The 60,948-nt window shown below is 50.0% G+C and overlaps 1 protein-coding gene across 1 annotated transcript; it reads right to left on the bottom strand.

The window, feature by feature from the left end:
• Positions 1–456: 456 nt before the first annotated feature.
• Smpd3 (sphingomyelin phosphodiesterase 3) lies at positions 457–28,710 on the bottom strand. Its single transcript, XM_048355256.1, has 8 exons — positions 28,634–28,710; positions 13,432–14,960; positions 8,207–8,282; positions 7,950–8,105; positions 6,441–6,530; positions 6,194–6,257; positions 3,766–3,928; positions 457–3,559 (listed from the first exon to the last, which is right to left on the bottom strand). The coding sequence occupies exons 2-8, from the start codon at positions 14,746–14,748 to the stop codon at positions 3,458–3,460; spliced, it is 1,968 nt and encodes a 655-aa protein (XP_048211213.1). The 5' UTR covers positions 14,749–14,960; positions 28,634–28,710; the 3' UTR covers positions 457–3,457.
• Between the last annotated feature and the right edge of the window lie 32,238 nt (positions 28,711–60,948).

The raw sequence follows: 60,948 nt of genomic DNA, 5'->3' as shown, positions 1-60,948 counted from the left end.
ATGACAGTTTGAAATTGCTGATTTGGCCACAGGCTTCTTTCTCCCACATACTGAGATGTGCTTTTACTGCTGACCTCTCAGTTCTAAAGATAGGGGAGACACCCAGTAAACATCCAGATGGAACTGGGAACAAATGGCTCAGACCTCCTCTCGTAGCCAATTGGGATGGTGATATTGGGAGGACTGGTTTGAGGCCCATCTAGGCATATAAGTTTATGAGACTCCTTCTCAACCAATAGCAAGCTGAGCTGAGGGCTATACACTGTTGCTGGAGCTATGAGGGAAACTGCAGTTGGGATGTTTGCAGTTTCAGGCCAGCCAAGGCAGAAAAGGTTGTGAGGTATGAGAAGCTGGATATGGTGGTACACCTATCATCCCAGCAGCATCAGCAGAAAAAAATAGGATTGAGGTCCATCCAGGTACCTGGGCAGGAAGTGAGGCCTTATCTCAAAAATAAGCAGTGCAGAAAAGGGTGGGGACAGTAAAATGCTGCTAGTAAGTGTGAAACCCTGAGGTTGCACCACTGGAGTGGAGGCTAGATGGCTTGTGGTTTTTGTATTTTGGGGAAGCCTTTGTTTTTTGCCCCCACAGTCACACACTACCTCTTCAAGCTGTCCAGTCCCTGGGTCTAGACTCAGCACCCCCCCAATCTTGTCGCTCAAATAAGTAGAAAATGTCAGTCTTGAGCCTCACAGTTTTATTTTCTCCTCATTCTCCATCCTTCCTTTCAGCACCATAAAGGAAAAATCCACCTCTCTTCAAAATTTTTTATCAGGTGTGAAGATTATTTTCAGGTGGGATGAGTCGTCTGGATATATATATTTGATGGTTTTTTACCAAAACCTTAGGTGTCTTACCATATAAAACCCCTAATGTCCCATGAAGATACAATACAGAAGAAAATACAGAAATTAAAAAAGTTTTTTTCTTTTTTTAAAACAGTATTTCTAAATCTCAGCAAGTTAATACAATAGTTAAAAAGCCTCAAGATTAATATCCATACTTAAAACTCAAGGTGGCTTTGGACAAATGAATATGAACAGTTCCTTCCTAAGCTGACCCCACCTGCCCGCGGCTTCCCTTGTGGGCCTAGGGCAGGCTGAAGCCTGGTTTTGGGATCTGGGTGACCCCTGTGACTGCCCCCTCCCAGGTTTAGATGCCATAAAATCTGAGATCCTGGCAATGTCTTTTTTCCCCCTCTTCCTTAAAAAATTGAAAAGCCTGGCCATTTGCCCTGGAATTCACAGGCAAACCATTGTGAAATGTGTGGTGGGCTGAGAGGTGGGGGTGCTGGGAGGTGGGACATTGCTCCTCTGTTCCAGGACCTGACTGGCAGAGGCCACCTTGTGATGACAGCAAATGACTGAGGCACAGGGCAGTATGACTTGCCTAAGGCTGCCCTGGGAGCTGGGAGGGAGAGGATGGATCACATGGCCCTGACTATACACTGAGCTCTCCCCTTCAAGGCCCCTGGCCTTGACCCTGGCTCCTCTCCCTGTGTGTACAGCAGCATAGGTTTAGGGGTTGGGCCTGCCCACTTGAACCCTGGGTATAGACAGAATCCTGGCTGTTCTCACAAGTGAAGGACTTTCTACCCCATGAAGCATTGCCAGGGCCCTAGAAAGCCAGGCCCTTGTGGAAGAGGGGAACAAGGAAGAGCCCAGCAGGGGCTTTGCCATGAGCAGCCCCTTCCTGGCTCTGGACACCGACATGGCAGGGTTCAGACAAACCAGAGTCACTAGGGACATACATCCTAGTGCCAAGCTGCAGGCTCTGCAGGGTTTTACCCCAGCAGAGGGCCTGGCATCTGACTGGTTGCAGGCACCCTCTTAATCCCTCCTTCTGCTAAGTGGGTGACAAGGCACAGCTTCAGTGCACCAGCACCAAAAGGTCTGGACAGCTGGGTCCTAGTGCTCCTTCCAGCATTGATAGGCAGGATGGATGCAAGGTCAGGTCACTTTGAGACCAGTAGGGTTGTCAAATACAGTCTCAAGTTGGAGCCTGGCACCTTGAAACAGACCTTCCCCTTGTGGCTGGGGAGCATGCTTGCCTCACAAGGCAGGTGGGCAGAGGCAGTGCTGCCTGGGTGCCTTTGTCCCAGGCCTGGAGCAGATGGAGGACCTAGGGCTGCAGGCCAGTCTGCCATGTTGAGCCTAGGACTGACCCTGGTCACACAGTGGCAGAGTGACTTCTATGTGCCTAGATACCATCTAGAACCACCCTTGCCTCAGACAAGCAGTAGCTGTCGGCTAGGAACCCGCAGTCTGCACATTGGTGAGTGACAGTTCACTTTTCACACTTTGGCTTTCTGCTCCTTCCTCTAGGGTCACCTCCTAGAACTTAGCATTGGCTGGGTTAGCTGCTGAGGAGGGCAGGCCCTCAGGGCCAGAGCTACAGCCCTACCTGGGGGTAGGCAGGCAGTTCCTGAGCTCAGCCAACACTTGGATGGGTAAAGTCCCTAGGAAAAGATTGGTCTTGAACCAGGGTGTCCGTAGGGGAATAGGGGGCTTGGTAGAAAGACAGGACATGTTGGCTTGAATATAAGAAGCTACAAATCTGTCATTTTCAAAGTGAGGATGCCTTCCCCCTTTATGCTGAGTCTTCTATAGAAAAATGATGCTTTAGGGTTTCCCATTATGATTCCATAGCAGGGGTCAGTCTCCCGAATTGCTCCTGGGGGTCGCTGGAGCCAGCTAGACTATGGTGTGTGGGCCGGGGAAGGCATCCTAGCTTGGAAAAAGCAAAAGTTCTACCTAATAACTTGCAGACCCTTTAAAGTGAAGGGTGATTTTTTTTTAACCTTTTTCTGTTTTCTTTTTAAAATGTAATCGCCCTTGAATGCAAGACCCTGGGAAGAGCCCTGGGCTGGCTGGTAATGGCAGTCCTCACATCCCCAGTTGCAGGCCCGGCTGGAGGTGGAGAGCTGGTGGCCGTGCCCAGGAAGTGCTTCTTTGGCTGGTTCTGATTGTGTTTGGAGCTTGGCCTTGGGTGAGGCCCGAGCAAGGGGTCTGGGTGGCTACAGTGTGGCACGTGGCATGCGGGCAGCGTGCATGCGAGGGTGCAGGCATGCGAGACAACATTGGCAGCAGACAAAAGTAATGAACCCTGGACGAAGCTTGAGAAGAAATACAAAGAGTACATAAACCCGGTCCTCATACTAACGCTCGGGTTACAAACTAGGTTGTGCTGTGTAGATCTGTAGAAAATTGTGTTTGGAAAGAATGGCACTGGTTAGGCAGCCAAGGGCTCCCAGGCCAGCCTGAGTCCCGGGAGAGGGCCCTCAGAGAGGGCCCAGAGGCGCTGAACTCCCTGGGGATTGACTGAGGCTCCCTCCCGGCCCCTTCCCCTCCCCCTTCCAGCACTGCTGCTGGGTGGAAGGTACACAGCCTAGGCATGGGCTGTAGTTTGAAGGGTTGGCAGAGGACCCCCTGCTCCGGATGCCGGTGGCTTGGCCGCGTTATACCTCTTCCTCCCCGGCAGACACCATCAACCGCATAGCCACTGGGAGGTGGTCAGTCAGGCCGGACAGCTGGGTGATAAAACTGAATTCTTCCACCTCCTGTGGGGGGAGTTCTGATTAGACCTGAAGGGTGTTCTCCCAAAGGAGGGTCTGGGGTGCAGGGGGTGGCAATGCAATATGAGGTCCCAGAGAGTCTCAATTCTGCACAGTGATAGCTCTCATCTTAAAGGAGCAAGGACTGGGGGTTGAGCTCCAAAGAGGACCCCTGAGCTGTTGAGGGTGTCAGGGCCCATCCCCAGACTCACAGCTTTCCAGTCGGGGCACAGGCCCTCCTCGGCATGCAGCATGTAGTCAATTCGCCGGCCATTGCCCTTCAGCAAGTCCTTCCTCCCTTTCTGTCCAGCCCCTGGGCTCTTGCTGGTGGGGAAGGCCAGGTACTCCCTGCGGCCTTCCTCGCTCTCCAGGACCCTGTCATGCAGGCATGAAGCAAAGTGAGCCCCAGCCAGCCCTGGACCAACAGTTCCTGTGTGAGGAGCCACAGTCTCCACACAGGGGGAAGCAGGTCTAAACTTCTTCCTTCTCCGACTCCACACAGGGCTGGGCTGGAGGGAAGCTAAGCCTTCCAGTGCCTGGCTGATCAGGGGATCCTCTGAGGTCTTGTCCCGGGTCTCAAATCTGCCTTAGGCGAGCAGCCCTCACTTTTCCTTTCAGAGTTTAGATACTGGTCATGGAAGTCTCCTGGCTGTGCTGGGTTCAGGATGCAACTGTATCCTTTTTCCAGAAGGGGCTTTTGAGCCAGTAGAGGTGTGTTTGAGAAAAGTTGGTCTTTTGTCATGAGCCTGAAATCCCCAGTATCCCCTATAACCTGTCTCATAACAGTTAAGCTTGGCAAGAGGCTAAAGGAGCCAGGAGAACACCCAGGCGCCACCGGAGGACTCAGACCTTCTGTGGGTCTGTCTCTAGGCAGCAGTGTGACCCAGCCTGTCAACAAAACTTTAAATATCTACTTCTTCATCTGAAATGGGTGGTTGCTATGGAACGGTGCCAGTGGCTCATCCCTGTAATCCTATCTACTCTGGAGGCTGAGATCTGAGGGTCCAAGTTTAAAGCCAGCCCAGACAAGAAAGTCCACGATTCTCATCTCCAGTTAATCCCCAAAACAAAAAGTCAGAGGTGAAGCTGTGGCTCAGGTGATGAGTGTCAGCCTTGAGCCAAAAAGCTAAGGGATAGTACCTAGGCCCTGAGTTCAAGCCTCAGTACCAGCACACATGCATGAAAAATGTGGTTGCTGTGGGCACCAAGATGCTTCAGGGAAGTGACTTACTCCATTTCTTAGAAAGAAGAAATGGGGGTGCTTAAATGCCCTTCTTGGTGGATTGGGAAGGCAGACTCACAGGCAGCCTCTTTGTTTTGGGTCTTCTGGTTTTTGTTCTGGTATCACTGCCCTGAGCAGAGTGCCGGTCTCCATTCTGCCTGCCCTTCTCCTAAGACCCAAGCACCTCAGGAAGAGGACTTAGGATCTCTCTGGGGATGCCCCTTCCCCTGCATTGTGAAGGCCAGGCTCAGGTGACGGGCTGGTGTTGGGAGGCCCTGCTCAGGCCTCAGATGCCTGGACAAGATTCTCAAAACTGAAAGGCCAGGCTGGTAAACATGGATTCCTACAAGTTTTTTTTTTTTTTAATCAGTCTTAAGATAAATACACTAATGACATTTAGAGCATTGTTATGGCTGAGAGATATAATCCATTACTATCTTTTGCCTTTGATAATTAATTCCAGCATCAATGATCTGAGAGTTATGGAGAGTCATTTTTAATCATCATCTCATGAAAAGATAATTTTCTCAGCATAGGCTGATGTTTAAAATTTATTCTAGGGCTGGGAATACGGCCTAGTGGCAAGAGTGCTTGCCTCATATGAGCCCTGGGTTCTATTCCCCAGCACCCACATATATAGAAAATGGCCAGAAGTGGCGCTATGGCTCAAGTGGCAAAGTGCTAGCCTTGAGCAAAAAAAAGCCAGGGACTGTGCTCAGGCCCTGAGTCCAAGGCCCAGGACTGGCAAAAATAAATGAATAAATAAATAAAATTTATTCTATAATCTAATTAATTGGCTTAAATCAGCTGCAAGGAGCCACAGCCATGGGTCTGCAGGCTTGGGCTGTGGGTTATATGTCAAGTCTGCTGTCGGCCTTCACTGTGTCCTTTACAACTTGATTGGATTGAGAATGAAGTTTGACTAGGGCAGAACTGTCTCTCCTTTGAGAATGGCTGGCCGGTGTGCTCTCTGCTCATGTTTTGGTTTTTTAATTTGCCTAAGTGATTCTACAAACAGACACCTTACCCAGTGATTCTGCTACAAGACTTGGCCTTTGCTTGGCCCTAGGAGGATCTGGTTCCTTTATCAGTACCTGCAAGTTAGACTATGACTGGAATAGGGAGAGCCTGTGAACGTAAGTCCTGACTCTGGCTGCTGGCTTAGGAAATGGCTTTTTTCCATTTGCTGAGATTTCTCAGCAAGACGAGCTCTAATGTGTAAGGCCAGGACAGTGTCCATCTACCTGCCACCAAGGCTCCTGGAGAACCCAGTGTTGTCAAAGGCAGATGAGAGGCAGGTTCCCACCAAACAGAAGCCCTAGCATGAATGAGCTAGTTCCATCCAGCCCCCATCCCTCACCACCCGAGTGAGGCCGGCCTTGGTGCCTCCTCCAGACCCAGGAATCAGGAGCACTCACTTCTGCAGATTGTCAGGGGTGCACACATCCTCATCATACAGGCCATTGGTGTCTAGCAAGGTACCTGGGGCAAGGGAGACGGTGATGAGCGCAGGTAGGGTCCAGCCAGCCTTGAGAAGGTAGCCTTTCTTGGGCGCGGCATGCCAGGACCCGCAGGAAGCTGACTGGAGCCCTTCCTTGACAGTAGGGCCCTCAAGCCCTAGTCCCAAAGCATAAGGAGTGCCCAGGTCCTCCCGTCCCTGCTTACCGATGGCCCACGGCTTCTCCTCCCCAGGCCCCAGGCGGCAGGGGTCCTTGTAGCGTGTAAACAGGGAATGCTGCTGCTCCAGCTTGTCATCTGTGCAGGAGGAAGAGGAAGGAAACACTGTCTGGATATCTAGATTCTCAGAGGCCTGCTTCCTATCAGCTACTCCTACAAGATGGCGCTTGCTCCCTGTCTTTTAGTTACTTCTCAGAGGACTCGTGTCACTTTCTCTGTGTCCCCCAACATATCCCTCTACGGGCAGCAGTCCCTATCCCTTTTGGGCTTCAGGGACAGTGACCTCAAGGCCTTCCAGGTCCCATGCTCAATTGTGGAGGATTGGTTGATGTTTCCTGGGCCAGACTTGTGCCCTCTCCACAGATTTGGGTGCCTTGCCTTGAGGGAGGAGTGGACCCCACAAGGCTCAGCAGGGAGGAGACCTGTGCAGGGTTCCTGTTTGTCTTGTCAACACAGTGAGCCAGAAAGGCATCTGTCAGTCTTAGGAGCGAAGGGCACTGAGCGTGGCCTGCCTGATGGATCCTTCTCCCCACAGCTTCTTCCTGTATGTGCTGACTTAGGAGGAGCCCAGGAGTTCCCACCGTGAGGTGTCAGCATCAAGAGTGTGACTACAGTGGGATCTTAGGTTCCAGGCCGAGGCAGAAGCTGGTATATTAAGGTGACAGCCTCATGTCCCATGTGACTTCAGTGGAAGGTCATTTCCAGTATTGCAGGACCTTTGGTCACTGTTTTCCCTGCTAACAACAGTCAGCAGGGAGGATGTACCTCCCTGACCAAGAACAGGTTAAAATAGCTGTCACTGGCTGCCACTAGGTGAGGGCACCCTGATGAGAGAGACTTAAGGACTCCACATCCCATCCCATCCCCGGCCTCCTGTGGGAGCTGTGGCTGGAGTCAGTGAAGCTTCCAGAACTACCAGAACAACAGAAGACATCTTATAAGGTCAGTTATTTAAACCATTCATTTACACTTTCACTGATGCTGGACTTTAACTTTTAGCATGCTACTTTAGGGCAAGGTTCCCACAGATTCCCAGGGTTCAAGTTCTAGTTCAGCTGCTTCCTGGCTGTGTGACCTTGGGCTCTGTGTCCCAGCTTCTCTCCACACTGGGGAGAGATACAGTGCCCACTTCTCATGTTGTTAGAGACTTAAACAGCAGTTGGCCTCATGCCTGGTGAAAGTAAGGGCTGAATAAACACGTCATGAGTATTGCTAGCCGACTCTCCCTCCATCTCAGTTTTGGAGGCCACGGGTCTGCCTGTACAAGTTAGTTTTAGGGGATCACTTTGTTTCCAGCAGATGCTGCTGAGCTTCTGAGGTGGCGCGTGGGCTCTTCTTTTCTGTGGCTTCTGGGGGGCAGAGACATCACAGTCTTGCTAAGTTTCCCACCCACACTCTCATGAAGAGCAGGAAGTTCCGTGAGTTGCTAACTGCAGGCTTTCTGACTGCCTGGAAGCCTCCTTTCTGCCCAGAGCGCAGACCCAAGGGCGGCCTCACCAGAGGAGCAGTTGTCGAAGTTCAGATCCCCGCAGATGACATCAAATGCCACCAGCTCCTCGGGGTTGGCTGTGCTGGACGAGGAGGTAGATTTTCGGAAATCAGCCAGCCAGTCTTGAAGCAGGTCCAGCTGCTCACACCGGATGGCACTGTCTTCTGCGGAGTGAACAGATACCAGACAGTGAAGCTCGCCCAGTTCCCTGGCCAGGTTCCTGAGGCTGATCCCACCCCCAAAGCACCCTGGGCGAGTGGCCTACCTGGCGGGGCATGCAGGTGTGTGCAGGCGATGTAGCCAACAATTCTTTGGTCCTGAGGTGTGCTTCCCACCTGCACCTGGGGGTTGGGGAGACAAGCTGTTGGTCATCATTGCTCTGAGTGCCAAAGGACCCTGGTGATGTCCACTGGCCTTTTGGGTCAAAACCTCGCAGGGGCTGCTCTGTGCTGCATTTCTAGCTAGGCTCTGAGACCTGGGTAAGGACGGGACACATCCTGCCTCTAGGAATCTTCCGTCCGGTTCAGGAGGCCAGTACACAAAGAACACATCAGCCTGTGGTATTGTGTAAGGCTTTCAGAGGGAAATGCAGAAATCACAGCTGAGTTTTTTCCCCAGTTCCTGCCATCCCCTAGTGACTACAGTGTTCACCTATGGGACATCTTCACTAGTGGCTTTTCTTCCCTCCCTTGGCTATACCCTAGCCTCATCGGACCCTGATGCTCCTTTCCTCAGAAACCGAGGTTGGACACCTATCTGTGTAGACTCAGCCTCAAAGCCTAGGCCTCCATCCTGAGCCTGGGGCCAGGAACCTGAGACTCTGTCATCTTCCTGCTGTCCCCGGTATCTGCTCCTCGTAGCTGCATGGTTAAGTTGTTCCATCTATGTTATAAGCTGTGGTCCCCAGAGGTCCCTCGGTCTTGGCTGAGCGCTCTGGCTCCCATTCCCATGGCTCTGGACCCTTGGGCCTCATCCTGAACCCAACCCTGCTTCCTCCATAGCTCCGCTCTCCCTGGCCCGCTCTCCTCACCTCCATGCTCACCTTTGTGAAGGAGTCACCAAGTTCTGTCCACCCCACTCACCCTGCAGGTGACCCTGCTGTCACCAGTGCTGGCTTAATAAAAATGGACACCTCAACTTTAGAAAGACAACCCCAAGTGGCCCCCCTGCAGGTGGTAACCAACTGTGCCAGATTTGGCCCTTGTCAGTGCCATGGTGGGAAAGTGAGGATGGCCGCAGAGCGAGGAAGCCCTCCTACACCTCTGACGACTCTGCCGGCCCTCTGACAGTGATCTTTACTTGCACGTCCCTCGGGGACCATTTTGGACACCTGTCCCCAGAGGCACCTCTCAGCTCCTAATCTACCCTGTGTACTGTCCTCCTTGGACTGCACAGTTCTATTCAGATGGATTTTCTGGGACGATGAGACCCCATATATGGGGGGTGACGGGTAGGGGAGGGGTGGACTGGAAAGGACAAACTGCCTGTTCCGGCCATTGGTTGAGGGGGCAGTGACCATGCTGCAGGCCATCCTCCCCAAAGCCCTGCTAAGTGCACACCTTGCCTCTTGCTGCCCGAGTCTGGTGGGTCTTCTCTCCCATCTGACTCCCTTAGCAAACACCCCTGGCTTTTCACAGATCCTCGCCCATCTTCTAGTCCATATGGCCAAATCCTTTCCTCAGGACTTGCAGGACAAGGGGTGTGTGTATGTGTGTGTGTGTGTGTGCGTGTGTGTGTGTGTGTGTGTGTGTGTGTGTGTGCGCGCACGCTGGTCCTGGGGTTTGAACTTGGGCCCTGGGTGCTGTACCTGAGCTTTTGCTCAAGGCTAGCACTCTACCACTTGAGCCACAGCTCCACTTCTGGAGCTTATTTTTCGTAGTTTATTGGAGAGAAGATGCTCACAGACTTTCCTTCCCCAGGCTGGCTTTGAACCATGGAACTTCCAGATCTCAGCCTCCCGAGTAGCTAGGATTATAGGTATGAGTCACTGGTACTCAGTGTAGGGCTATTTTTAAGCCCACACTCGCAATATCCACTTTCTGCCCATATTCCAGACCCAAACTGCAGCCCAACAGCACCTCTGCCCTGTGGCTCCGGGAGCCAGGTACCATCTACACATCCCACTGCAGAAACAAAAGCACTGCTCAAAAGGGTCACATGATGGCACTGTGGTCCTTGCATTCCTCAGGCAACAAGTGAGCACTCCGGCTTAGCACTTCCTCACACAGAGGGCAAGAATCACACTAAAAACCTGCCATTTTTAACAGACGGAGATATTGGTGCTCAGAGTTAGGTCACTGGCCACCAGGCTCAGATGGGGAAGGCAGGTCGAGATCAGATCTGAGCCAATAGTGTCTTTGTGAGCTTTCTTATAGCCCACCATTTGTTGGTTTTAATGTGTCAGCCTTTTCCTCTCTTAACACTTAGTGTTTCTTACATGCCCTGTGCTAAGTCCCAGACAGGGATAAGAAATGTGCAGTTGGCTGCTGGTGGGTGGCTCAGACTTGTAAACCTAGCTACTCAGGAGGCTGAGATCTGAGGATCACAGTTTGAAGCCAGCTCAGACAGAAAAGTCCATGAGACTCTCTCCAATTAACCATGCAAAAGCCAGAAGTGACACTGAGAATCAAGTGGTAGAGCATTAACCTTGAGCACAAAGAGGCTCAGGGACAACACCCAGGCTCCGAGTTCAAGCCCCACAACTGACAAAAAGAGAGAGAGAGAGAGATGTGCACACAGGCGTTCCACTGAGCCCTGCTGCAGAGGAGAGCCGGCCAGGGAAAGCCGGCTCGCAGCATCAAGGCCACAGCTGTTCTCACTCACCCCGCCTCTCCCTCAAATAGCGTGTGAGCTTGCCAGGACCCACTTTATTATTTGCTGGGCTTATTGATCCCTGGCTCGTGCAGGGAGCTACAGTCTTGTGTGTTTCTCTTGCAAAAACAAACAATTACGCTGAGAGGTGGTGCCTTTTAGTCCTGGTGGGCAGACTGTCAATACAAAAGACGCTCTGTTGGACTGGCCCTTTGTAGGGACTCAGATTTCCCCAAAAGATCTATAGTATCATGGAGTAAACCAGGAAGGCCCCGTGGCAGAGGGGGTGGAGGAAAGCACCCTCACACTTCCTTTCCTGTGTCCCCAGTTCGTTTCCAGCTGGACCAGACCCACTGAAGCTGCATTGATTTCCGTTCTCCACAGCAGGAAGACAGCCATGCTCTGGGCCATCAGAGGAGCTACGAGGGCTGCGGGGCCAGGCTTTGTAGTGCAGTGTCTGCTGTGGCCAGCAGCCTGGCACAGCAGTGAGGCTGGTGCTCAGCACAATCAAGGCCAGCAGAGTGTGGCGGTCCCTTGGCAGTGGGATGGAGAGAGTAGAGCGTGAGTTTTGGCTGAGGTGGAAGTTGGGCTTCCCTTGAGGCAGTGGTGGAGGAAAGGAGAAGACACTCCGCTGGAAGGCATCAAACAACCATGGTGGGACTGACAGAGGAATGAAGCCTAGGCCAAAGTGGTGGAGCTTGAGACAGGGCAGAGCCAGGGGCATTGGAAAGTGAAAGGAAGAGCCTGGGACAGATGGGAGGCATGAGGAGCAGCCACATTGGCTCTGCTTGGCATGGGGTTGGTGGAACCTGGGAGAAGCTAGCCAACACAGACACGGAGCTTGGTTTGAGAGGGGGTAGATGTGTCCAGGAGGGGATCAGATGGAGGGTTGGGCTCTGGAACAAAGGTCATTAGCAAGTGCAGAAGTAAAGCCTATGGGGGTCACGCTCCTTGGGGAAGGTGCGGGGTTTGGTGTGGGGGTCCCAATCTCTACCAGCTGTGGCATGTGTCAGGCTAGTGCTGTCAGGCACCAATTGGCCAATTTGAAGAGCTTTTTCTTTGTGTGTGTGTGTGTGTGTGTGTGTGTGTAATTTACAGCTTTAGACATGTTAGGTACGTGCTCTACCACATCTCTACCCTCACTGCTCCCCTTCTCCCCCAAGAAAAAGTCTTGGCATGAGCCAAATTAAACAAATTTGCAGGCAAGTTTGAGATCCACAAGGTAGAAGAGAGTAACAGCATTCAGGACAGAGCCACGGGGGAGCTGTGGTCAGGGTCCCAGCTGAAGGAGGGAGGTAAGGAGGGGACACGTGGATTGGCCTGCATAGCAGGGGATTGGTGGGTAGGGGGTCTCCTGCCTTGGTGTCTTCTGTAATAGGGCAAGGGTGACAAGGTACCCCTCCCCACTATGAGCCTGACGATATATTCCTTTCTTCTGCAGAAAGTCACTCTGACTGCTGAGACAAAAATATACCCACAGAACAGAACACCAACGAACCATATGCCAGAATAGGAAGGCTGCATCTATCTGACAGAAGAGTTGGTTCCATTTCAGCTGTGAATGCAAAGCCAGAGAGACCCCAATTCTAGCTTGGCAGAGCCATGCAAGACACATTGAGCCTTCCTGGGGAGAAGGCCAAAGTCCACAGACGTCCACCCTGGCTACAGCTCGCTCTGTGGAGACAGTCTACCTTTAGTTATTCCTGGCTCCCACACTGACATTTTCCTGGACAGGCTGAGCAGGAACTGAGAAGTCAGGGGAGGCCACCCTGGGCCTCTGAGCCCCAGCTTTCCTAGTAAGCACTCCCTGTCATTTCTCACCTTAAACAACAGGACCCATACCTACAGCAGCTACTTACTGCCTGGGGGTGGGGGCTGGGGGCACGGTGGGGAAGGTGGGGAGAAAGCCTTGCTCTGCATCAGGTGGCCAAATAATGCTTCAGAAAACTCTGGAAGCACCAACCATTGCTGCTGGATAGGGAACAAAAAGTTGACACCAAAGTGTCTCAAGCTCAAAGGAAGATAATGCGTAATGACCAAATTGCCATGGTCTAAAAACTCCTCCAATTGCAGCCAAATTAGCAGAAATAATTATGACTCACTTTAATTAGGGACTGTGGAAGCGAAGCTATGGGCTGGTGGGCAGAGCGCCTGGCGTGCAGCTGCTGATGGCCAGGGGCAGGGGCTGTCCAGGCTAGTGAAGCTAGTGGCTTGGAGAACTGGTTGTACTCATTGGCTTGGGGATGCGGAAGGCCTGCCTGCTGAACCCCTCATGCCTTCCGTGAAAGGAGATAGGGTCTGATTCCTCCTCCCCTTGTCATCACCATCACCATCACGGTACCACCACACACACTACAGGGGCAAAAGCTCGGACCTCCTTGAGGGTTTTGCTGTGCTGATTCACCCCAACCTTGCTTGCTTCCATTATACAGATGGGAAGATGGCGGCTCAGATATGAGGTGGTCTGAGGAGTGAGTTCAGATCACTCTCTAAGTCTGGGACCATGGCCTTTGACCCTATGTCTGTATGTCCCCCTTGTCCCTGAGCTGGGAAACCTTCTGGTCTAGCTCCATGAAAACCCTTTTCTGGCTTCCATTTTAGGCCCCCCCCCCCACCAACACACACACCTGTGGCTTGGGCACCAGCTAGCATGATGCAGGTTAGGCCAAGGGCTCCTACCTTGAGAAACAGAGCTCCCTTAGAGGCCAGGGCATCGAAGCTGCACCCATTGGGGTAACAGTGATAGGCCACGTCCATGACGGGGTAGCGGCTGGCAAAGAAGAGGCCACTGTTGAGACACTTGAAATTGCAGCAGCCATGACAGGCGTAGACCCCGACGTCATACAGGATGTACTCGAAGTAGCCGTGCAGCTGGTCTTTCAACTTAGCAGCCGCCCGCTTGTCAAACACTTCCTGCAGGCACAGGAAGTCTAGGTTGGCGGGGAAGAAGGCCGAGACCTCGTGGTCGAAGGCCTCATCGGGATGCCTCCTCCTGCGCGCCGCCTTCTTCACCATCGACGCCTTGTACAGGAGCTTGCTGTTGGCACCTGGGTCCCCGCTGCCACCGCCACCATCTGGCCCTGCTCGAGCCTTCGCCAGGGACTCCCTGGAGGCCGAGGGGCTGCCCAGGCTCCCCGAATCCCCATCGTGTTGATTGTGGTTGGGCGTCTGGCCCTTGGGGCCGCCAGTGGCCCCATTTCTGGCTTGGTTCCCAGAGGCAGGGTCGTCGGCTTCTGGTGGCCGGCCTCCCTCCTCGCTCCCGATGCGCACTATGCAGGCATCCTCAAGGCTGCCGCCGTCAGACGGGTCCCCCGAGGCTGGGCCATTGGCAGCCTCATCACTGGGCTGGCGCCCGCCATCACCCTTGTACTCCACGGAGGCTGTCCTTTTAATGCTCCCAGGGATGGCTCTGGCTCCACCATCGCTGCCCTGCGGCGACACCAGGCTGCTGAAGCTGGCTGCGCTGATGGAAGTGTTGGTGGGTGAATCGATGTAGATTTTGATCTGGGGCCGGGCAGCCCCGTTGCGGATCCTCTGCCCGATCTCTTTGGCCCTTGCTTGGGTGTTGAAAACGTTGTTGAGCCTAGCAAGCGAGTCGGGGAGGAGGCAGAGGTTGGCAGTGGCAAAGCAGAAGCTTTTGCCAGCTCCCGTGCCCTTCCATTCACTGAGCAGGGCTGCTCCGCCAGCCTTGTCCTCCAGCCGCGAGTAGATGTAAGGCCTGCGGGCAGACTGCAAGGGGGACCAGAAGAGAAACCCAAGGAAGGCGAAGGGCAGAGCAGCCACCAGCAGGGCCAGGTAGATGGGTGTGAAGAGGATGGTGCAGAAGAGCTGCAGGCAGCATGGGTCATCAGCCCTCTGGCGCTTCTCATAGGTGGTGGGGATGAAGGAGGCCAACAGTCGGTCCACCAGCCAGTAACATGGGAAGATGAGGGCCCAGGACACGGCGTGAAGGGCGGACAGACAGCTATTAGGAAAGGGGGTCGTGTGCAAAACCATCGCAGCTCACTGGGCGCTGCGGCCAGCCCTTCTACATGGTGTCTGTGGCAGCCAGGGCACTTTTCTGGCAGGGGTGGGCAAGTTGGGGGGCCGTTGAAGGATGAGTCACCTCCTGTCAAGATTCAGCTCTGGATGGTTAGTGGTGAATGTCAGCCGGCAGGTCATGGTTCATCTCAGTGGGCCAAGCTGAGCCCCCAAGGCCTGTTGAGGACCTGCCAAGACAGAAAGCAGGGGTGTTAGTGATCTTTAAGGGAGCAGGCCAGAGCCTGTAGGCTCAAATGGGACATTTAGGGGCAGGAGGGGGCCCTGGCACATTCCCTTTATCTATGTTTTGTTCTCTTAAATGGCTTGGTGACTGGACTGATCATCCTGACGTTGTAACCTAACTACTTAGAAATGACCTGGGTCAAGGCAGGTGTTGGTGGCTCAGGCCTGTAATCCTAGCTACTCAGGAGGCTGAGATCTAAGAATCATAGTTCAAAGCTAGCCCAGGCAAGAAAGGCTGTGAAACTCTTTATCTCCAATTAACCACCAGAAAACCAGAAGTGGCGCTGTGGCTCAAAGTGGTAGAGTGCTAGCCTTGAGCTGACGAGGTCAGGGACAGTGCCGGGCCCTGAGTTCCAGTCCCACAACCACCACCAACAAAATGACCTGGGTCTTCCAGGGCACAGCTTTGTAGGCACAGTAAGGACATGCCGGGGACCTCAGGATGCTTGAGCTGAGACTGGCAGGAGTGTTTTAGGAGTTAGGGCAGGCACTGACTGTGGGACAGAAAAGCTGCGAATCCTGTCACTTGTCAGTGCAGGCTGCTGAGGTCAGGACTGAGAAAGGAGACCAAGGGTCCTGGGGCAGAGGGCAGTGGGGTTGGCAGGATCCGAGGTGGTGCAGCTGGCTCTGGCTGCGTGGCCATGCCTACCCACAGTGTGGCTCAGGCGCTGTGCTCTACCCTCACTGCCCCTTGGCAGAACCCCAGCCAGTGAGGACCTAGCACAGCCTAGGCGCCATCAACTCCCACTTGCAAGGCTCTGCCAGTCCCCGAGGCTGTTGGAAAAGTTCCTGGGGGCTGCGGGGGGGGGAGGGGGTGACCCAAGCTTTATTCAACCTCTCACTTATCCTGTCTGAGATGCAATCCAGGCAAGGCCTGCAGCAACAGAATACATCCACTCTGGATTCCTGGCCCAGGGCCCCACCCAGCAGAGCCCCCCCCCCCCCGCCCGCTGCCCCCTGGTGTGCTTACTGTGCTATGTCACCAATAAAGACAAGAAGAGGCTTGAGTACCCCGTGCTCCCTCAGAGGGAAACTTGTGGAATCCTCACCTGGCATTTTTATGAGCAGATCAGCTGGGTGTGCCTCCTAGCCTGCCTCTCACTGACCTTACCCAGCTTCTGCCTGGCACCTGAGTGGGTCTGAGCCTATGATGCCATAGAGCCCCATTCGTTCTGGCCCCAAACCCCCTCTTTCTTTTGGAGTCCTTGGTCACTCAAGCCAGAGACCTGGGTATTATCTGGACTCTGCTCTCTCAGTCCCCGTATCCCATCGGTTCCTTCTGCCCATTAGAAACCCCCCCCCCCCCAATGCGGGCCCAGGGCTTCACCTCGCTTCTCCAGCACCCCCAGCCTCCACCGTCCACAGTCACTGGAGGCTTCCATCTCCACGGACCTGTTGAGTTCTCACACTGAGATTCCCCAGCCCTGACTCAACCTCTCTCTTTGAAGACTCAGTTTAGAGCTGAGCTTGGTGCTTTACATCTGTAATCCCAGAATTTGAGAGGCTAAAGTAGGATTATAAATTTGAGTCCATGCTGGACTACAGAGGGAGAACTTGTCTCAACAAAATGGGGTAGGGGTGAAGCTCAGTGACAGCGCTCATCTACCATGAGCAAGGCTATAGATGGGGTTCAGTCCTCAGCAACACACACACACACCCCAAGTCAGAAAGTCTAAGCATAGACCTTAGACATCACCTCATCAGGAGGATTCTTGGCTTAGGTACCTGCTCAGGAACCTCTTGTCCCCCATGAAAGTGTCCTGGCCTCTGCAGTTCTGTGTTACACATGCTTTGGGACATGCCACCTCCCTAGCAGAAAGAAAGGGCTGCACAAAGGCCCTGAGGAGCCCCAGGCTGGCAGTCACCAGTGCTCCGGAGCTGGGATGAATGAGTGAAGGTCGATCTGAGCTGCCCCTGGCATGAGAGGACGCAGCCATTTTCCCAGCCAGTGCCATGGTAGAAGAAGTTGTCTGTGCAGCCTGTCAGTGGTCCAAGCACCTTGCAGCCTGCATCCCCAGGGTCTTGTGTCTAAAGATGACCCCAAAGCCGATGCTGCATCCGCTTCTGATCATCTCAGTGCACAGGCTTTTCCTTTCCTCACGGGGAATCTCTTGGAAGTGAGCACAGGAGGGTCTCCACCCAAAGCAGTAGGTGTGTCCACACACGCCGCAGACCACAGCTGGCTCTGTGCCAGGTCGTGGTGAAATTCAGGGCCTGGGCTGTCTCGTTAGGCAGCTAGAGCTCAGAGGCCTGTTTCTGCCGGAGCAGTGGGGGACAGGATGGGGTCTCCCAACGCTCCTCTGCAGGGTTTCTCTGGCTTGGACCTTGCTGCCCTCAAGGCAGTGCTGGCTTGTTTCCACAAGGTGGCCGAACCTCTGCTCTATGGGTGGGTGTGGTCTCGACAGAGGGTTTCTGTGCCAGGCGCTGGTGCCTGTAAAACTAGCTATTCAGGAGGCTGAGATCTGAGGATGGCGGTTCAAAGCCAGCTTGGGCAGAAAAATCCTGTGAGACTGTTATCTCCAAAAAAAAAAAACAACTCAGAAAAGGCTGGAAGTGGTGCTGTGACTCAAGTGGTAGAGTGCTAGCCTTGAGTGAAAGCAGCCCAGGGGGCTGGGAATGTGGCTTAGTGGTAGAGTCCTTGCCTTGCATGCATGAAGCCCTGGGTTCAATTCCTCAGCACCACATATATAGAAAATGCCAGAAGTGGTGCTGTGGTTCAAGAGGTAGAGTGCTAGCCTTGAGCAAAAAGAAACCAGGGACAGAGCTCAGGCCCTGAGTCTAAGCCCCAGGACTGACAAAAACAAAAAACAATAAAGGCGGCCTGTAGTGCAGAGCAATACCCAAACAAAGCCGGGCAGGGGTGGCACATCACTATCACCCCAGTTATTTAGGAGGCCGAGATTATTGTGGGGGCAGTGAGGGGCCAGGCTGGTAATACGCATGATTTTGTTGTCACTTAGTTGTAGCTAGGGTCTGAGGTGGCTGGCAGTTTCAGGGGCAACTGACAGAAGTGCCACAGACTGATCCTCTAAATGGAGGGGGCTCTGAGCCTCCTGGCCCTTTCTGCTGCCCTCCCTCAGCAGCCCCTCACTGGGCTTCCTCCAGCCCTGCTCTAGCTAGAAGGAGCTGTCCCAGGTGCTGCCACCATCCCTGCCCCATACCGGGTCCCTGCATCTACACACAGAAGCTGCAGCCATGGGAAACACAGAAGGACTGCCACTGATGAACGGGTTTCTGAAGCTCTGTGGTTAATTATTTTGTCTCAGGGAAATGAAAGGAGGGTAAACAAACAACACGCATTAATTAGTCTGATCTACACTTTCCTCATGAAGGAGGAGTGCTGCAGTTAAACATTAGAGGCTGGCAACTTCTAGAGAGTTCCCTAGTCCTCAGTGGTATGGCCATGATAGGATGTGGCTTTCCTGGGCTGGCGGTGCATGGGTTGGTGCTCGGCTGCTCCGGGCCTTTTGCTTGCTGGTGCTGCTTTGGCAGGCTGGGCTGCCTAGGCTCTGCCTGGGGGTAAGGAGTCCCTTCTCTACGCCCTGTTTTCTCCCATACAGAGCCCACTATGGAGCACCTCTGATGGAGTTGACAGGTCCCTTCATCCAAGGCCAGGTGTTCTGAGGTTCTGCAGCTCAGCTTCTCAGACTGGATTGTCCTTTAGGGTTCCTTATGTGAAGGCCAACAGTCACCCCTGGCTTGATCCCCTTCACAAATCCTGGTATGTGGTTTCCAGGAAGACCCAAAGCCACCCCCCCCCCCAAATGCCAGGGTCTCCAGGGCTAGGCTAGATTCCAGGGAGCTCTTATTGTCCTTGGAGATCCTGGCATCACTCCGGAATCACTCTGCCTTGGGTCTGGGATTGGGGGTTACATGGTGACTCAGGCAGTGCTAGAGGGAGCCAGGCTCTTAGGTTCTAGAAGCAGAGACCTGCCTTGCCTTCACCTGGGTGTTACTGCTCTGCCCTCAACCTCTCATGTACATGAGATCCTAGAACTTGTCATGAGACTAGCTAGGACCAGGGGTGACCTTGCCAGCCCTGCTTCCCTTTCTCCTCCTCACCCCTCTGTTCCCAACTGTTTGGAGGCTGCTCGGAGCCCCACCTCAGGATTCTAGGACTCTGACTCAGAATTCCTCCAGGGCCCTCAGGCCCTGCACTGTGTGGGCCGGAGCCATAGCCTGTGCTGCTCGTCTCTTTCCCTTGTGGTAGGAATGGGACTGTGCCACGTAGCTAGGATGGGTAGAGGGGCAGAGAGCTCTGCACTTCACGGGTTGACCTGGGCAGGAAGGGATCATGCCTAGGGGGGTGTCTGGAAGTCCAGGTAACCCAAAGACCACTGGGGGGAGGAGGAAATGGACCATGGCTGGACGTAAGGTACCCGCCATTTCTAGGTATCCAGGGACATTACAGCAAGCAATTCCAGTGTGGCAGCTGCTTCCAGTTCACCTGTTGCCACTGAGACACCTGCTTGCTCACTGACCCGCAGGCACCACAGCTTGGGAAAGTGGGAAGGTGGCTGCTCAGAGGTTTCCGCTGAGTCACACTCTCTCCCGAGATGCTCTGCTGTGTTCTCAGCAGGAATAGTCCTCTCTGGAGAAGCTGAGGCAGAGCACTGGATGGGGGCGGGGAGGACCACACGGGACAGCTGCCACTGGACACCAAGAATCACAGGCCCTGGGATGGATGCTCAGCACAAGCTTGCTGGTGCACAGGACCTGCCTGCAGAGCCCGGAGGGAAGCTGACTTGGAATTTCTTCTGCAGCAAGTAAGTAAGCCAGTTCTCTGTTGGTTGAGGCAAGCCCTGGCAGCTCTGTGGAGCCCTGCACCATCTCTTTGGAAAGCTTCTGGTTGATTGAGCTTATCTGAGCGTTAGGAGAGGGCTAGTCTCTCCTTTACTGACCCTCTGAGCAGTTCCAAGGAGTCCTGGAGCAAAGGACTCTCTTCCAAGTTCTCCTTGTGTCCATGCTCACGACTAAACAGGAGCTGGGCCAGGTCCCAGGTTTCCGCAGGAAAGGCCTGTGGCTTGCTCCGATCCAATTACCCAAATGTGCCCGTATCTACCAGCAGCACGGAGATGGGGCCAGCACAGTCTGCCTGATGCTACCTCGGGAGTTGGCATGGCAACCTGAGCTCTGAGCTGCTGAAACTTGGAGTCAGCTCGTCACTGGGAGGACAGAAAGATTGAACAGAAACTAATGTGTTTCTGAGTGGGATGGAACAGGCGGACCTGGGTGAAAACCACATCCCAGACAGAATTGAGGTCTGGGGCTGGGTGCTCATGCCTGTAATCCTAGCTACTCAAAAGGCTGAGATATACAAATCAGGGCTCAAATCTCTAAGAGATTCTTATCTCCAATTAACTACAAAAAAAGAGAGAGATTTAGAGCTGTGACTCACATGGAGTACTAGCCTTGAACAATAAAACTTAGGATAGTGTCCAAGCCCTAAGTTCAAGCCCCAAGACTGGCAAACACACACAAAAAAGAATTGGGGTCTGGGGTTGGGCATGAATATGTGGGCTGTAGCAGAGACTCCCACAGACACAGGTGTGCCAGGTAACAACTGTCTATTCATTCTTCTAGATTCAAACACCTCCACTCTGCCCACACCCTCCCTGTTCTGTTTCTCTGGTTGAGGCAGACCACTGCCCTGATAATACTCAAAAAGAATGGCAGGAAGGTAGCTCAGACTGAATAGCACCCCAGTCCCCTGATCCCAAGCTGAGTCAATCTAAGCTTTCCCTCAGGAAGGAAGCCGCTATTTCTTCTGCGTTGAAAGTGTTGCACAAAGAGCCGGAGGCATCTGGAGCCTTCCTTGAGAGAATCCAGTTCAGAGGAAAACAGACATTAGGGCTTGAAGGAGGGAGGCCAAGCCTTGGTGACACATTGAGCTCTGATGGCCTAGTGCCTGCAGCCAAACAACCCATAGACTTTTTAATTAATGAGTCAGCAAATCCCCATCTTTTTTTTTTTTGTCACTTGCCACTAAAGAGCGTGTTCTTTTTATACATATCAAGTATGTGATCTTTCTAAATTTCAGTTCTCAGCTTTGCCTCCATCTGCACCTCCAGTGCTTCCCACCCCCCACCCATTGGCAGAGTAGAGACCCCTTTCTGAGTCCCAAGGGGGCTCAGGTTCCCATGGGATCCATGTGGCTCAGAACATCCATTGGAGAGAGAGACAGCAGCTTGAGCAGACAGATGTTCACACAAACTCCGGGGTCAGATCTTCCTGCTGGCTATTGGACAAGTTGCCTAAGGGATTCTCTGAGCCCTTAGTTTTCTCCTGGTTAAGCATGGTTCATCCTTTGGGATGGTTAGAGAGGGTCACAGATGTTCAGTGCTTAGTATGGAGCCTGCCTTGTCTCTACCATGATCACCAGCGCAGTTACTATACGATCTCCTTGCTGCAAAGGCCCTTAAGAGAGTTGGGGTCCAGCTGAGTGGTTTGATCCCCAGCATGGACACCACACACACACACACACACACACACACACACACACACACACACACACACACACTAGAGCCTTCAAAGTTTCCTTTGTGTGGCCTGGCTAGCCTTACAAGAAGGCACCTACTCTTCCAGATGAAAGGCAAGGACCATGCAGATGTCAGAACCTGACTTCTGGCCGGATACCATCCGAGCTGTCTATTGTGGGTTGCTTGTACAAGCTCGAGTCATAGGACTCTGCAGAAGGCAGGTACAGACAAAAGAGCCATAAAATCTTCAAAAAGGAGCCTTATGCAGGAGCTATTAATGCATCATGTGGTTTCTGAGATGAGGAAGAGGCTGTGAGCAGTTCTGGAGTATTCTTTCCCCAGCCTGCATTTCGGTGTCAGAACTCAGAAGGCCTGCATGAGGCTACCTCATCTGTGATTGGACAGCAAGCCTGGTGTGGTGGAGCAAATCTGTAACCCCAGCTCTTTGGAAGGTCAGGATAGAAGCATCTGAGTTTGAGGCTAGCCTGAGCAAAATCAGCAACATTGGTTTGAGAAACAAAATAAAAATAAAACCTAAAAGAACTAAGCATAGCTCAAGTGGTAGAGTACTTTTCCTAGCAAGTGTGAGGCCCTGGGTTCAATCCCAAAGCAAAACAATTACAAAAATAAGGAAAGAAAGAAGGAAGGAAGGAAGGAAGGAAGGAAGGAAGGAAGGAAGGAAGGAGAAGGAAGGAAGGAAAGAAGGAAGGAAAAGAGAGAGTGGGAAGGAGTGAGGAAGCAAGTAAGGGAGGGAAGGAAGGAGAGAGGGAGGGAGGGAGGGAGGGAAGGGAAGGAAATTTCAAGCTGGAGCAGGTGCTAGGAGTGGCAAAACAATCTGATGTTTAAAATAGCAGGGCCCCTGGGGTTTTACCTCTAGAGCAATGGGATGCACAGAGGGGACTGAGTTTGAAGATCTGAACCCCCACCTCCCTCTGCCTACCATTTCACATGCATCCACTGGTGACCACAAGGGGCACTGCTAAAAGGACAGGCGCCAAAACTTGTGTCTGAACCACCCCATGCCACATAGGCCCTGGCGTTACCCTCAAGAACCTGCCTGAAGCAGATCCAGCTGTCTAGATCTGCTCGAGCAGAAGCCATGGGTTTCTTGCCAATCTAGCCAGGGCCTTTATCCTCAGTGTTCTGAGCCTGCCTGGGTACTGGGGTCTGTGTTTGCGTTGAACCTCAGGAATAGCCCAAGCAGAGAGTCCTGGTATCTGCTTGAGTACCAAGGAAATCCCATTGACCCTCAGCATGCCCCTTGCTGGCCAGCACCATCTCCCCCCATAGGAGACCTTTCTCAGGGAATGGTGACCAGAGGTCTTTTGCTTCTCTCAGGCCTGCTAATGAGGCTGTGTGTGCTTCAACAAAGTCTTTGTCTCCCTGCCACAAAGGCTGATGTCAATGGCTCATGGGGCAAACTAGGCTTGAATGCACTTTGCTGTAGAAGGAATGACAACCTGCCTTCTGGAGGAGGAGGATTTTTAACCTAAGTGCACATAAATGCTAGCATTTATGCAGACCCCGGGATGGGCTGGGTTTCAAGTACATCATTTCCTCCTGGAATGGGTTGGCTGACTGAGCGCTGTGTGTGTGTGGGCATTTCCAGGCACCAGAGAACACAGATGAAGACAACAAACCTTCCTGAAACAGAACAGACTTGCTGAAATTCTTCGGAAGGGAATCATTTCACATTCAGCTTGAACTTTTCTCTGCAAAGAACATTTAACAAATTGAGCTCTAGAGGATAATTTATGCAGAGATCAAACAGTCAATGAGTAAATAAGAGCAGGTGTCTTCGTGTCACCAATGCTCGGGGCAGCTGACCCAGAGGACTGGGCTTTCTGAACTGAAGCCCAGCTCCCACTTCCTGCTGAGGGCTGAGGCCCTTGTTCTGGACTCTTGGGAACTTCTGGTTAAAGGCCACTGAGAATCAAGCAGGACTCTGCCCCTCGGAGAGAGGGCACCCAGCTCAGGCTGAAGATAGGGCTGTGTTTGAGGAGTTCCTCAAGCTGCCCATAAGGCTGTCCAGTGTATCTACTGTGTATACTTGGGAAGGGGTTTAGAGGAGTCATCTGTAGTCAGCTATCCAGAGAGTTGGGACTTGGAGACTGTTTGCTTAATGGGTGGATCAGTCATTGGTCTATGTCCAACACCCATGGGGAAGAGATTATGGGAGCCTGTAGCTTCCTAAATTGTTGTGTGTGTGTGTTTTTGGGTTTTTTTTTGCCTGTCCTGGGGCTGTGACTTGGGGCCTGAGCACTGGTTTCTTTTTTGCTCAAGGCTAGCACTCTACCATTTGAGCCACAGCACCACTTCTGGCTTTTTCTATATATGTGGTGCAAGGAAATCGAACCTAGGGCTTCATGTATGGGAAGCAAGCACTCTACCACTAGGCCATATTCTGAGCCCACTCTCTAAGTTTTCTAAGTTCAGCCACCAAACCTGTCTTCCTCAATGCCACAGGTCCTAAGGGGCTCTGGGTTCTAACCAACAGCTACCCCTCTGGGGGGTGGCAACAGTGTCTCTACCTGCTGTTGAATTGGAAGGAGACAGAACTCTAGGCTCTAGTTGTAACTGTTATGTGAACCCAGATTGCTTGTGTAGACAGTGATGCAGCTCAGGAGTGGCTCCTTAAAACCAAAATATGCTTTGCCTGGGTAAAGCGGTGAGTAGACATTTCCCTTTGTCTGCCTTTCCCTCCAGGCCTAGGCCAGGACTCCGGCCTCATCCCTTCCTTTGGTGCCAGGAACAGCTAGAGAGTGGGCACAAAGGAGAGTCTAACTTCTTAGTCTGCTATGAAACAGAGTGTTTAATATCAGGAATAAGACCTTCCAGAGTTCTTTCCCAATGCCACATTGACCAGCAGAGCTTCTCATGGTCACTGTTCCATCAGCCAGGGAGGACGCATGGAGCCCCACTAACCCACAAGAACAAAAATAATGCTACCTTTGATTTGGTGTATGTATGTGTGTGCCAGTCCTGGGGCTTGAACTCAGGGCCTGGCATTGCCCCTGAGATATTTTGCTCAAGGCTAGCTCTCTACCACTTGAGCCACAGCTCCACTTCTGGCTGTTTTTGGTTAATTGGAGATAAAAGTCTCACAGACTTTCCTGATCAGGTTGGCTTAAAACTGCAATCCTCACATCTCAGCCTCCTAATTAGCCAGATTATAGGCGAGAGCCACCAGTACCTGGCTACCACCTTTGGTTTTAACCACAGCATCCCCCATCCTGTCCTGGCCAGTGGAGGAAGGCTTCCAGTTTGCCGTATTATAGTCCGCCTATTTGATGCTCCAAACAGCCTTGATTGATAGGCTTAGATCTAGAAACATAGCCAGATCTTCCTCTAGACCCTACTTCATCCCCTCCATTCTGATAGCGATTGTGATATTCCCCCACCCTGAAAATAGGCCAGGTGGAGGTTCACACCTCACTGCCACTGTGTAGGGACTGAAAAAGGTTATTCTTGTTTTGTGCCTAAGTCCTCTGGGACTATGAGGCATTAGGGTTTTTGAGCCTTAGTCTTTTAATTTTTAGTGGAAACGGTTTCTGCACAGAAAGAGGCAGTTGCTCTGGTGACACAGGTAGAAAGTAAATCCATTGGCACCAAGAAGCAAATCCATTGGCAACCTCTGTGAAGGGCCAGTGGGACCAAGCAGGACCTGTAGGTGACAGGCAGGAGGCAGCTGTGTTGAGAGTCCACCACGGTAGAAACGGGGGACGACAGCCTAAGCTCCAAGCCTGGAGTTTGAGCCAAGAAGCTGGGGATGTGGTCAGACACCCCCAGGTCATGCTGGTGGACAGGGGCAGGGGCAGGGCCAGGGCAGCAGCTGTTCAAACAGGGAGTCAGAGGTCCCAGCAAATCAGACATGACTGCTTGGGGCATTTTACCTGCAAGGGCATGGAAATTTCCAGCAATAGACACCTTGCCTTCTTGGTGTGTGAACTCAGGGTGTCGATTCTCCTCAGAAGGTATGTGGACAGGAAGGTGTTAGGTGGAGCAAACAAAGAGCCAGGAAGTGGCAGGGACAGTAGAGGGACAGACAGGAAACTGAGTGGATTCAAGGGGATGGAATACTCAGGAAGGCCCACGTGCCAGGACCTCACCCTCCATGACCACTGTGACCTTCAGATCTCTGCCTGCAGGCCAAGAAGGAGCACAGGGGAGGAAGAGCTATGGAACATGGGCCTGAGAGGCAGACCTCCAGCTGGTTTGTTTAATTTGAAGACGGACTGTCGGTATAGCATCCCTCCATATAGCTCAGGCCCCCGTGTAGCTCAGGTCAGCCTCCACAGCCCTGATCACATCGCTCCTGTTGAGCCCAGGGTTCCTACCAGGCCTCAGGAGGGTGCTCAAGCACCTGGATAGAAAAGAGCAGGCTAGGGGCTGGGGATATAGCCTAGTGGCAAGAGTGCCTGCCTCGGATACACGAGGCCCTAGGTTCGATTCCCCAGCACCACATATACAGAAAACGGCAAGAAGCGGCGCTGTGGCTCAAGTGGCAGAGTGCTAGCCTTGAGCGGGAAGAAGCCAGGGACGGTGCTCGGGCCCTGAGTCCAAGGCCCAGGACTGGCAAAAAAAAAAAAAAAAAAAAAGAGCAGGCTTTATCCAGTGCTCCAGTTGCTCTATGCCTCCTGCTACAGAGCTCCAGTTCTGACCCAAGTAGTTTCTCACCATGCCTATCCAGATCTCTGTGCCTATGTTAGGGCTGTTCTCTTGACTTTCATCTTTGGCCACAGAGATATACTCTTCATCAAATTCCAGCCAGGCCCCACCATGGCCCCACAGATAACTATGGGTTCTTTGGCTGGCTTTAAATAGACCATTTTTGTCTTGGCAGCTGGTTGTTTCTGTGCATGTATTGTCCAGGTTTACAGTCTGCACGCCAGAAAGGTGACCGGCTCCTGTCACCAAGATCTGACATTTGCAGATCTATTAAGGTGGAGACAGGAGGCTCAACCTGTCAGCCTGTGCCTCTACGCTTGGGGGCTGTCTCTGCAGGACCAGGGACCTTGTACAAATGGCATTCTGGGAGCAGAGCGGGAGGTGCTCACCTATCCACCCACCCCAACTTAGTTCTTCCTAAGGAATGAGGGTTCTGCCTTTTTTATTTTCTTTTTTTCCGGCAGTACGAGGGTTGGAATTCAGGGCCTTGTGCTGGCTAGGCAGGTACTCTACCACTTGAGCCACACTTCCAGAGAGGGTTCTGTTTTCTAACTCTGAGGCCAGATGAGGACTGAGGCTCGTGCCTCACTCCGCATCCCATAGGTCCTTAGTATTTTTTTTTTCTATTGCCTGTCTGTATGGCTAGTTGACAGGTAATGGGAAGCCTGCCACCTGCTTGACAAATGACAGCCCTGCCCCGCCCCCCCCTGCCCAGAGCACAATGAGAATAGCTTCAGCAGGCCATCTCCTCTGAGGCCACCTGTGGCCTCCTTTCATTCCTTTTTCTTTTCCTGCAGAGGTGGGGCCCTGGCCAAGAAGCAGTCCACAACAAAGACAAAATGAGCATCGGAATGGTAGAAATATTGGATCCAATTGTGACTTCAAGCAATGCCACAGAAGGAACACCTCAATGGGTATGTTCTTATCTCTGAGGGTGCATCAGTACTGCACAACCATACTGCGCGGGTATAGCTGGCCCCACTGTACAGATGAGTCAACTGAGACTCAGAAGTAAATGACAGTCCCTGAGAGGCATGGCTGGATCACTACAATTTCCCTTCGCCCTCTACTTTTCCCACCAAAGCTGTCTATAAATGATATGCTAATGTATGTTAAAACATGCAAATGAGCACAAAGTCCTCCATCCCTTCCAGGAGTTCTTAGGAAAGGTGACATAGTCCCTGCATTATCTGCCTTGTCCTTGCTCCTCAAGTTCCATAAGACAAAATGCCTGCTTGACTTTCATTCTAAAGGTTACACTTGTAACCTACAATCCTAATACCTTTCTTCCTTCTTGCAGGTTGCTGGCTTCATCCACCTCTTCTGTTTTGGTTTGTTTTGTTTTTGCCAGTCCTGGGGCTTGAACTTGGCGCCTGGGCTTTGTCCCTGAACTTCTTGTGCTCAAGGCTAGCACTCTACCACTTGAGCCACAGTGCCACTTCCAGCTTTTTCTGAGTAGTTTATTGGAGATGGACTTTTCTGCTGGCTTTGAATTGTGATCCTAAGATCTCAGCTTCCTGAGTTGCTAGGATTATAGGCGTGAGCCACCGGCACCTGGCCTACCTACCTCTTCTTTTGTTCCCTCATACAGTCAGCACCACCTTGGCCCCCTAAATCTCTCTCCTTTCCTAGTCTGAGGACCTTCCTGGCAGCTCTGAGGGCATTCCTTTTGTTGATATTGGAAAGGGGTGTGTTCTTCTAATGATCTTGCTGTTTGGTTCCTGGTCTGGTGTTCCTGATTCTCACAAGGCCACGAAGTTCCTAGTTTCTGTTTTTATTCCTGAGATTTGCCAGAGCTTCATGCATGCTGGGCAAGCACTCTACCGCCAAGCCACATTCCCAACCCAGGCCTGTCCTCTTATGCGGTAGAGTGCCAGCCGAAAGGAGTTCTGTCTCCTATGTCTATGAAGAAAATACGAACTCATTCAGTACCCAGGGAAAGGACTGAGTGACGGATACTAGTGAAGTATTTAAGAAACTGAAACCAGTATCACTGCTCACCAAACAATTTTTAAAAAGTTTTTAAATGCTAAAACCAAGAGCTAGTGAGGATATTGTGAAATAGACATTGTCAAACAATCTTGGCTGGGAATGTGGCTTAATAGTAGAGTGCTTGCCCAGCATGCATGAAGCTCTGGGTTCAATTTCTCAGTACCACATAAACAGAAAAAGCTGGAAGTGGTGCTGTGGCTCAAGTGGTAGAGTGCTAGCCTTGAGCAAAAAGAAGCTCAGGGACAGTGCTCAGGCCCTGAGTTCAAGCTCCAGGACTGGCAAAAAAAAAAAAAAAAAAAAAAAAAGAGGACAGGCCTGCCCAGACCATTAACTGGGGAGCTAAGAGTTTCAAACTTAAACTGGGCAGCAGAACTTTTCTTAAGTATTTTCACCTAGCACTTCATTACAATAACAATATTCACAAGTAGTCAGCCAGAAGAGGCATAGCGTGCTACCCCTTTCAAAAGCCTCAATCTTACCTGAGGAGGGGGCCACCTGGATCTTGTATTTTCTTCAGAACAGAGGGATGTCACTGCAATCAAGACCTGGAAAGAGAAGAGCAGTTTACAGAGGTGACCGGAACAGACGCCGGAACTCAACCACCAGCCACAGAGCTGCCCAGAACAGGTGTGCCAGGTACAAAGACCAGAGAAGCTCCACCTGCGCTGGGGGCGTTGCCACACCCTTCCCTGTCGCCAGGGCGTGGTGTGACCCCACGCCAAACTGCTGCCCGGAGGGGGTGAAGGGGCGGAGTTTTTGTGATCCGCTGGGAGGAAGTCTGACCCGTGAGCTGGACTCTGGGGGAGAGATCGAGGAACCCTCCACGTGGACAGCAGCACCCGGGCCCGCCGAGTGCACACCGGGGGCGGGGCCCAGGGAAAAGGAGAATCCAATCAGTGCTGCGACCGCAGACTGGGATTCGATCTGATCGCTGAGGCCCGAACAATCAGAGGATGGCGGAGGAGGGGCTGAATCCAAGCCCCGGAACAAGTGGTCACCTGGACTGGGTGGGCTGCAGGGGGGACAAAAGCAGCGTCACGGGGAAGACCCGGAGGGATCGGGCAGCAGGTTTGTCAGAGGGGAGGATCCGCGAGGACATTTGGTGACCGCAGCGGGGTCTTAGGCGGTGGGTGTTGGTGACTGCAGGAGGCCTTTGGCAAGATCACCCAGACTCCTCTCACCCTGTGGCTGCCCCAGGCCACGGATTATGGCCCTAATACCCCAGGGAAGTCTCCACTGGCCCTCCCAGCCCACCGTTGTCCTCTGGTGCTGGTCCTTGGTTAAGTACAGTTCTCCACTCACGCACCTCCGACCCCCAGGCTATCGGGACTCTTTGGCCCCGCCCCGTCCCACGCCCCGCCCCTCCGGCGTCCCGGGCTCCTGGCTCCGCCCCCTGGCCTAAGTCTAGCGAGAGAAGTTGGGAGGCTACCCCGACTGGCTAGAGAAGCTCTCCGTCCACCCTCCACCTCCTCAAGGCGGTTAGTTCTCAAGGTCCTCAGTTTTTAAAATTAAAATTTAATTTTATTGTTATTTTTTGATACCGGAGACAGAGCCTAGGGCCTGGTTAGCTGGAAGTGGAGGTGTGACTCAAGTGATAGAGCCTCGAACAAAACTTCAGGGACACGGCTCAGGCCCTGAGTTCAAGCTCCAGGACTAGCGCGCGTGAACACACACACACACACAGTAGCTCATAAAGGGAGGTTACATCCTCAACCCACCCCTTTCCTCCCCTTTTTTTAAAGAGCCTCAATATGTAGCTTAGGGTGACCTTGAACTCTCCATCCTTCTGCCACAGCTTCCTCCTGCTGGGATTATAGGTACAGCTAACTGCCTGGTTCCAATTTATCCAACCCATATTGTAAGTAAAGCTACCACTCTCCACAGGATTTCTTTGGACCATATCCTGTCTTTTATGTACAATTTGCTTGCCAGTCACCCAAACTAAGTTTTTCAGAATAATCTGGTATCAGAGTCCCAGTCCGCTTGCTGTCCTGCAGCCAAGGATCTTGTAGAGGCTGGCAGGAATGGCTCCTCTCCTGGCAAAGTCTGCATGGGCTCCAGAGAGGCCTGGTTCTGGGCCAGGCCACCCATCTAGCTGCTGAACCTCCAGTACCTGCTGCCCTGGAACACTGGGGCAAGTGCAGGACCTTGGGTGGTCATAGCTAGTACTAAATGCATGTCAGTACTTGATGTTCTCAGATCAAGGTGGGAAGAGGGAAGTCAGCACACAAGGGGACATAGGTTCCCCTTACGGGTCCTAGTTTCCACGTGAACACCCTGACCTTTTCCCTTAAAGCTGAGTACTTGGGAACCCCTTCCCCCACCCCATAGCCAGGAGAGTCCTGCTTGCTGTCCTGACTTCTAAGCAAGACCCTGGCTCCTGTCCCTGGGATGTCTTTCTCCTCACCCTCGGTAGGTGGATGGCCCTCGTCCACATGCTAGCAAGCTTTTGGAAGTGGACATAAGCTGGGTGCTAGGGGTTTACACCTCTAATCCTAGCTACTTAGGAGATTAAGACCTGGAGGATCTTGGTCCAAAGCCAGCCTAGGCAGAAAACTTTGAGAGACTCTGTCTCCAATTAACCAGCAAACAGGCCTGACTGGAGGGATGGCTCAACTGGTAGAGTGTGATCAAGGAAGCCAAGGGTTCTGGAGTCCTTGAGTTCAAGCCCCAGTGCAAACAAAAAGGAAAAAAAAAAGAGTGGCTCAAATGGTAGGATGCCTACCTAGCAAGTATCGAGCCCTGAGTTTGAAACCTAGTACCACACACAAAAAAAAAAAAGAAAGAAAAGGAAAGAAGGAAGGAAGAAAAGATGGGAAGAAAGAGAAGAAAAGAAAAGGCAGAGCCTTCTGGGCTAGAGGGCCTGGGAAAGTCCCAGCCTGCATTGTCTTTTCCTCACATGGGGAGAGCTCACCCACTCCTCACTGGAATCTCTCAGAAGTTTGTCAAGCAGTCTTTGGCCCCTGACAGTCTCCAAACTGATGATTTCCAAGCTTCCCACCCTCCACCAAACTTCTGAAACAATCCCCTACATATTTTTTCCAAAATAGAACTGACAGGAACTGACAGGAGTTCCTGATGGGAAAAGAATATCTCCGACCTTGTTATAGGCCCTCTTCGCAAAAGAATAGGAAAACATGTCAGATCATTGATATTCCGAGCCAGATCTTTGTTTTGAATTCTGCTCTCTCCCAGTCCTTTCGCCAACTATAGCCTTCCTCTCACTTGGAAAATAAGATCACATCAAGTCAGGGATTGGAATTGGAAGGAATCCAACCCCAGTCCTCCCCTGCCAACAACACATCTCACTGCACTGCCCATGGAGCAGAATCTTGTTCCCAATCGCATCCCACCACAGCCACAATCCATGGCATCTTTGAGAACGCACCAGTCGGAAATGGAGAAACAGGAGAAGCTTTCATCCCAGTGTGAGCGGGGCCTGCAGTGCTGCTCTTCCTGGCTCCGGAAGCTGGCTGTGCCTGGGCTGAGTTGGGGCCTCTGGCTTAAATAGGCAATGGGAGTGGGGCAGGGCCGGTCTGGGGGCCAGGCATGGAAAATGGGCTATTTACCTAGCACAGCAGAACAGTGTCCACACAGCCAGCCTGTGGTCCAGCACATGCCCGCCTGCCTGCCTGTCCACTAGGAGGCCTCAAGCCTGTAGGCCCCTTTGACCACAGACCAGCACCTGAGGTGACCCTTGATGGACATGTAGCTCCAATTAGAGACCAAGCCCCTGGATTCTCTGAGCAGGGCCAGGAGAAGTTCCTGGGTGCCTGTATTTCTTAGTACCAGAACTGGCTGTGGAATTGAATGGACCTGCTCCACAGAAGCAGCAGGGTACAGGCAGAATAGCTCTCCAGGCCTTAGGTTCCTTCCTTCCTTCCTTCCTTCCTTCCTTCCTTCCTTCCTTCCTTCCTTCCTTCCTTCCTTCCCTCCTTCCTTTCTTCCTTCCTTCCTTCCTTCTCCTTTCTCTTTTTACTTTCTCTCTTTCCTTCCTTTCCTTCTCTCTTCCTCTCCCCCTTTCCCCTCCCTCCCTTTCTTTCTGTGTGTTTTTATTTACTGGAACTTGAACTCAGGGCCCTTAGCTTTTTCTTTCATGGCTAATGCTCTACCACTTGAGCCACAGCTCCACTTCCTCATTTTTTTTTGTTAATTGGAGATAAGAGTCTCATGGACTTTTCTGGCTTTGAATTGGCGTCTTCAAATCTTAGCCTCCTGAGTAGCTAGGATTACAGGCCTGAGCCCCTAGCACACAGCTAACACTAGACCTTATTAAAGCAGGAGTGATCATAAAATGATGTATACCCCCAAAAGAAATGGAAGGCGGATGGCTTGACCAATAGTCATGTACTCCAAGCCCCCAGTCTCAAGCACTTTTGTAGATTGGATTTAACGATTATGCTATTGATTATGTTAAGATCTGTACACAATTGTGGTAATTGCTAAGAAATGGGAAGGCATTACCAAGAACTGGGGAACAGAGTGATTTATCCAGTAAGGTGTTTTCAGACCTAAGATGGCAATTTGAGGGGAGGTGTGAACATGAAACTGTTGGGGTGGTTGCTGAGGACCATTTGCCACTGTACTAAGAAGTAGCCTCAACCATAGCTAACGGTTCCTCCAGGACAATGATGGAGCAGGATGTTTGGCAAATATTCCTAGATACAGTGCTGCACCTGTTCCCTGGCTCCTTTGTGTTCTACTTACTCCGTTTCTACCTGCCTACCCCACACCACGTGACTTTATAGGTGTAAAAATGTTTGCAAAGCACCTGATTGCCTCTTAGGAGGATAATTGATCGATCCACATGGTGAGGCTCAAGCCCAGGTTTGGTAATGTACCCAAGGTAGCTCAGGTTCCATGCAGATTTGAGTCATACCAGCCTCAAGATAACAGGGGAAGTAGCTTTCAGCCTTGGGCAAGGGGTCACTCAGAGACCTCCAGCACCAAGGCAAGGGGAGTGGTCAGTATGTTCAGGGCACCTGCTTGTCCATTTTGTTGAAGCATTAGGCATAAGGTGTATACAAGGTGCCTGAGAGTAATTGCTGGAGAGAGCTGGTTGGAGGAGCCCCTGAACCTCAGAGCTCTCTGTAGAGTGCTATGGGAGGGAAATGGCTCACTCAGGTTGGTTCCACTTGATTTTCTGATCCATGAAACAGAGGCTGAGTGGTGTGTGACATTTGCCAAGTGGTGCTGGAAGTCAGAGGTGAGGTCTGGACTGGGATGGGGTTTGGGGATTATTGGAGTATAAGATGAAGCCTTGGGGCTGGGAATGTGGCTTAGCGGCAGAGTGCTTGCCTAGCGTGCATGAAGCCCTGGGTTGGATTCCTTAGCACCACATAAACACAAAGAGCTGCTGTGGCTCAAGTGGCAGAGCTCTAGCCTTGAGCAAAAAGAAGCCAGAGACAGTACTCAGGCCCTGAGTTCAAGCCCCAGGACTGGCAAAAAAAAAAAAAAATAGATGAAGCCTTGGGAGTGACAACATATTGTCAGATCATTTATTCTTTCTTCTTCAGGTGGTCCATTCTAATTCTGATTTCTTGTTGTATAGACAGCTTTTGTCTTTTGTAGCTTTATTATTTTTTTTTAAAGGGCAGACATTTTCCCATGCTATTTTTTAAGTGTAATTGTGAACAAAGTCTCCCAAATTTCTACATGATTTTGTTTTTTCTTTCTTGGTATAGCCAAGTCTTGTTTAGGGCACAACTGATAGGGGATGAGAATGTGCTTTGAAATTTCATTGCCCCCCCCACCCCCAACTTGTTTTGTCTTCTACCAGCTTTCAAAAGAGCCTATCTCCCTTCACTTTGGATACTGTATAATTCACAAGTTTAACTAGCAAAGGCTCAGTTCTTTTCCTCCAAGTTAAACTTGAAAGGCACCATGTATGTTCTTTAGTTCTCAGCTGAGCTGTTTTGTTTAGCTGTGGAATCTCGTTGCATTATTTTCCCACTAATGTTCCCTTTATTATATGCCTCATACCTCTCATCTCTCCCTCCTTTGGTTTTTAATTTTTTTATTGGGGGGGGGCTATATAATACCATTTCCTATTTTCCAAATCAGTTATTTGTCTCTCCATTTTTTTTGGCCAGTCCTGGGGCTTGGACTCAGGGCCTGAGCACTGTTCCTGGCTTCTTTTTGCTCAAGGCTAGCACTCTGCCACTTGAGCCACAGCGCCACTTCTGGCCGTTTTCTGTATATGTGATGCTGGGGAATCGAACCCAGGGCCTCATGTATACGAGGCAAGCATTCTTGCCACTAGGCCATATCCCCAGCCCTGTCTCTCCATTTTTATTGCTTATGTTTTTTGTCCTGATGTCTTTTTTTTTTTTATCATCAATGTCATTGGCTACAGTTTTATTTTTTTCAGCTTGATGCCAATTATTCTTTCCAGGTAGTTCTTAATTGTTTTATGCTTTTCACCCTGGAATTACAGCCACTTTTAAATTCTCATCTGTTCCTATTAGTAATATTTTGGTCATTTATTTATTTCTAAGTAGTTATCATTCAGTTCATCCTGTTTGTTCCTGAGACCTTTCAGATTCCATCATTTAAAAATGAAATTTATTGACATTTATCAAGGGCCTAATGCGTGCTGACAACACTGCTGTTCATTAGTATTTGTGACCATCTGTCCTTTCCAACAAGTTTAGTGCAGCGCTATTCCGAATTCTTCAGTGATAGCTGCTTCGGGGGCAGTTTCTGATTGGTTTATTGGTTCTCTCTTGGTCATAAAAGGAGTTGAGATGCTTTAAACTATATTCTATTTCTATGTACTGTGTAAAGCTTTTTTTTTTTTTTTTTAAGCAGCAAGAGAATTATTGCTGTAGGAAAATAAAGGTAGAGGCAGCCAGGCAGAGCGGGAGCTACAAGGAGAGGTAGTGAGGTGACAGCCTCTGTATTTCAGCATGGCCTCAGGTGGAGGAGCAGGGTGTGTATTATGACTGAGCCTTGTCCTATTGATTTTAGTTGGTGGTGTTGAAATGACCCTTTGTTTTAAATTCCTGCTTGAATCGCTGCAGCTGGAAGAGGCCCCTGGGGTGTGACTACACTGCCTGACCCCTGAGTGTGAAATGGTTCCTTTTTTTTTTTTTTTTTTCTTCCCTTTTCCCCAGTGGAGATAGAATTGTAAAGAAAAGTGGGGAGATAGGCTGGTGCTGGTGTGGGCGGCCGCGTGTAAACACTGTAACTCTCCCCCTGCCCTGCCTCATCCTCTCCCAGTCGGTAGTGATTGAGCAGCTAATTAGCTGTGTGGTTCCTGTGCCTTGTATCAGAGGTGCTCCCTGTTTCAGGGGCAAGTGTCATCTGGTGTGGAAGGCTTCTAGGGGGCCCTCTGTTCCCACAGAACTGCAGAGTAACCTCATTTCACTTCTCAGGAGCCAGGTTTTCGAGTGACAGATTGATTGCTGTATGGGTGGTTACCAAAAAAGAATCTATTTTATCAGCTGTTTGTCTTGCAAAGTGAAATCTTCTTTCTTTAAAAAAAAAAAAAAAAACTTGTCAAAATGTCAATGCCCCAGGGATTAGAGAATATCCTCCAAGCTCTGGGGGGAATCTCAGTCCCACAGGTAACCATCCATCCAGCCCCTGAGTGCTGAGCTAGGTCAGAAAGGGGAGCCTGTGCTATGGCTGCGCTGGGATGAGAGGATCAGAGGACAGCTGGGCACCCACAGACATCTCCAGACCTCATTCTGGTACCTAAACCATCTTCTTTCTTTCTTTAATATAAAAGAAAATAAAATCTGGAGATTTGCTGGGCGCTAGTAACTCACACCTGTAATCTTAGCTACTCAGGAGTCTGAGATCTAAGAATCACTGTTCAAAGCCAGCCTGACAGGAAAGTCCGTGAGACTTTTCATCTCCAATTAACCACCAAAAAAGTTGGGAATAGAGCTGTGGTTTAAGTGGTAAAGTGCTAGCCTTGAACAAAAAGATCAGGAACAGCACCCAGGCCCTGAGTTCAAGCCTAGAAGTAGTGTACACAGACACACAAAATCTGAAGATCCATGCACATGAGAAACTATGTACATGTAATTTTGATCTTTTGGTGGAGGAGGAAACAAAACATTTACTTAGTTTTTAGATGTAAAACAAGGAAGTGTATTGAACAATTAAGAAGCATTTGATTTTCTAGGGCTGGAGATAGAGCTCTGTAGTAAAGTGCTTGCCTAGCATGGGTGAGTCCCTGGTTTTCAATTCTCAGCACTGCAGGAGGAAAAGGTACAAGTATTTTGTTTCCCATTGTAGCAGATAAGGAAGAGGGAAGGAGGCTGAAAGGTGATGAGGCGTCCTCACCCCTGGTTCTTGGCTCTATGCCTAGCCAGGGCTGGCCCCTCGCCCTCTCCAGCTGTTGGCTCTGAACGCGGCCCCTTCCTCACCCTCAGCTCCTCTGAGTCCACTTCTAGTCCCACTTCCCACTGTCTCCTCGCCATCACCTCCACTCAAGCCTCACTTGTTGCTTGCTCTGGGCCCAACCTCCCAGCCTGCATTTGGTCCCTGCCATCACACTCCATGTCCGAGCTCTGCATCCCCACCATGATCAGCTGGAAGCTCCTTCTGCCTCTGTCCAACACCTTCACCTCTCTCTGCCTCCACAGGACAAAGGCCTCCTCCTGGCCCGACTTGGGACTCTTGGTGATTAGGCTACGCCCTCTCCAGCCTCATTTCTATGCCCCCTTCTCTTCTTTCCTCCCTCCATTCCACAGACTTATTCTGTGAGCCCAAGTTCAAGCTTGACTCTTTCCATTGCTCTTCCCACCTCCATACCTTTACACCCGGGGTAGCCTGGGGAGGTTGGGTCGTATTACGCCCCATTCTTAGGAAAACAAGACTTGGGATGGGTAGGGACTTCAGTGGCTTCTTGAGGCTCATCTGCAGCCCTGTATATACTGATTAGGATTTTATTTTCTTCCTGGTTCTGGGGTTTGAACTCAGGACTTTGCATTTGCTAGGTAGGAGTTCTACTACTGAACGAACCATGCCTGCAGCATGGTTTTTTGCTTTGGTTGCTTGTAAGATAGGGTCTTGCTTCCTGCCTGGGCACATGCCTGGACTTCGATCCACCTATTTCTGCTTCCTATGAATCTAGGATGACAGACAGGTGTTCACCATGGTGTCCATCTATTAGTTGAAAACCAGTCTTGCCGAGTTGTTTTGTTTGCTTGTTTAGGATAGCCTCTAACAACAACTTTCTCTATTTGAGCCTCCCAAGTAGGTAAGATAACAAATATGAGCCACTAATACCTAGATGAGGTTAGGATTGTGACAGTACAGGGCTTCCTCATGCCCAGGGAGAGCCCCCCCTGGGGGGGGGGTTGGTGTGGAAAGTCTTATTGGTGACTACTCTCCTCTGACCAGTCTCACAAGAATTTGAGAACACTGCTATTATTTGTCCCTAACACTTGAGTGTGAACAGGCCCATCAGCTCTCTCACCAGACAGATGTCTGGGACAGCAGCTGTGGCTGAGGAGTGGGAGGAGACACCAGCTTTGCCCCCTTCCCACTCAGTACGCAAGCCAGAGCGACGTTTACATACACAGTATACTCCCATCTTGAGCCACACTCATTTGTCCCCAGAAAGATCCACACCCTACATCCACTTTCCATTCCCAGCTCATCTTTCACCTGTTTGTCCTCGGTGTCTGTTTTCTGGTGGTTAAATGGAGATTAGAGTCTCATGAGTTTTTCTGCCTGGGCTGGCTTTGAACCACAATCCTCAGATCTCAGTCTCCTGAGTAGCTAGGATTTACAGGTGTGTGCCACCGGCGCCCAGCTGAAGGTTATCTTTCTTAGGGAAGCTTTCCTGATGTTTCCTCTCATTTACTATCGGGCCTCCTGCAGGAACCCCCAGGTCCCACAGCACTGTCAGCTCTGGTAGAACTAAGAACTGGGTCACAGGTCAAGCAGTCCTGGTCACTTCCAATCAGGCTAGGTCATGGGGACGGTGACCCCAGGGAGGAATAGGGTCCAGTCGTGCCCCTCTAAAGAGACAATGTGCCATTTGGTTCTAGGATGTTGGGGGGATTCCCGGGGGGAGTGCCAGAGTTGGGACCCAATGGACCCCTGCTGCAACGACAGCTATGGATTCCAGTTCTTAGGGAAGGCGGGTGGAAGAGAAAGGGGGTCAAGGACACAGAACCTTGGGGCTTATCCATTTTTGGCTTGGTGAGGAAAGAAGAGCTGAAAAAAGAGCACTGGGAAAGGGGGAGGGTTGCAGGAAAGGTGGCTAAAATGTAGCACTGTTTTTATTTAGTTCTCAGATAATCTTACTTTTTTTCTTTTTCACTTAGAATAGCTAGAAAAGGAGGGCCTTGTGTAGCAGTCCCCGGGATGAGAAAGCCATGTGTGGAAACTGTGGCCGAGTCCCTCCCTCGCACTATTTTTACCCTCCACACTCCCTTTTGGAGCCCCGAGGAGGGCTTCTGGCCTGAGGTGGCCTGACGGGCGTCTCTAAGGCAGATGTGGCCACCCCTCATCTCCATTTCCAGAAACCTCCAAAAAGCTGGCTAGTCACTTCTCTTGACCAGAAATACATGCATCAGACTAGTATTCTCAGGCAATCTTGAGGGATGTGAACACAAAATTACCACACAAATTGCTTTTGTTTCTTTTCCCCAGTTCAGGGTTGTATTTTGAATTCACATTAGTTAAATTAAAATTGGACAGTCATTAATGTTCTGCAAATAGAATCTCTACAGTCCCAAATTTAGAAAAGACAAGCCACCTAGGAATGAGAAAGACAAAAAAAAAAAAAAGGTGGCCCTATGTGAAATGCCATTCCATTAGCCACAGAATCTTTTATAGCCTCGGTGGGGAGCGCCTGTCAAGTGGGATTTGTGGTAAGCACACCATGGCCGACCGTGTCTGTGGTTGCTTTGCATTCGGTCCCCCCTGCAAGTCAAGGAAGCCTTTGACATCTGTGGCCAGGAGCTCTGGGGGGGTTGCCAACCTCTAATTACATTTCTTTTTTTAAATATCGATAAACAGTCTCTCTGTTGATTCAAACATTTGAAAACATGGAGACTGTAGTTGTTGGCTCCCAACAAAGAGAACAAATCCTGGGCTTCCTTGGACTGCAACTGAGCTCCTCCCCTGCGCCTCTGGGTTCTTGGACTTAACATCCAGAGAGGTGGCCCTCTGGGTAGGTGGGGTCACTTCAGGATTCAAAATGTAGGCCTGGCCTGCTGCAGCGGGAGGCCCTGCTTTCCTGTTTCTGGTTTCCGGCTTCTTCTGCTACCCAGCTCCTCCACGTGGAGGGCAGGGCAGGGGAGCCAGGAGGAGGAGCCTCCATCAACGCCCCTTGCCCCTCTGCCTGATGCCCCACCGCACATCTGCTCACCACTATGCTTCACTTATGAATGAGGACCCCACAAGCCTTGCATGGAAGCAGGTTAACACTGCCATCCCTAGCTGGTAACACATCGGCTTCCTGGAGACTCGAGGAATCCCCACTAGGCCTGTGGGCTCCAGAACATTGCCAACAGCCAAGCTATATAAAAAGGACCTTCCTCTGCCCCCTCCTCAGGAAGTTGATGCCAGGCAGCGGTGGGTGGGTGGTGGTCAGGATTTCTGGACTGGCCATTCTCCCTAGATGACTTACTTCTTGCCCCCAGGTTCCTCCTGTCCTCATTGGTTGGAATGGCCAGTAGCCAGGTATCACCATTGTTTCTACAGTGCCCACAGAGGATCCCCTTGGTCCAAAATGCATCACATCCCTGGTGTAAGATAAACCGAAAGTCCTGCATCGTCTCTAGGTTGAGACCAGTTGGCTGCATCCCAGGTCTTCGTCATCTTAGCACACGCTCCACAGTCACCTGTGTGGATGCCACCCACCACACCTCCCTACTCTACAGCCAGGCAGCTGCTACCATTCACAAATGAGGAAACTGAGGCCCAGCAGGGGCAAGTATGCTGTTCCAGATCATGGTGGAGGAATAGGATTTGAACTCAGATCCATCTGACTTCAAAACTGGCACTGTTTTCAACTCACCTTGATACTGAGCTTCCTGGTCTTTTTTTTTTTTTCAGTTGTGGGGCTTGAACTCTGGGCCTGGATGCTATTCCTGAGCTCTTCAGCTCAAGGCTAGTGCTCTAGCACTTGAGCCACAGTGCCACTTCCTATTTTCTGGTGGTGAATTGGAGATAAGAGTCTTACGGACTTTCCTGTCTGGGCTGGCTTTGAACCACAAGCCTCAGATCTTAGTCTCCTGACTAGCTAGGATTACAGGCCTGAACCACCTGTGACCGGCCTGGTCCTAATTCTTGTTTTGAAAAAATGGCCTCTAGAAGGAGCTACCTTCTGATACATGTAGCAAGGGTGCTTCTTGTCAAGTCCTGCTCAGCTTGGTTGGGTTTCCCCCCAAGTGTTATGCACATACATATATACGTGTGTGTATATATACGTATATATGTATGTGCGTGTGCGTGTGCGCACACACGCCCGCACTGGTCCTGAGGCTTGCACTCTGGGCCTGGTGCTGCCCTTGAGTTATTTTTTTGCTCAAGGTTACTGCTCTAACCTTAAGCCATACCTCCACTTTTGGCTTTCTGGTGGTTAACTGGAGATAGGGTTTCATGGGCTTTCTTGCTTTGGCTGGCTTTGAATCATGATCCTCATATCTCAGCATCCTGAGTACTTAACATTACAGGCATGAGCCATAGGTGCCCAGCTTTGGGCTATAATTTTAAAACATAATTATGGAGTCGCTTGGGGACCATCAGGTCTTCTGCTACCTCCCAGGAAATAGATCTAACCCTGTTACAGGGTAAATCAGACATAATGGGCTCCTAATTCAATATGGTAGCTCTAAGTAACATTTATCAAAGTACAGAAGCTGGTCTGGGGGTGAGACAGCTCTGGTGGTAGGATTAGATTCAGATAAGATTCAGCTGGAATTTTCTGGTAGCTTTCTAAAACATAACTAGAAGAAGTGAATTTTTTCAGTACCCTATGCTAGAGGTGCACAAACCCACACATCCCAGCTCCAGATGGGAGCATCTTTTGGACTGGCTTCCTTTTGCCATGATCATCTCCCTCAGACCCTGACAAGGGTGCCTGGAACACTGCTCTGCTCAAACCAAGCCTAGATCTGCCAGTGTGGGAGGCTGGCCATTCCAGCCCCTTCTGTGCCTGAGGACTTTAGCTGAGTGTGTGTGGATCATAAATATCTGGCCAGCTCTAACTGATTTAGATGAAAGGATTTAATCTTCTAATTTTCTTCTAGTTTCTCTAGGCACCTCTGTGAGGTGTTGAGACTTAAAACCGAGATCTCTAGAATTCAGTTCAGCCCCAGGCTGCCATTACTGGATAGATGCTTGATAGAAGATTAGAATCGGAAGAGCTGAGTCTTTGAATCTAGGGAAGCTACTGGACTATAATGCGGAGTATAGAAAAGGGAAGGAGATTCTGAAGAGGTGTAGTGGACAGGGCAGAGGCAGGCTGATGAGGCTTGGCCTTGGGCCTCTGTCCCGTACTTCTCACCTCTGCTCTCTCTCCCTAATGGCCATATGGCCCCCCTACTTACTCTGCATCATTGGCAGTGCTAGGCACAGAACAAATAGGAGTTGAAATCCTTGTAACACTTGGGTATCACACAGACAGTGGCACAGATTCTCAGGGTTTGGGGTAAGGTGCCCAAACCAGTGGGTGTCTGAACTGAGACTAGAACTCTCGATTGTCATGCTCAAAAAATCCTGGGCAGCAGGTTTCACCCGCTTTCCGCGCTGGCCCATCTTAGGTCATACAGTGGCTGAAGGGGAGAGGTGAGTTAGCATGGAGTTGATCATTTGCATGTGGGTGTTTAGATGGTATGTTCCCTGTCACCAGTGAGAGTTTTCTGAGTCAGTGTCCTTTTGTTTGGGCTGCACAGCAGTGACCGTGTCAGGCACTGACATTCAAGGCCTGGTTTGGGGCAGCCAGGGCTGGAGGTGGAACTGGGAGGGACACGTGAGAAGCCGCAGCAGGGACCGTGGACTAAATGAGATGCTACGGAGTGTGTTAGAGGCAGGCCCTGGGGACTGGAAGGCTTCAGGGCAGGCTGGGAGGGGGTGAGGTAGATCTGTGCAGAGCATGACAAGCAGTCTCCAGGGACCCTGCTTCGAATTTCTACCCTTCTGGATTTAGGCCTTGCCTCCAAGGTGCTTGTCTGGGATCCCCACCCAGGAGACTGGTGCCCGGAATTGTTGTCTTTGTATTGTCCCTGGGGGCTTCCATGAAGCATCCTGACCAGGACAGGGGGTTCACAGGTGCAAGGCAGGCTGCCAAGCCAGGTGTTCAGAATCATAGACACCATTTCCCCAAAGAACACCAGAATCCCAGGAAGGCAAACACGGTCGTCAAAAGGACTTGGAGACTGGCAGCCTCATTTGTTCTTGTTTTCATGGCTTTGTATCCAGACTTCCTTTCTGATTGCCAACACAGCTGCCCCATAGCAAGTCAGCCCCCCCTCCCCCACTTCCCTGCAAGTTCACAGTGATAGAAGTCACAAAGAGGCAAAGGAGCTTCCAGAGGCTCTTACCTCAGCTCTCCATTAGCAGGAGAGCCCCATTCTAGACCTTTCTGTAGGCTGCAACCCCTTTTTGCCCTATCCCTAGTGACCTGGCTAGTGACCTCCTCTGATACTCCAAGTCTCCATTTCCCCAGCAACTCCTACGATTGATAAGGTCGAATTCCTAGGATACATTCCTGATTCCATCACGCTTCGAGTGGCCCTACTTGGGCTAGTGAACCCTGACTGCTGTAGCCCCTTAGCTCCCCAGGCCTCAGTTTCTCTCCCCTGTAAAATGAGGATAGTGTGAGATGTAGAGTACCCCAAAGGGGGCCTGCCTCCTGGAGCTAAGGGGCCATAGCCTGGCATTGGTACTGGGCCATGTACATTGGACAAGCTCCAGACCGGCTTCATGATGCAGCTGGGCTTTTTTTTTTTTTTTTTTTTAAAGAATTTATTTATTATTATTATTTTTTTTTTTTGGCCAGTCCCGGGCCATGAACTCAGGGCCTGAGCACTGTCCATGTGGTGCCGAGGAATTGAACCCAGGGCTTCACGTATACGAGGCAAGCACTCTTGCCACTAGGCCATATTCCCAGCTCACAGCTGGGCTTTTCATCTTGGTGCCTACAGAGCAGGCCCACCTGAGGCAGGGTGTCTGTAACCTGCCTGTGGTAGAAGGAGCAGGGAGTCCCTCCAGTGATCTGACTGGAAATGGCATGGTAGGATGGATGCTGTGAATGAGTGCTTGTGGCACCACTGGTCAGAGCCTGTTCTGATTGGATGAGCATCTCGAGTCAGGAATGTTCTCCCCAGTGGGACATCCTTCCCCTGGGAAGCCAGAGTGTGCTGAGCAAGGAGGCTGCCAGAAAGATGCTGAGAAGGGTGAGCGGGGCTCGTGGGGACGTGTAATGAGATAGGCTCTGCTGACTTGCTGGAGAAGCTTTGTTCCTGTAATGATGATGAGCTACTCTTGCCTCTTGAGTCTATAAAGTAGTTTTGTAGATGCTGTGTCAGAATGCAGTCCATAAAGCCCATGTCTCTTCCAGCCCCAGTGCTTTTGCTTCTACTGTAGCACTCAGATATCTATGGGCCTCATTTCTTTATTCAGGTTCATGAGCAATGGTTCTCTCCACTGAGTAGCCTTCCTTGACCACAGCATACAAATGCTGTCCCTTCCATCACCCTTCATGGCTTTGTTTTCCTTTCTGAAACATCACTGTAACATACTGTGCAGGTCTAAATTATTGTCTGTCTTCTGCCACAAGAATGGACAGTTTCACTAGAGCAGGGAGCTTTGCTGTTATGCTCGCTATTGGACATGGGGCATCCAGAAGAGCGCCTGGATTAGACAAAGACAGAAGGGCCCTCTGATGAGCAGTAGCCTCACCTCTGCCTCTGTCTTCACTTGTGCGTTCACTTGTGCGTGACCCTGCTGAGGACAACATCCCAGCAGGCTACCTTCAATGTCAGGACTTCTCAACATCCAGGGGGGATTTTCAGTCTTTTCTTCTAATTATTCCTCTTGATCATGGGATCTGTAACTATTTTGAAAGTGGATTTGCTGTGATTAAATTCTTTCTTAGCCTAATCCTTTATGGAAAACAAAAGTTTTAAATGAAGTGAATTAGGAGGGATTTGCGGAGGTTTGATTATTTGCACAATGATTTTACCCTGGCTCCTTTTAAAATCAGGGCCCTGGAGAGCTCTCTGCTGGATCTTCCCGCAATGGCGGGGTGCAGGTCTCCATGCTCACGCGAAGCCCCTACTCAGTGTCTGTGACTAGAGGGCTGCCTACCCCCACATGAGTGGCAGGGCCAAAGCCCTTGAGGAGGAGAGCTGTTGAAGCCCCATGCATTTCATTCTGCAGGGAGCACCAGGTCCTGGCCAGTGTGGCTGGGATGCTGGGCAGAATTCCAGCCCCTGGCTTTGTTTCTGTCTTTTCCTGGAATCACCATGGGCTATAGCTTAGAAACCACAAGGGTGGGGATGGAGGGTGTGAGGAGATTCTGGTAGGAAACCTTTAGAAGCAGGATGGAAGTGATGTGTCAGGGGTCCTTCTGTGCCAAGAGCCACCAGCCATTGAGGTGTTAGCCACCAGGGACTGTTGTTTTTGCAGCCCAGTACAGAACACCAGGGACCAGAATGGCATGAGATGCTATTTCCAAAAGTGTGATGGAGGGAAAGAAAAAAAAAAGCACTAGTGCTTGACAATCTAGTGACCAAGATCAATTGGAGAAGCCAGGGGAAGGGATGAGCAGTTCTTGGCAACCCTAAAATGAGGGGCCATGAATTTCCTACCTGCCATCTGAGCCAAATGTACCCGGGCTTGGCAGGCCCCATGGGTCACACCGGAGTAGAACCTGGCTTTTCCTCAAACATGGGGTAACTCCCGGAAAATGAGGTTTTCCTCTTGTGCTGGTCATATTTTTAACTTTGGAGATTTATCACCTATGGAATTTGCTCTCTTTAACTTTTAGGTTAGAGGACTGCTGGAAATGATCTACGACTTAGTAGAGGACAGCAAAAGCTGTATTTGTTTATCTTTTTGTGCCAGTACTGGAGGCTTGAACTCAGGGCCTTGTGGTCTAGCTCAGCTTTTTCTGCACACAGCTGGCCCTCTACTTCCACTTCCAACTTCGGATGGGTGTTGCAATGGGACACAGCTGTGGGCTTCCTGGCCGCCCTGTGTCTCGGGACCTGCTGGCCTGGATCTCTCCATTCCTGCGGCTCAGCCAGGCTTCCTTGCTGGCTGTTGCTCAGAGACAGCATGCTGGGAGGCCCTGTGAACCAACGTGCACTCAGGTAACAATGCTTGTGGGCAAAAGCTCCTCTCTCTTTCAGAAACAAAGTTAGCATGTCAGGGGCCCTGAAAAAATGCCAGTTCCACACAGGATGGCATGCCACAAGCATTGCCCTTTCCCCATGAAACCCTCATGTCACTCCTGTCTTGGATGGGTGGGGCACATACCTCACTCGGCTGTTCGAATCTCCACCTCCATTTTCTGTCTGTCTCTGTCTAAGCCATCCACTTTCCAGTCACTCTGGAATCGGGAAAGGATTACTGTGTTTCCCAAAAGAAGGAAACGTCAGAGCCTCACTAGGGCTAGAGATAACTTCTCCAGGACCCACATAAATAATCAACCAGGTCATGCTTAGTTCTGCATACCTCTCACTCCTGTCCCTCGTTCTTGCCTCTTGAAACCCACTGCTCAGGTCTACTGGCAGAAGATGACTGAAGATGTACTGAAGTTGTCTTCCCATTACTGCCCACACATGTAATCAACCCCCTTTCTCTGACCTTCACCTTGTCTCTTTGCTTGGCATGTAGGGACAAGTGGCTAGATCTGATGTAGAAGCCCAGGGGCCTAAAACTTTGGTTTCACGAATACTAAAACTAACAGAAGCACATTTGTGCCAGGCAGTTTAGATCACTTCTCTCTCCATCCTGCCCCTCTCTGAAAAGCTCTTTAATATTGGCTCCTTTTGTTCTTGGTTGGCCACATGGCTGGGATTTGAACCCCAAGGGTCTGATGCCAACTGCTGATGCTCTGAACCAGTCTGCTGGTCTTCCTGTGGGGCCTGTTTGATGATTCATTTCTTATTCTATATCCAGAGACAATGAGGCAGAAACCAGAATAAAAAGAGGCTATTATGATATCACTATTTGCCATTTATCTAAATTAGATAATAAATCATAAAGCTACTTGAAACACTATGCATGTCAACATCTTGAACACTTAGTTATCACTTAATACCATTTGATGGTGTCTGTGGTGCAATTAGCATTTTCTTGTAGAAAGTATGGTATTTCTTGTGATGGAAAAGTGAATGAGAAAATAAGCTGGCCAAGTGCCTGTGGCTCACGCCTGTAACCCTAGCTACTCAGGAGGCTTACATCTGAGGATGACAGTTCAGAGCTAGCCCAGACAGGAAAGTCCATGAGACTCTCATCTCCAATAAACTACTCAGAAAAAGCCAGACATGGCACTATGGTTCAAGTGGTAGAGTGCTAGCCTTGAGCAAAAAGAAGCCCAGGGACAGTGCTGAAGCCCTGAGTTCAAGCCCTAAGACACAACTCTCCTCTCTCTCTCTCTCTCTCTCTCTCTCTCTCTCTCTCTCTCTCTCTCTCTCTCTCTCTCTCTCTCTCTCTCTCTCACACACACACACACACACACAGCAAAAATAAATAAATAAACAAAGAATCCGGTCCTCCTCATCCATGTGGATGGGACTCTTGGCAGCGGCCATTTGGGATGCCAGGTGTTGGTAGATAGATGGCGGGTAGATGAGCAGCTGTTTGGAGCCCAATTCCAGGCTAGCATTGTGTCTAGGGAAGGGGAGGCCTGTTGCCTACAGCAGCAGCAGCAGCAGTGGAAGCAAAGTTGAGTGATGCTGCCGAGCTCCAAATAACTCCCTGGCCATTCGTCAGGCTCAGCATAATTGGGCATCTGCTTCGGGCTTCTCCAGATGTTTGCCTTTATCGGACGTGGATGCGGTTCAGGGTTTTCATTGAGAGCCTTGTAAAAAGCTCAAGCTGGATGGGGATGCTTATTGTTCATTTTATTTGAGTTCCTTATCATGTGCAAAATGTTCCAGGCACCATTAGGAGACACAAAAGACTCAGAAAACAGTTTCAGGGGGTGGAAGCTCACCGTAGCGTGGAAGAGACACGGCCATAGACATTTACAAACATTTGCTGAACACAATCAGCTGGTAGCAATGAGAGTTGCTCTTAGCAATACATCAGGGCATGGGCGTGGGGAGGCTGGGGATTTAATGCTTGCCTGGGGAGGCTTCTAAAATCAGATGGGTGTTCTGGGCTGTGTGTGCATTAACATGGCCTTAGACTAGGAGTGGGGGTTGGGGCAAGAAACAGGGCAGAAGCTTGGCCAGGAGAATATTAAAGGGATTCATATCTTGCTTGAGGTGAACATTTGCTCTCCATTTATAATTATTGCTTAACCATAAATGTAGCTTAGCAAGAAGTATTGATTTATGTATAGTTTGCTGAGGGCATGGAGGGGAAACCAAACATAGGCAATGGGAATTGTCCCCGCCAATTTACAAAATTTATGCCTGAGACCACATCTGGAAGGACAGACAGGCTGGCTCATGGGCAGAAATTGAAGTTACTGTCTTGGGAAAATAATAATTTAAATAATAACATCTTTTGAACAACTAGGAATGTTTGTTTTTAAGGTATTTTTGGTAGTACTTGGGCTTGAACTAAGGATCTAGAGCTTGCAAGTGCTCTGCCTTTTGAACCATGCCCAATGCCACCCCTTTTTGCCTTCATTATCTTTGGATTAAGGTCTTAGCTCTATGCCCTGGCCTGGCCAGCACTGCGTCCCTATTTATGCTTCTTGTGTGGCTACAATGACATGCCTTTTATCAAGAAACGATTAGTGAGGACTAATGACAAAAGATATGACAGCAAGGTTATTAAAATATAAATGAAAAGCTTGTCTAGCAAGATGAGGATCTGGGTTCAATTCCTAGTACTTACAAAATGCGTGCATATACACACACGTGCATACACACACACATACACCCTGTGCTCACTAATCAGTTGCTCTATCACTTGAGTCATATCCCAACCCTTCTTGCTTTGGTTCTTCTTTTAAAAAAATTATTGTCAAGGTGATGTACAGAGGGGTTACATTTACATATGTAAAGTAGTGAGCATATTTCTTTTCAAACATGTTACTCCTTCCCTCATTATTCTCCCACCTTCCCTTTCCCCTTGCTTTGGTTCTTTTTTGAATAGGATTTCTCACTTGTGCCTTGGTTTGGGCCAAGAACCTACCACCATTTATACTTCCCTTGTAGCTAGGATGGCCGGTGCATGCCATCCTATCTAGTCTTTTGTTGTTTTTTGTCTGTTGTGAGGCTTGAACTCAGGGCCTGGGCACTGTCCCTGAGCCTCTCTGTGCTCAAGGCTAGTGCTCTACCACTTGAGCCACAGCATCACTTCTAGTTTTTGAGTGGTTAATTGGAGATTAGAGTCTCACAGGGACTTTGTTTGCCTGGGCTGGCTTTGAACCACAATCCTCAGATCTCAGCCTCCTGAATAGCTAAGATTACAGGTGTGAGCCATCAGCACCTGGCTCATGTCTAGTTTTTTTAATTGGTTAAATAAGGTCTCAGGAACTATTTGCCTGGACTAGCCTCAAACCAAGATCCTTCCAATGTCTACCTTCCAAGTAGCTAGGATTACAGTCATGAGCCTCTGCACCTGGCTGTCTTATTTATGCAAGTAGTATGTGTATGCATACATGTGTACACATAGATATATGTACGCACATGCCTATACATATTTGCATATACCAGACAGCCTAGTGTTTGCACCTAAAGAGCAAGGACACATAGCTTCTCTGGGTTAAGAAGTAGAGGAAGGCAAGAACACTTTCCCAGCAACTGTGATCGTCTGCCTGGTACTAGTTGCTACTCAGTTCTAGATCATTATAACTCACAAACTAAAATCAGGAAAAGTGTATAAAATGACAAATACTAAGAATTTTCTAGGAGCATTTTTATTTGTTATTTATTTATTTTTTTTTTTTGGCCAGTCCTGGGCCTTGGACTCAGGGCCTGAGCACTGTCCCTGGCTTCTTCCCGCTCAAGGCTAGCACTCTGCCACTTGAGCCACAGCGCCACTTCTGGCCGTTTTCTGTATATGTGGTGCTGGGGAATCGAACCTAGGGCCTCGTGTATCTGAGGCAGGCACTCTTGCCACTAGGCTATATCCCCAGCCCTCTAGGAGCATTTTTAGAGCTCTCAATGAGAACCATCGAATCTTTCAGTGTTATTTACTTATTTATTATCACATTGAACTCCTCCATGGACCCACCCAGCAGGAGTCTGGCTGGTTTTTTTTTTTTTGTTTTTTTTGTTTTTTGCCAGTCCAGGGGCTTGGACTCAAGGCCTGAGCACTGTCCCTGGCTTCTTTTTGTTCAAGGCTAGCACTCTACCACTTGAGCCACAGCACCACTTCTGGCTGTTTTCTTTATATGTGGTGCTGGGGAATTGAACCCAGGGCTTCATGTGTTAGAGTCAAGCACTCTTGCCACTAGGCCATATTCCCTGCCCAGTCTGGCTGTTTTGAGTTGTTGGATAAATGAGTATTGTGGGACTTGGCTTTAGAAGGGTCTCTTAGCCAAGTGCCGGTGGCTCAAGCCTGTAATTTAGCTATTCAGGAGGCTGTGATCTGAGAATCTCGGTTCAAAGCCAGCCAGGACAGGAAAGGCCATGAGACTCTTATCTCCACTTAACCACAAGAAAACTGGAAGGGGTGCTGTGGCTCAAAGCAGTGGAGCACTAGCCTTGAGCTGAAGAGTTCAGGGACAGCACCCAGGCCCAGAGTTCAAGCACCACGACCAACAAAAAAAAGAAAAAAGAAGGGTCTCAGGGGAGAGGAGCTCTGCTCATGGTGCGCAGTGCTCCAGTGTTTCATGAGGGCCCTGTAGGTGGTGGCTGGGACTTGATTGGCCTGTGGGAGAAGGGACTCTCAGTCACGGGGCTACCCTGACTCTAGCTGTTCTCTCAGCAGGCAAGGAAAGGGAGAGGATGTCAGGAGGGGAAGGGAGCTGAGGGGACCAAGTCTGAGCTGAATGGCCAGCTGGGCCTTGAGTCAAGGCCAAGCAGCTGGAAGTGGTGGTGGATAACGATCAAAGGTGAGGTCCATAGCAGCAATGGAGAACAGCAGTGAATGTGAAGAGCATCCTTATCAAGCCAGTTCACTAAAGAAAGCCCCCTGCTTTACCTCAAATGGAGCTCTTGCTTTGTGGGGTGGCCTAGTACCCTGGAGATGTGGATTCTGGCATAGCAGGATGGCCATGAAAAATATGCTGGGGAGCTGGGTACTGGTGGCTCACACCTGTAATCCTAGCTAACCAGGAGACTGAGATTGAGGATTGTGGTTTGAAGCCTGCCTGGGCAGGTAAGTCGGTGAGACTCTTATCTCCAAGTAACCACCAGAAAACGGGAAGTGGCACTGAGGCTCAAAGTGGTAGAGCAATAGTCAAGCACAAAAGCTCAGGGACAGCTCCCAGGCCCTGAGTTAAAAACAAAATGTGCTGAGGAGCCAGGTGTCAACCCAGATACTCATTAGCAGCCATGATGACCAGTGCCCACATGCACTGCTAGCCAGAAATGATCCTTGGAAGTGACAGGGGAAACGCCCAACGCCAGGATGCAGCCTGTGAGGCCCACCCACAAGTGACCAGACCACCTAACAAAGTAAAGGTCAAGATAAGGATGTCCAGCCACAGCTCCCTCCCCAAAGAGAGCTGTGGGCCCACCAGTCAGCAGAACGCACCTCTGAAGCAGCTGGCTGGCGGGCTGCCATAGCACCTCCGCTCCTAGCAGGCTCCCTTTGTAAGGGGAGGCCTTGCTCACAGTCTACCTGCTTGATAGAACACACAGTTCTGATAAATGTTCCTACCTAGTTAAAACAATTTTTGTTTAATGCCAAGAGATGCTGGGCACTAGTGGCTCACGCCTGTAACCCTGGCTAGTCAGGAAGCTGAGACTGGAGGATCCCTTTCTGGCTCACCAGCATAGAGTTGGACTGGAAGCGTGGTGGCATTGGTAGAACACCAGACGAGCAAGCAGGCCTTGCAATCAAACCTTTGTATCAAAAGAGAAATTATGGTTTTAGACATTAGACATTTGATGAGCATGAACACCTGCCATATAAACACATGATCTATTTTTTTTTTTTTTTTTTGGCCAGTCCTGGGCCTTGGACTCAGGGCCTGAGCACTGTCCCTGGCTTCCTTTTGCTCAAGGCTAGCACTCTACCACCTGAGCCACAGCACCCCTTCTGGCCGTTTTCCATATATGTGGTGCTGGGGAATTGAACCGAGAGCTTCATGTGTAGGAGGCAAGCACTCTTGCCACTAGGCCATATTCCCAGCCCCATATGATCTGTTTTGTTTATCATTTTATTTGTATACATGATCATTATTTTATTTTATTTGTTTTTAAATTTTTAGACAGGATCTCACTTTGTAGTCCAAGCTGATCTGGAAGTCACAATCCTTCTGCCAAATTCTGGGATTATAGGTGTGGGCCGTCCTACCTAGCCGCACACATTATCTTAACCTCATTAACTTTCTAACAGTCCTACAAGGAACCATACCTTCACCATTCCACAGAAAAGGAAGTAGATGAAGAGAGCCAAAGTCGTTTACCTCTCAGCTCAAACTGCTAATGCTTTTTTCATTTCACCCTTGGCTTGCCTCTAGTCCCTCATGAGTGTGAGTAAGGAATGCCTCCATTTGAAGGTATGTTTGTGTGTATTTAGAGATAGCATCTTACTATGTAGCTCAGGCTGGCTCCAAACTCCTGAGTTCAAGTGATCCTTCTCCCTCAGCCTTCTAAGTATCTGAGTGTACACCACTGTGCCCATCGGAATGCTTGGTCTTTGGCAACAGGTAAATGAACCTTTCCTGGATCCACATGGCCTACACGTGGGTAGTGTTCTCGAGGGTGGTGATAATGGGTCTCTATATGGGACAGGATACTCCCGACCTGGTCTCCATGGCATTGGCCACTCCGAGGGTGAGGGCCAAGTCTAGCTCCTGCCCCTGCATCCAGCACTTAGTTCCCTTCTCCTCATGACAAGTATGAGCTGGGAAGTCCTTGCAGTAGAAGAAAAGCAAATGGCTTCAAGCTCCCTATCTTAAGGAAGGGGTTGCTGCACCTGGAAGGGAGTTTATTTACTTATTTAATATGCTGCTTCTGGGGCTTGAACTCAAGGCCTGGGCACTGTCCCTGAGCTTTTGTGCTCATTCTACCACTTGAGCCACAGCTCCACTTTTGGTTTTTTTGTTTTGTTTTGTTGTGTGTGTTTAATTGGAGATAAGAGTCTCACAGACTTTCCTACTTGGGCTGGCTTTGAACCATGATCCTCAGACCTCAGCCTCCTGAGTAGTTAGGATTACAGGCATGAGCCACTGGCGCCCAGCTGTGGAAGGGACTTTAGTGAGCCCATCCTCTAAGTATTCCCCAGAGGACTTGGATGGTGACAGGCTCTGTTTTTCATTCTTTAATCACTTAGAAAAACACATCCATTTCAGTTTATTCAAAATCATTGAGGGTGTTTTTTTTTTCTGGGTAAAGGTCAAACTATAAAAAGATAAGTGGACTCGGAGAACTCCAGGCTAGTCACAGAACATGGCCATGCATTAGGATGCATCCAGAAAAGGGTTTAATCCTCCTTTGGAAATAGCTCATGATAGATAATCCCCTCCTTTTCTTTCTCTCCCTATGTGTTAAATTTCTGTTTTTAGGTTTAAGGACACAAAGCAAGTGACTTTCAGTCGGTAGAGTGTGGAGGGCTCTACAGACCCCATCCTTACCTGCTGGTATGCACCCAGTATAAAACCTCAAGCAAGTACCCTCCCCTCCTAAATCTCAGTTCCCTTATCTGCAAAATGGGCCCACTCTTCTCATCGTCTCAGTGCTCTCCTGAAAGGCCGGGTGTGAACTTACTGGCTGAACCTTTTCTACCATTCTACCTGGAACGTGGCAGATGAAGCCTGGATGGGCCTGCTGGCAATTCAGAACCTGAGGAAGGCACTCACTGGCAGGCAACAGTCCTTGCCACTCGAGTCCCTAGCCGGCCTCTTTCCCCACCTGGTCACCTGACTCCATTCCCGGATTCTGATTGGCTGCTGGCACGCATGGACTTGGGTGACCTGTGAAGTCCTTGCCACTGGGAGGATAAACAAGTAACTGTGAGATCCCATCACAAGGACATTTTTAAAGGGCACTGGGTAATTTAACAGCTTTTGCGAAGCTAAGCATGTGGTGGGAGGACGATAGAGTATTTTGAAAACACTTAAGAACTTGGAGGAAATCTTGAAGAGTGTCTTCGGGAAGATAAGCAACAGCAGTGTCCTTTCTCCCTTATCAAGTCCTCTTGCTCAGTTGCGTTGTCACCCCACCTGTGGGGAGAGCCCACCTGGTCTTTCCCCTATCAGCCATCCAGTGATTGACAGAAGGTGGGTTTAGGAGGTACAGACAGACTTGATGTAGGTATGGCAGCCTGGTTTTCCAGATAGAAAGTTAGAAAGTGTGTGTGTGTGTGTGTGTGTGTGTGTGTGTGTGTGTGTGTGTGTGTGTGTGTGTGTGTGTGTGTGTGTGTGTGTGTGTGTGTGTGTGTGTGTGTGTGTGTGTGTGTGTGTGTGTGTGTGTGTGTGTGTGTGTGTGTGTGTGTGTGTGTGTGTGTGTGTGTGTGTGTGTGTGTGTGTGTGTGTGTGTGTGTGTGTGTGTGTGTGTGTGTGTGTGTGTGTGTGTGTTCCAAGCCTCACAGGTGGGAGCTGGCCTTTGTTTCCCAGTTTGCATTCAGGCAGAAACAGAAGAAATGCTACTGAGACTGAGCAGGAAAAGGTCAGAGGTGGCTTGAGAAATCCCATAAAAGAGTGCAGAGTGAGACTCGAGGAGGACCAGGAAGAAACTCCTGGAGTTTGAAGAAATGATCTCCCATGGAGAAGCCCAAGCAGTTGGCAGACAGCATGAGGTAGGAGCCTTGAAACCCATATCAGCAGGGGTTGGGCGGCAGCAGGGAGGCCCTAGAGAATGGCTACTTACTGCATTCACTTGAAAGGGACAGGAAGTGGAGGGGCGAGAAGGCAAGGGAGGGGTGTGGGGAAGGAAAGGCGCCCTGCATGATCAGCATCGAGAGGCTCCAGCTGTGAAACTCCAGCTGCCCATTGAGCCAGCTCTGCAGCTCTGCAGATGGCTTGTTTCCTGGACAGAAGGTTCAAGTGGGATTCCCTGGGGGTTTCCAGAATCTCTGTGAACATTTTGTCCTATGGTGTAAATTTTCTCCTTGTCCAGTTCTTGTCAACATAGGGAACCTGAAAACGGTAACTATGAATACTGCATTTATGTTAGCCTAAACTTGAGGTTCAAAAATGGAGCAGAATCAGGTACTAGTGGCTCATGCCTATAATCCTAGCTACTCAGGAGACTTGAGATCTAAGAATCGAGGTTGAAAGCCAGCCCAAGCAGACAAATCTGTGAGATCTTCAGTTAACCAGAAAAAAGAAAAAAGAAAAAAAGAAAAAAAAAAGAAGCCAGAAATGGAGATGTAGCTCAAGTAGAGCTGGTAGAGCACCAACTGTGAGTTCAAGAGCAAGAGGTCATGAGTTTAAGCCCCAGTACTGGTGTGCACATGCACGTGTGTGTAAGCATACATGCATACACACACACACACACAATAGATGCAGGCTGAGGGCCTGGCTCAACAGTAGAGTGCCTGTTGCCTGATAAGTGCTAAAGCTTTGAGTTCAAACTGTGTATGTGAATTATACACATATATGTATATGTACATATATGTGCATGTAGATCTCATTTTTTTTGTTTTTTGTTTTTTGGCCAGTCCTGGGCCGTGAACTCAGGGCCTGAGCACTGTCCCTGGCTTCTTTTTTGCTCAAGGCTAGCACTCTGCCACTTGAGCCACAGCACCACTTCTGGCCATTTTCTGTATATGTGGTGCTGAGGAATCGAACCCAGGGCCTCATGTATTCGAGGCAAGCACTCTTGCCACTAGGCCATATTCCCAGCCCCTAGATCTCATATTATATATGATATGGTACATATATGTATATATGAGATGCTTCTTTTAATTATTAACATGAGGGAGGCTAGGAATGTGGCTTAGCGGTAGAGTGCTTGCCTAGCATGCAGGAAGCCCTGGGTTTGATTCCTCAGTACCACATAAACAGAAAAAAACTAGGAGTGGCACTGTGCCTCAAGTGGTAGAGTGCTAGCCTTGAGCAAAAGAAGCTCAGGGAAAGTGCCTAGGCCCTGAGTTCAAGTCCCAGAACTAGAAAAAAAATTACTAACATGAGATTCTATTTTACTATCCCTTAAACATTTCAAATGAAGAGCCTAATGTAAAAAGATGTGCCAATTACATGTAATTTGTAGTCTTGTAGAGTCTACCTCTTGAACATTTTTTTTCTTTTCTTTTTCTTTTTTTTTTTTTTTTTAAGGTCACAAGAGACCTGTCTCAAGCCATTAGGTATTTAATGTGACATGTTCTGCTTTGCAAAGGAAAAGAGAAAGGTCAGTTTTTGGCTCTGATACAAACAGCTTTGCCCCCAAATATGTCCTGCAGCCTGATTCAGTATTAAAGCTCTGAGATGATTGATTATCCATTAGAGGAGCTATTTAAAGAGTTCATCGCAGCAGATTCAAACTGACAACATCTATGCTACAAGGGCAGCTAGGCGAGGCCAGGCAGAACCAAATGGAATCAGAATGAAGCTGAGGATTCTGCCTTCTGTGGAACATGACACCAGACCTCCATTAAGAAAGTTACAAGTTGCTATGGTCCTTGTGCCTGGAGATCAGGCGTGCGCCAGCCACTTCCTGCTGGGCCCTAGGCTAGGGAAAGCTGAGAGTGAATGAAAGCTACGATAGGGAACGACACAGAACAAGTCCCTTTCCTTTGCTCTGTGCTTCAGTCCCGGAACTCCTGGTCTTTAGACACTGACTTCCCATCTCCCTTCCACTGGACCACGGACTCTGAGCTGCCCTTGGCCCCCACTCTCCCTACCACTGACCACTGGTCATTGTACCTGCCCAGCTGGTGTTGCCTTGATCCCTCCTGACCCTCTCCTCTAACCCATCAATGGCAGACTTCATGAAGTTCAAGTCGAAGGCTGTTATTGTCTTCTTTAAACCTTGACAGCTTTCCTGCTAATAGCATCACCCAACTTGGCCCTTAATTCTGCCTTGTCCCTGTATGCTTAGCAAACAGTTTGTTTTGGCCTGCTCACCAGGAAGTATTACCACTGCCAAAGCCAGGTGCTTTATGAAGCTTTTGTTTCTGAAGTTGTGTGTGTGTGTAGGTAGGTGTGCCTCAGGTTGGTGTTTTGACAGTTTTCCGGTTGAAATTACTGTTGTCCATTCTAAAAGGAGCAGCCTTGAGGCTTCAGCACAGGAATATGTCCTTTCTTCCAGGGGTAACCTGGCTAGTCCTTGGGCTTGCCTTGGCCAAATTCATAGGGGAAGCTTGGCATGAGAGGATGTCTGGGTCACAGGTGAGCTTATGGCTGGAAGATTGCCTGCTGATGCTGGGTACTGGATCACAAATGCTATCCCAAAGGCTTGTGGGGGAATTCCTGACAGCTGTGGCCCTCCTTCAAGCTCCCTCCCAGAGGCCGGTCGGTGATCAGTGACTGGTGGATGGAGGTGGGGTGGAGTGAGGAGTAGCAGGACCAGCCCCCCCCCCCCCACCCAGGAATCACTCGGAAGGTCCATGCCAGCCCGAGTTCCATGGAGAACTGCAGCAAACACAGTCTGGGTCCATTTCCCCCACTTTCCAGTCCTTTCTTCCTGGCTTCCTTGCACTTCCAAACAGATGTGCACAGACTTGAGAAGCCTAGTCTAGGTCCCTGCCATGGCTCTATGAGAAAGCTGGACTAATGGACAGCTCCTGGATCCCTCTGGAGCCACCTGTCCAAGCTGGATGAGGGCTGCTGAGATGTTCCCAGACCCCCCTCAGCAGTTCCATTGCTACATCTTGCATGATACTCAGGCTCCCTAGGAGGACATTTTGGAAGTATTTGTTTTTGAACATGAACCGAGGGAAAGTTGCCCTTCTAAATTCCTTGGGTCTGTTTTGGTTTTGGTTTGTATTTAGGTCAGAAGCACCAACAATTGGGGAAGATCTTGGCATCTACCATCATGTCTTAGCGTAACTTCCTGACTAGCTGTTGTACAGTTTTCCTGCATCTCCCAGCTCCCTATGGTGCCAGGTGGCACCAAGGTAAAAATGAATAAATACGTACACACAGCCACGGAAGTGTGGTATCAGACAGAGCGGTTAACTAGTTAATGGCTAGCAACATTTGCCAAGATGGTACATCTCTAAACCGTAGTATTCAGCCCAATGTATGCATGCATCATAGGATTATTTTGAAGATAAATACATGTTCAGAAAATGGCAGACATTCATGACAATTGTTTATAAAAATCATGTTTTCTTTTTGTCAGTTATGGGGCTTGAACTCAAGGCCTGGGCACTGTCCCTGAGCTCTTTTGCTCTAAGGCTAGCACTCTGCCACTTACAGCCACAGCCCTACTTCCGGTTTCCTGGTGGTTAATTGGAGGTAAGAGTCTCACACACTTTCCTGCCTGGCCTGGCTTTGAACCACCATCTTCAGATCACAGTCTCCTGAGTAGCTAGGATTACAGGTGTGAGCTACCAGCTCCTGGCTGTTTTGTTCTTAAGAAACTGTCTTCCTGTTGTGTGCTGGCTTGCTGTCAGCTAAGATGCATTTCTAGCCTGCTTGGATTCACTTTCTGGTGACTGAAAGATGTTGGCTAGGCCTTTGCAGCTCCAAGATGAAGGTGTATAGCAGAAGAAAGGCCATTGAGAATGCCCAGTGAACTTTGATCAAAATGAGAGAGTTGGAAGTGGTGGTACAGGCGTGTAGTCCCAGTCAGGTCTGGACTGGGTAACATAGTGGTAACCCTGTCCAATGAGAGAAATGATCACCTACATGTCTGGACGAAACCAAAACTGGTTTCATTTGAGACAGCATCTTGCTAGGTAGTGCTGGCTGGTCTATAATTGTTTATGCAGCCTAGGCTGGCCCCAAATGCCCACTATTCCTGCCTTAGCCTCCTGAGTGCTGGCATCATAGGTATGTGTCAACTGTACCTGGCAAATCCTAAACACTTTATGTAAACGGAAACTTCATAGAATGAGAAAAGGGTTGTGGATGAGAGATGGGTGATGAGTAATTTAAATAAGACGATGCAAATCTAGGCCTTTGAATACTTTAAATATAACCCTCTGATATAAAAAGAATTGCACTAAATTTTTAAAGCTGAGATCTTTCCTTAGGGTGAGAGACTCACTTTCCTGATCAAGACATGTTCCCCAAAAGGCAAGTGGGGAAGGCAGACTCAATCCATCTCTGCATCTCAAGCTCCTCTGGGCAGCTCAGGAGTCATGCAATTTGTAGTCAACACCAGCAGCCCAAGTGCCACATATTACCTGCAAACCAGGTCAGAACCCCAGGGGCACAGGGAAGCCAAGTTCAAAGCCGAGGAGGTTTGGGGAGGTCTTTCTTTTGTTCATTACAAACATCAGAGTCTTCCTCTGGTTCTTTCCCCTCACACTTGCTAAATAGGATTAAACCCTAATTTTGAACTTGTTGAAACATTGGGTCTAAAGTGGATTTCCTTTTGTGTTTGTATGTGGCATTTTGTTTTTTTTGCCAGTCCTGGGGCTTGGATTCAGGGCCTGAGCACTGTCCCTGGCTTCTTTTTGCTCAAGGCTAGCACTCTATCTTTTGAGCCCCAGCACCACTTCCAGCTTTTTCTGTATATGCGGTGCTGAGGAATCGAACCCAGGGCTTCATGTATGAAAGGCAAGCACTCTACCGCCAAGCCACATTCCCAGCCCCGTATGTGGCATTTTGAATGTATGCCACACTTTGCTTTTGTGCTTGTTTCTTGTGAGTTAGGGTCACTTTGTTTAATCCATGCTGGCCTCGATCTTGTGATCCTCCTGTCTCAGCCTCCCAAGGGCTAGGATTACAGGCTTAGGTCACTATCCCCAGTTCTTTCCTTATCTTTTGAGGGATGCGGAGTCCAGAGCAGGAAAGCATGGCTATGCTGGGTCTGGAGCATGCCTGTGGATGCATCTTCCTTGGGTAGAGAAAGGGATGGTGTGAGGACAGGATGCTGAGGATGGAGGAGCACGATGGAGTGGGGGAGGGACATGACATGAGGGGAAAGCTGGGCCCAGTGAGGTCCTCAACATGATCTGTTTTGGGGAGTGGTCTCAAGAGGGATAAGAGGAGCAGTGACACATGGCTAGGGAACAGAGCATGTATCTGTCTGGGACATTCAGTCCTGCTAAAAACTTAGTGCCCAGCTTTCCTGACCCCTTTGAGCCTAGTTAGGTAAGTCGTGTGTGTGTGTGTGTGTGTGTGTGTGTGTGTGTGTGTGTACATATATGTATATATACACATATATGTATATGTGTGTGTATATATGTATATATTTTAGTGCTAGTACTGGGGCTTGAACTCAGGGTCTTAGCTTTCTTATGCAAGGCTGGCACTCATCACTTGAACCAAAGCTCCACTTCAGGCTGTTCTGGTGGCTAATTGGAGGAGATAAAGAGTCTCAGAGACTTTCCTGCCTGAACTGGCTTTGACTCAGATCTTCAGATCTAAGTCGCCTGACCAGCTAGGATTACAGGCTAGAGCCACCAGCACTTCTCTTAGAGGAAGTTGTCCAGAGCTGCTTCAGCCACCAATGACATAAAGAGAGGCTCAGTGTTACGCTCTTGAGCCACAGTCCCACATGTGGGGACTAGCAGAAGTTCTAGAATGCAGACTAAGCATACTAACTAAACTGCGGACTTTGGGGTTGGCCTCAGAAACCTTTTTAGGGGGAATGATCCTGTGCACTAAGCCTAGAGATCTCCAGTTCCATCACCCACAGACAGCAACTTGTCTCCCAGATATAGGGCCAATGCCCCCCTCCATGCATAGCCTCCTGAGGGAACGGGCAGGGCAGAGCTCCATTTTAAATCTCTTTCAGCATCTGCTGATGTTTCTTTTTCTTTCTTTCTAAAAACCTGTTAGTTACACATTTCCTTGTATCTCCAGAGTTTTGATGATCAAAAAACCACACACACTGCACCTCTGTCTTAACAATACCCTCCCTGCCTTTTCTTAAGACAGAAGGTTAAAGATGAGCTGAGGTCGCCTTCCTGAAGCAGAGCTGGCCCCAGGTCCAGCCTCTGTTTACCCCATGAAATGATGATGGATAATGTCGATCATGACAAAGCCTGCTTCATTCCTAAAATGAGTATAATGACACTAATGACAAAGGCAGCAAAGCGAGTTGGAAGAGAGGAGGCTTTAGGGACATCTTCCTGTCCCCTCTTATGACTTTGGGAACTTGGAGGCCACTCCACCCAAACAATGAAGGGCAGGGTAGCTAATTATTGGAATGAGTTTAGAAGAGTGCCTAGCGCACCAAGTCCTTATCCACTGCTGCTATTATTGTTATTCTTACCACTGGTGCCTTCTCTATGTTACTGTTTATTTTCCCCCCCAGAGGCATTCTCTTTAAACTATCACTATTTTTAAAAGAATTTATGTTATTTATGTGGTCCCGTGGAAGCAAACCCAGGGCCTTCTACATGCTAGGCAAGTACTCTACCACTAAGCCACATTTCCAGCCCATATGTTACTGTTCTTGCTATTGAATCATTGCCAACTGTTTCTCTTATTGATCTCATTATATTATAGGTGCCA

The sequence above is a fragment of the Perognathus longimembris genome, chromosome 10 (assembly GCF_023159225.1).
Source record: "Perognathus longimembris pacificus isolate PPM17 chromosome 10, ASM2315922v1, whole genome shotgun sequence".
Taxonomy (NCBI): domain Eukaryota; kingdom Metazoa; phylum Chordata; class Mammalia; order Rodentia; family Heteromyidae; genus Perognathus; species Perognathus longimembris.
This window is presented reverse-complemented; position numbering and strand designations above follow the sequence as displayed.

Bases quoted from the DNA above. Each gene is read 5' to 3' on its own strand.
- Smpd3 (XM_048355256.1), bottom strand. From the start codon at position 14,748: ATGGTTTTGCACACGACCCCCTTTCCTAATAGCTGTCTGTCCGCCCTT. The intron at 8,283-13,431 runs GTAGGAGCCCTT...CCCAACCCCCAG, and splicing joins AGGGAGCTCTGTTTCTCAAG to GTGCAGGTGGGAAGCACACC. The intron at 8,106-8,206 runs GTAGGCCACTCG...TTCACTCCGCAG, and splicing joins ACACCTGCATGCCCCGCCAG to AAGACAGTGCCATCCGGTGT.